Here is a 72089-nt window from a genome sequence, read left to right on the forward strand (position 1 = left end):
GAGTATAAAATCTGTTAAATCATTCGCCAAATTACTACTGTTTATCATTAGCTTGCTTTGAATTTCGTAATAAACAACTGTTAAAGAAAACGGACGTGTACTACGAATAGTCTTGATTTTCTATTGATTGTTAACAGTTTGCGTGTCTAAAGGTAAGTCAAAATTTTTTGTTTCGTTTAATGTATACCAGTAATGATTTATGAGACAAATACCTATTTCGTGGAAAATTAATGACGTTTAATGTTTCCTTTGTAACCAGCCATCAAAAGCAGTGAAGATACAGGTAATTTGTAATTACATTTTGTCGACCGATAGCTGAAAAAATTTCAGTCGTAATGCATAGCAACCACATGTAACGAAAGTGATTTTTCCTGTAAGCACCGTACCTTCTCTGAACAAATTCTGTAAATTACCCCAATCTGAAACAGTTAAGTCTGCAACTAACAGCGCATAGCGGTTATGTTAAAATACTCTTATTGATTTTCTGCTGGCAGGACGGGCTTGTTGCTGGCTTCGCCATCCCCTCATCCCCCCCCCCCCCCCCCCCCCCCAGATCACAATCGTCGTCAATACCATTTTTAATGTGCCACAAATGCCTAAAATTTTGAAAATAATAACAACAAAATGTTTTATAGGATAATTATTGTATAATAATAATAATAATAATAATAATAATAATAATGTAATTTGTTAGGCAATCGCTGTATTTTTTGTTTTGAGGGTTATTTATTAAAAAGGGTTGACATAATTTTGAGGAGGCGCACGTCCAACAAGAAAATAGATGAACTGCTAAATAGATTATTTCTCAATTTCGTATCCCCATTATGAGATGTTAAGTGTGCACGTACACAAAGGAACAAATACTGTCACAGACTACTATCCAACAAAATGAACCTAAATTTATAACCTCAGAAATTCAGCAGAAGAGGTCAGTAATTCCTAAATCTAACAATAGCAAAATCCAGCCACTGCTATTAGCAAATGAAGTCGACAAAATGTATACACAAAATTGTGAACATCACAAACACATACTTATCAAAACAGTTCAAAACCAAATTCCTTTACAAACGTGGAAAAGACATCATTGATGGAATGAAGACTGTGCACAAGAAGTAATATCCCGACATAAAACATGGAGTAGTACCCAGTCGGAAAACGTTCATAACATGTTCCTGGTAGCAAGAAAATACGTTTCAAAGCTAATCAGAAAAATAAAAAGGCAATATGACAGCAGTCGTGAAATTGTAGGCGACTTCCAAAATTACACCAGGACGTTTTATACAACCCTTAAAACACAGCAAAATTGATACCTCTCCAAAAATTGCTGCTTCGAGATGGAAAATGGACAATTAGTACTTATCAACCAAGAAAACTGCAGAGAACGTTCCAATTTTTTTTTTTTAAAGAAAGAAAGCCTCTTAAACTGCTCCGAACGCAACGTAAAGCTTTCTACCTAGAAAGAATCTGATGAAGATGGAATTGCAGCAGAACTCCTGAAATCAGCTGTCCCAAAAATCTTGAAAGAAATTCATTGATCATGCAGAACATTTGGCAAGCGGAGAAAATTCCGGATGACTGGAAAACTGCGTTGATACCCCCACTACATTTAAAGGGAGGCAGAACGAAAGTTAATAACAACTGCAGTTATTAATGAAACACTAAATAGTACAAAATCTACGGTAAAATTCAGGGGAGAAAACTCGAAACATCTTCAAATTACCACGAGAGTGAGACAAGGGGAAGGACTCATTATACTTTCTGTGTCTTAGGCAAAGTAATCCAAGAATGCCGGGAACTGAAAGCAGAGCTAAAAATTGACAAACAAATGAAATCAGGAATAATCTGTATTAGGATAGACTGCTTAGCTTTTGCAGACGACGTGGTAATTCTATGTCAGGACATTCAGACACCACAAAAAAAAAAGTTCTTAAAGAAATTGCAGAAAGAGTGGGGCTCCAGATCTTGTTTGAAAAAAGAAAAAAATACTTTTCCAGCAACAATTTGGCACCCAAAATTCTAAAACCTAAATGCTGGAAAATCGAGAGTATTTCTCATTTCAAATGTTTAGGCGAAATCGTTAAGGAAACTGGCATTTAAGATACTGTCTGCGAAATTCGTTGTCAAAAATGGGAAACAGCTTTGAGGTTTACAAGTGACAGCTACAACAAAAAATTCACCTCAAAATACACCGAACTGAGACACTGCAGAACAGTCGCCGAACTAGAGTGTCTTTATGGGCCTGACACACACATTTCAAACAAAGACACAGATTGAGAAAATTCAAGAGCGATCCAAACGTAGTCATGAAAATGTTAGGTTCGAATTATACTGAAAAGGAACACACAGCCTAAGAGCAAATAACGAGACTCAAAAGTATACCAACTTCTATTCTGTGGGCATACTAAAAGAATGAAAAGAATGGAACCAGCAACATTAATTTGACTGGTTGCAGAATTCTAGGAAACTCGCAGTAGAGCAAAACTGAAACAATAAAATGGATCCGTACAATGAAAGAAGCAGGAATATCACAACTTGATGTACAACATAGGAAAATACTTAGGAACAAAATTCACGACTAGACAATCTGCCTTGCATAAAACCCAGGAATGCCAGAACAACTTGATCTGACGTGCGTAAAAAAGCCTGTTCTGGGAGAATAAAGGTGATATGGGCACAAAAGGAAGTTGAAACAAAGCGCTGAAAACGTACAATGTTGTACATGACCTGGACCGCTAGGGCCAAAACGTGAATAATAATAATAATAATAATAATAATAATAATAATTTGTTTACATCAATGTTCAGCACATCCTTTTAACATAATTCCCTAGAAACCGCAGTTCAGAGAAAGACATTATGTGAAATTCATTCATTGGTAAAGTGCAGTAGATTTACTAAGTATAGTGGAAACAAACTTTCACAACTTTGGCAGCGTCATGATTTACAAAATATGAAAATAAGAGTGGATGCTCACTGTTATCCTTACTCACCGCTACAGCTGTCAGCACAATTTGCAGATTATGGGCATGCGAGTGTGTAAATACGGGGAATGTTATTTATTTCTGTCGTTTTCGCCATAGGAAAGACAATCTTCCATTTACTTTATTTTTTATTTTATTTATTTTTTAATTGGTGGCGGGTCTTTCGATTTCTTTCTTGATTTAATTTAATATGATTTGCCATTTCTACTTTGGACTAGCGAACCATGTTGCATATCTAATGTTGGTGGCATTTATATAAGCAGGTGAATAAGTGTTCTTGCCTGGCTGGAACGTGTGTGGCCGTCATAGTCATGACCCCTAGAAACCACTCCCCCCCCCCCCCGCCCCCTCCTGGTCCATTGAGGTCCGGATCCTGCATCGTTTGGTGCGTACGAATATAAAAACCTATTTTTATGCGAGCTTTGTTAGTAATTTACACCAAATAAGCTCTGTTGACAAAATTGAGTCGCAATTTTTTAATAATATACAGAAGACCAGAGCGGAACGAAGCATTTCACTAAAACTCCTGCGTCAATTTGTAATAAGCACAATGTGATATAGTAATACAGCTACTAATTGCAATCACTGTTCCTCAGTTACTATTTTAGTTATATTTATCATGTAGATACGATATCCATATTTAGCAACTGAACGTTTGGAATTACAGCGAATGTATGCTTCAAATGTTCGAAAATACACACAATTTCATATTTTCGATGGTTTAAAAACGTCACACGAACTCACGCACAGAATTCTGAACAGTATTATTAGTTACAAGTCGAAATTGGTAAAACTAACTTTTTTGCTGAAAAAGTGGGCAGTGCAGTGCCTTTACAATGTGTGGCGTGCGGTGTATGAATAAACTGACGCTGGCTGCTGGACAGAGACGAACTGATTTTGAAAAGTATCGGCTAGCCGCCATTGAGTCAACTGCGCATGAGCGGAAGCCTGGAGCATTCTCCTGCCATCTGACGAATACAGATAGCAACAAAGCAATAGTTTTGTAATCCACCAGATGGCAACACTAGCAAATCTGTTAAAAAGTAGGTTTATCGAAAAAAAAACACAACAAGAAAGATATATAGTCTGAGTTCGTCGTTCCAGTCGATTATGTAATAAACAAATTTCTCCGACAATAATAATTGCATATTTATGTTTTACATTTTATTCCAGTTGACGCACGTGTTCTCAGTTCTCTTCTTGCTATAGTTTATTTTAAATATTAGTGAACGGGCCTGTGTGGTATAGGGATTTCTTAAGTTTCTCTTGTTACGCAATTTTTGAAAGGGCAGCGTTTAGTGACGCAGTTCCCTATAATACTAGCACAAAGTGAGATGTGTTTAGGCAAGGGTTGTTAATGATTGCAGCGGAGGAACTCTATAGGATAATGTAGCTGTTTCTCCCTTCCACTAAATATTTGTATCTGAACTTGGCATCTTGTATGATCGGTGTGTGTGCGCATGTATAAAAACCATTTCTATGTATTTTTTATTATATATTTAAGGCAAATAAGCTCTGTTGACTAAACTCCGTCACAATTTTGTGATAGTAAAGGAAAGAGGAACAAAACATCTAATTAGATCCCCCATGCAAGTTTGTAATAAGTAAAATGTGGTTCAATAACACTGCTACTAACTGTATTCATAGTTCCTCAGTTGCTGCTTTAATTGCGTTTATCATGTAGGTACGAACAAATAGTATCCGTCTTTAGCAGTGACTGTTAAATTTTACAACGAAAGTGTTCTGCAAATGTTTGAAAAATGCACGCAATTTCATACTAGTGAGCTATTATTTTCAGTGGTTTAAAATGCTACACAGACTATGCACACAAATCTAAACAGTATTATTTGTTTGAGCTCAAGAGTGGTGAAGATTACTTTCGTCCTGAAAAACTCGGCATCGTGACGTCCGTCGCATGTGCAACCAGTGGTATATAGATAAACCACCGCTGACTGCTAGACGGAGACGAAATGATTTTGAAAAGTATTGCCTGGCCGCCACTGAGTCAATTGCGCATGAGAGAAAAAGCCTGGAGGATTCTCCTTTCATCTGACGAATACAGATGGCAACAAAGCAATAGTTTTGTAACCCACAAGGTGTCAATGTTAGCAAGTCAGTCGAAGTATAACGTTCATCGAAAAAAGAAAACTAACAAGAAGACATGTAGACTAATTTTCTCGTTCAAGTCAATTACATAATGAACAAATTCCTCCGAAAGTAGTAAATGCATATTTATGTTGTACATTTTATTACAACGCACACAAGCCGACCGTGGTGGTCGAGCGGTTCTAGGCGCTTCAGTCCGGAACCACGCCGCTGCGACGGTCGCAGGTTCGAATCCTGCTTCGGGCATGGATGTGTGTGATGTCCTTAGGTTAGTTAGGTTTAGGTAGTTCTAAGTTTAGGGGACTGATGATCTCAGATGTTAAGTCCCATAGTACTTAGAGCCATTTGAACCGTTTTTGAACAACGCACGCATGTTTTCAGTTTGCTCCCTAGGTATAGCGTAGTACAGATATGAGCGAAGTTCGGGTAAACTAAGGTTCCTCATGGTATAAATTCTTGGACGAGCAGTGTTTAGTGACGTGTTCTCTTACATGTAATCGAAGCGTAAGTAACATATATCTAAGGTTTGTTAGTGATTGCAGGGGAAAATTACTATACAAAAGTTTTGTAATGGCAAACGTTCGTTGGTAGTATGGTTGCACTAAGGAAATAAGTTGGAGACAGTGTTCATTACGAAAAATTTATTTTTAAAGGAAAATAAATATTGTCACTCAAAACAGGAGGTCCAGAAAAATATGCAATGTATGGAGAAAGTCGTGCATGATGTCAACTGAAGTTGCTACATCGGAAATTGCAGAAGAAAAGCTAAAAATTAACAGAAAAAAAAGAAAAGGAGTTATTTTTAGCTGGAATTGTTAATCAGTCTTCAATGTAACTTTGTTTTCTTTTAGATATCTTCCAACATCAGCTGTGTCACATGTTCCCCAATTCGTGGGTTGACTCAAGATGATTTTCCGGTACTTTAACTGCTTGCCTTGCACATTTCTTTTAAAACAGTTGCCATGTCTCAATAACCGCAGAAATATTCTTGCTAATGGTTCACAGTAAGAACGCTGCTCAGGGGAAAACAGCCGTCAGCCTGGTAACGGCGATACGTTGCTGGGATCTGCACACAGGCGACATCTATCCGCATTGGGAGCAAACCATCACCGCAGTACCTCAGCTCATTAAAACTTCGTCTGATATGACGGTGTAACTTTTTTTTTTAATTAATAACTTTTCTCCTTATACTATGTCGTATTTTGTTGAGTGATACAGGTAGGGACAGATAACTGGATACACATAAAAATTTAAATTTCGTTACACATGGCTGACAAGCGAATAGCAGACGCTTCCTAGGCCAAATATCGTCCCCCTTCCCTTTTCCGACCCATAGAAATTGTTAACTGGAATTTATACAGTACGAAAAAATTACACCGCCTAAAGAACTTCTCTGTCAGATGCATATTTAACCCATGTTAATTACTACCATTGTTTTGCACAACTGTACTGCTGTAAGTTGTAGCATGTATATTTCTAAGCGTCGTTCAACTATCTTCGGCTGCTCCCTTTTTTGTAAGAATGCATTAGAAGTTTAGGAAAAAGTTTAGGGACATTCGCAGCGTTTATTCACGCTTTTATTGTTTCGTTCACAAGAGCCATTTTTTCGCCTAGTATAATGGAGAGTCGCGGAAACTTAGAAGATATACTTATTAGGCAGATGTTCGATTACCAGAGGGCTAATTCAGATATCATGGGCAATTTTCAAATGTTTAGTCTAGGAAGTATCCTTTTCTGACAGTGCTATGGTGCCAAAAATGACTTACTAATAACTTCTGAGAAGTATACGCAACTTTTACTACAAAAATCGTGTTACAGTCTCACTGCAGGAAGTTTATTGTACATTGACTTGTTTTCAGTGTTCCTTGATAATATCACACTGTTTATTTACTTTATTGCACTTTATACGCCCCTTTTTAATACTTGAGATATAACTGATACGACATGATCTCGGGTAACGTGATTCACTCAAGTTGCTACGGACAGAACGAGATGCTGCAATGAAAAACATAGTATGGGCTGAATATTGAATTGTTAGGTCATAATTATAAAACACACGAGATAGGGCGAGCAGTGTTACTATAATGGTAACATACAGTCAGATGGTATCACAAGTACTCAACTTGCACAGTATTTTGTACTTGTAGCAGTACGCACTTATTGCACACATCATCTCACCTACATCTCTATTGAATGTACAGCTATGGAGACTTAATGTAGCTTAAGTAAGGAAAACAAAAGAGTATCTTAATCCACTAGTATCTACTTATCTTTTATGCAAGGTGGAACAGCTATGGAGTCCATCACATCTGACAAAATAGTTTTTATTGCGGAGTAAGTGATAAAGCAAGCTGCATGTCACAACGTGAGAGTTACACTTAATGTGAAAATTAATCAAGCATATCTTACGGAGGGACAGACTGCGTATTTAGTTCTTAGTTCTGTAACAATGACATATGAAGAAGAATGATGAGCATTGTTTGTCCTCTTTCTTCCATAATTGGATTTGCCTGAAGTGAATTAGGAAACCATGGAAAACTCGTATTAAGAGGACGGATAGGGAGACAGAGAGAAAAATGAGAAAATTGTATCTTTACTCAGCTTGTATAATTTTGTTTTCGTGCGTATCGAATGCTGAAACTACTGTCATGAATCATCAATTACCTGCTGTCGAATTCTGTCGCGTGTGTAGTCTGTTGACGAGTCTGCTGATGGCAATTATACTATACCTACATTTAATTGTAGCTAATCTCCGTCCTGAAGACTATTTAAAAAAAGCACAGGTCGTATTTCCCGCGTTACGGAACGGAACACATAGCTCCGAGCGGGCGGAATTGGTACTAATTCTCAGCTACTGTCAGTAGTCGGTTAGTGTCGGTTCAGCAGATGATGCTTGGCGTACTTAAGGTAAGCTTAATCAATGACTACTCTCAAAAATATTGGCGCATTAGACGCTACAGATAGTATTTTGTACAGAGAGGTGCTTGTTACATCTTAAATAAGGCCGTAAATGTTTTACTTGCGTCCGATGCAAGTCTGGCTGTCGTGAGAAACCGGTATCGTCTGCTACGCTTCGTGTTGTAAATAAGCGGTTTCAAGTATTTCATGCAGTCAGCGACAATGTAAATTGTTTGTACCTGTTCTGTATGATTCGTTGGGCGGTGTGTGGAGTGATCTTGGTTGTAACGGATCGCGGATAAACATTTTAGGTGATGGCTTTAACTTACGGCGTGCTCTGTGGTACATATTCTCAAAATAAGTTTTAAATTTCATGTTGACATTTTATATGTAACATTTAATTTGTGAGTCATCTAATCCGACAGATTATCATTTTGAACATTTTAAAACTTGTATTTAGTGTTATCCATGAGCTGTTTTCTTTTTCGGCTTTTAGGATACAACTAAAACATACGACTTTGTAGCCGTATGTAAGTACATAAAACTGCAACCAGTCACTTTTTGCCTCAGTATTGTGACGGTAATTTTATGTCGAGACACTGTGCTTGTAGTCTTATGTTACTCATTAAACGCATGAACGCATATTTTTTTGTAGTGTAGACGGTATGCAATCTGTTGCACAGATAGTTTTATTTGGCACCACGCACAATAAAGTGTCTTGCAGAGTGTAGGCGTAAATTTGTCATTTGCTTCCTTCTTCTGATATGCTGTGGAACCAGCAAAGTGTTTAGAACTGACTTTTGCGTTTTTTTTTTAACCAAAAGAAAAAGCGCTCTCTCTCTCTCTCTCTCTCTCTCTCTCTCTCTCTCTCTCTCTGTGTGTGTGTGTGTGTGTGTGTGTGTGTGTGTGTGTGTGGAGTTATTCACACAATCTATTCTTCCACTATTTTGTGTAAATAGCGATTCTCTTTGTTTTTATATTCACTCATGCATATTTTGTCTAACTTGGAGAGACACTATTATTCTAATATTTTCCTTCGGTGTTATCGCGTCTTCCAGTATAATAGCGTCTTTTATTCCGTCTGGCAGTAATAAGGATGCCTTATTCTCAAGTTTCCTTCCGCTCCTATACGATCCTGCTGTTCTAGATAAATAAGGTGACCATTTAAGTCTTGGTTGGCATATTTAAGCTGAGTGTGTTACAACCGCCGATGACACAGACTAATACTGCTAAGATGTGCCTTCACTATCAAGACACACCGCAAATTTGAATTCTGGCAAATGTCTGTAAAGATCCTGAATACCACTTTGTAGCATTTCCGAAATGGCACTATATTTTCTCGTATTTACTTAGCCTTTTATACGAACACTATACACTGCCAATGCAACGAGAATGAGTAGGAAAGTGAACTAGAGGCATTTCCTTAACATTATTCAAATTTATTACGACATAAATCATTGTGGGCTTATTACAGGAGTTTTTCTGATACTTAACCCTCTCTCGCCAGCTTCTATGCGCAATACGTCTCCTGCTCAAAAAGATTCCTTTGATTCGTAGACATCAATATTCTATAAAACATATTTTGCACAATTATCGTAACCTCGACCACACTTCTTTGGATGATTTGATCGTATGGCATAGCTTCCTAAAGTAAACCAGTACACAGCTGTTTCGTGATGCTTCCAGAACGTGCTTTCACAGCGTGTTATTCATTTGATATCTTAACTTATCCCGTACATCTTATTTGGTTTATCATATTCTCCTTCTCGTGTCCATATTTTGCATGGAATCCAGCTTTCCTCCACAAATTCTTAATACCTGTTCTGATCAACGGCGCCCATGCGATAGTTTGTAGGGAGGTGGGGGCGACTAGACCCGGGTGGTAAGGAGTATTTTTAATATTCTGGAAGACGAATGGCAACTTGTAAGTAGCCTAAATAGTTACAGTTCCGACCCTGTTCAAAACCTACGTAATACCGACTTTTAAATCACTTTCTTGGAACAAAAACATCTGACTACACAGTACTTTTTGCCTTTGTCTGAGAACTAGCCACCCCCCCCCCCTCCCCCCACCATTGCCGCTGTATGGGCGGCGCCCTTGGTTCTGATTCAAATGGCAGCTGCAGTTTGAGTGCCCTCTGGTTTTACTGTGTTTTATCTATACTTTCCCCGAGCACTGTTTTTGTCAAAAAATCGATTAGGTCAACTGAGTCTCCCTAGCGCACGACGTTTATTAAGCATCTAACGATAAACGTATGTCCGTATAGCGTTGATTTGATAGATTTGTAGTCGTGGGCAAGAAGACCGGAACATTATGATTAGGTTACTGTTATGTTCAGTTATAGCAAACATTTGGATATAATTTTTCAAAACCAAGTAACTAAGTGTACAATGGTGATAGACTGAGTTATTCTTTCCGTTTAACAGCATAAAAGTTGTGATGAATGCAGCTACTCCGTGAAATGAAAATTGCGGGACACATTGCTATTAGGTCTATTTGTAGAATTCACATACTCTGTTGTATTGGTCTACATTAATTCGGTTTTCTGAACTCTTATTGGAGTAGACCAGTCTGCGCTTGTTCCTTACACACTTCCTGAAATATTGGAATCCAATAGTCTAGAAGTAAATTTGCAGAAGGTAGACTTCACTGATTCTGCGAGATTTAAATTTCTTGAAAGCCTACCCACTTCAGTTAGACAAATCAGTGTACACTTCTTGTGTTGTCCAGGAAGGTGGTAAGATGCAAAAGACCCAACTTCTATTCGAAAGAAGTGTCCTTCATACCTGTGTCACGCATTTTTTATTAGATTTAGCGTTGATTCTCTAAACCTCTTCACACGCATGACGGTATGGTTTCTTTAACAGAGCTTTAAGCCAAGAGTGCATATTTAAAAGCTGATATGGACCAGGGCCAAATAAACGAGATTCGCGTTTAGGCGCCTGCCCCCCCCCCCCCTTCCCCCTCCCTCACTTAGATTTTCATAGAAGCGTAAATTTATTTAGAAAAGTAATACAACATTTCAAACATGGCTGAAGCAGCAACTGTTAAAAATCTTCACGGTAAATGATAACAGCCAGACAGTTGAAGGATAAAGATTTATTGAAATCCTTGACACGGTTTCGGTATATCTAAATATACTTTCATCAGAAGCAAAAATGCACCTGAACAGGATGACACCTTCATTAGCAAAAAACTCAGCAACAACTGAGATAGAAAAACAAACGTTTGTAGCTTTAAGTAACCATGGAAATTGCCAAAGTATTACAAGCACAAAAACTTTTAGTCACTTACTAAAATCACATCCTGCTGTAGAGATACATAAAACAATCGTGCCAAAGGCGGCACCAGCAGCTAAGATTAAAATATCACCTCCATCTGTACAGCATAATTATGAAGAGAAAACACTAGTGCCTTCTCTCGTTGAATATGTTCCCTAGCGCAAGTTTCACCTGTGTTACACTAGGACACAGGCAAATTGGTGTTCATATTTTCTTTTGTATGCAGGTAGTTTAAATGGTTCTGATATGTTTTATTTATTAAGATAGAGGGTTTGAATCAGCACAACCATTAAAATTTTGACGCGCGTGAGTATGTCTCCTAGGTTTTAATGTGCGCGAGTGTGTCTCGCATACCAAGTGCCCTCTCGGTGAAACTGTCTGCCCTAGTGTTTAGACACCCTCTTCACGCTAGTTCACAAGCTAAGTAGTGAGAGTATGCTGCGTTCGCATCGACCATCTTTTCATAATTAAGCTGTACAGATGGAGGTGATATTTTAACTACTGGAGCCGCCTTTGGTACGATTGTTTTGTGTATCTCCACTGCAGGATGTGATTTTAGTAAATGACTAAAAGTTTTTGTGCTTGTAATACTTCGGTAATTTTCATGGTTACTTAAAGCTATAAGCGTTTGTTTTTTTCTTATAGATCAGTTATGTTGCTAAGTTTTTTGCTAATAAAGGTGTCATCCTGTTCAGGTGTATGTTTGCTTCTGATGAAGGTATATTTAGATATACCGAAACCGCGGTCAAGGATTTCAATAAATCTTTATCCTGCAACTGCTTGGCTGTTATCATTTACCGTAAAGTAATACAACACAATTGCTTTAAATGCGCTGCAGTGCACTCGTCTGTTTTTCAAAGCCAACGCTGTTGCTCCACGGGCCCAACTGCCTCATTCTGAAGGGCGGAGTCTAGCAAACACCAGAGTTCAATCTCCTTATTCACTCGTTGGGCCCGCCGTGCGGTAATCGCCTAGCAAAGTCAGTTGTTATTGGTTTTTTCCGTCTTGAGCTTGCTGCAATTTAATTAAAGAGCATTTTACACCAGACGAGTTTCGCTTCCCTGGTTTTTCTGCAAATCGGATAATATGTTTGTACTTTGGACACGTATGTTTGTACATGTCACAGAACAACCACGGAAGATGCTTTATAAATAAAAGCAAAACGCGTCTGGTGTAAAATTCTCTTTAATTAAATTGCAGTAAGGTCAAGTCGAAGAAACCAATAATAACTGATTGTAACAGGTGCTGCCGAAGATGGACATGCAGAAAAACACCTACCAAAATATTCACTGCTAACTGGGTTATGTGCAGGTGCTCGCTTAAGGTGTCACCATTATATAGGTGGGACGGGTCACAGAAATATCCTTTGAGGGCCGCATGCGATTTACTTCGTCACCATCTTCCAATCACTCATTCACACACTGTGTTCCGTAACTCTCACCACGGAGCATGGCAACTGACAGAAGCAACTAACGCAGGCTACAATCAGCTAAGACTACCGCTAAGCAACTAACGTTGATGACTCTGGTAATCACTTGAAGACGGTTGATTATTATGGGACTTAAATCTGTATTACACGTGTCATCGTCGTCTTCAGTCTGGAGGCTCATAGGATGCGGCTCTCCGTATATTCTACTCTGTGCAAGCCTCTTCATCAGTGCAGAGCTATTACAACTTACATACACTTGAGCTTGTAACGATACTCGTACGTAGGCGAGCGATTTGGTCGCCTGGAGAAGGTATGAGGGAAGGTAGGTGAAATAATTGTACGCCTGAACGATAGCAGGCGCAGGGTTCCGGGCGCGCCGCGGCCGATCCGGCTACGTGACCGGTACGAGCGAGTCCAGGTACAAATACGAGCAGCCTCACCACGAACATGTAAATCTCAAAGCTAGGAATTTGGAAGACTGTTACTCGCATGGTCTTTGTGCAGGAATGCACCAAAAACGCTGAAAGATGGCTTCTTACAGCTCTTTGAAAATCTACACTGAAGAGCCATAGAAATTGATACACCTGCCTAATATCGAGTAGGGCCCCCAGAGCACGCAGAAGTGCCACAACACGACGTGGCATGGACTCGACTAATGTCTGAAGTAGTGCTGGAGGAAACTGACACCATGAATCCTGTAGGGCTGTCCATAAATCCGTGAGAGTACGAGGGGGTGGAGATCTCTTCTGAACAGCACATTGCAAGGCATCCCAGATATGCTCAATAATGTTCATGTCTTGGGAGTCTGGCGGCCAGCGGAAGTGTTTAAACCGAGAAGTGTGTTCCTGGAGCCACTCCGTAGCAGTTTTGGACGTGTGGGGTGTCGCGTTGTCCTGCTGGAATTGCCCAAGTCCATCGATATGCAAAATGAACATGAACGGATGCACGTGATCAGACAGGATGCTTACGTACGTATCACATATCAGTGTCGTATTTAGTCGTATCACGGGCCTCTATCACTCCAACTAAACACGCTCCATACCATCAGAGAGCCTCTACCAGCTTGAGCAGTCCACTGCTGACATGCAGGGTCCATGGATTCATGGGGTTGTCTCCATATCCGTACATGTCCATCCGCTCGATACAATTTGAAACGAGACTCGTTCGACAACGCAAGATGTTTCCAGTCATCAATAGTCCAATGTCGGTGTTGACGGACCCAGGCGAGGCGTAAAGCTTTGTGTCGTGGAGTCATCAAGGGTATACGAGTGGGCCAAATGCTTCACCGAATGGTTCGCGCGCTGACATTTGTCGATGACCTAGCATTGAAATCTGCAGCAATTTGCGGAAGGGTTGCACTTCCGTCACGTTGAACGATTCTCTTCAGTCGTGGTTGGTCCCGTTCTTGCAGGATCTTTTTCTGGCCGCAGCGATGTCGGATATTTGATGTTTTACCGAATTCCTGATATTCGTGGTATACTCGTGAAATGGTCGTATGGAAAATTCTTGTGGTATACTCGTGAAATGGTCGTATGGAAAATTCCCTACTTCATCACTACCTCGGAGATGCTATATCTCATCGTTCGTGCACAGACTATAATACCACGTTCCAACTCAGTTAAACCTTGATAACCTGCCACTGTAGCAGCAGTAACCGATCTGACACCTGCATCAGGCATTTATCTTATATAGGCGTTGCCGACTGCAGCGCCGTATTCTGCCTGTTTACATATCTCTGTATTTGAATACACATGTCTATACCAGTTTCTTTGGCGCTTCAGTGTATAATAATCTGCAGTCAAATAATAATGCAAATCTGACATCGTCGACCTCAGATAAGTGAGGTGCATCTAGTGCCACAACAATATTTTCAGTATCTTAAAACTCCAGGAGTAAATATTTCGCAGTGAATAAAGATTTTTACCATGAACCTCTGAATGAACAGCTTTTAAACGCTTAATGGGATTTCATCGTACGATATCTCGCATTGCACTATAACTATGATCTCTGAAAGCTACGTATCTGTATCTATTTTATTTCTTGATTTGTTACGTTTTTTATACAGTTTCATTATGCAAATTTTTGTCGGGATCATCGTATCTTCCACCATTACACAGCAATTGAATACAGCATGACTACTCATATTTTTTTATGCTTGTGTATTTATTTAATGAACTATTTATCTTGTGCCAGTAACTGTATTTAAATATTAATTGCAATTTATAATAAAAATCATGGCAATTTAATAAGTGGTCAGTTGCATGTGTTAGTTTACATCACCTTTGTAAAAGTGTGCCAAAAGACGCTCCTGACAAGCAGGCGTAAATAATTTGTTTAAACAATCTTAACGATGATCTGTTGTAATTTATCGTGAGCGCACTTGCACAAGAATACTGGCTAATTTATTTATGGAAAAACCTAAATTTACAAATGGTTCAAAAATGGCTCTCAGCACTATGGGACTTAACATCTGTGGTCATCAGTCCCCTAGAATTTAGAACCACTTAAACCTAACTAACCTAAGGACATCACACACATCCATACCGGAGGCAGGATTCGAGCCTGCGACCGTAGCGGTCGCGCGGTTCCGCACTGAAGCGCCTAGAACCGCTGGGGCACACAGGCCATAGTAAATTTACATTTATTGTGAATGGTCTGAGTGTGACAGAATCCTAATAAAATTTCTTTGTTTAAATATTGTTGTAATATATTAGTTTAGTCTGGGAGATGGTCGAGTTGAGTCAAATGATGTCTGTTGAACGACATATTTTTTTAGTGAAGAGCTCAAGGGACCGCTTCTGCGCACTTCTAGTCGAATACTGGGAGTCAGACCTGCCTGTGGTAACGAATGGTATTCAGTCGTGGAGGTGTTTGAGTCCGGGAGGTGAACGGTCGCTACCATGCTTCAACTTCTGAAGCGATTTTGTGATTCGGGATGTCTGAGTGTGCTTCAGAGTTGGACTCTAACCTTTTCCACTAGAATCACAGAACTGAGCATTGACACGGCATTAATCCTTGTATCGTGCGTGATAATTTATAAATCATCATGTTAAACTCTAAACTGTTTTGAGTTGGTGAATATTTCGTGTATTGTGGTTATGATATGAACTTCGTTTTTGCATATCTTTACGTAACTTTACTGCTTTTGATACGGATACTTTGTATTTGAACTGCATATCGCAGGACCGCTCCCCATCTATCTGAGATGTCATTTCTTGAATAAACACTATTCAACATAATTCTCTGTCATATACATCAGTTACAGGCGTTAGAATACAACCCTTGGTATTATTCATTTAACTTCTTATTTGTATTTCTGTGTATTTTATCAACTTGAAATTCTAGCCAATGCATTGACTGTTTGACTGCATGATCACAGTTACAGGTAGTTATTTGCAACGAGTTAGCTGCGGAAAATAAAAGCAGCCATGTCCCTCGACCCTATGACTACATCGAACTATTCTTTTTAAACTGAGCTGTGCATAGCCCAAATACGTATAATATCAACCGCAGTAAAGACTCAAATAGTTTGGTCGTATGAAATGCTGCTTGGAAGAGCAACCACCTAGCAGTAACTGTTAGGTACCCTCGCAAGCCTCCTTACTGTAGTCAAGTCTTTGTATTCCTTTATATTTTTTTCACTCCTTCCACCACTCTCGCCTCCCTTCATTGCCAAATTAACAATTCGTTGATATTTTAGAACGTATCCTGTTAACCGAATAGTTTGTTTAGTCATGCTGTGACATTTTTTTTCCTTTCCGATTCGATTTATTGTCTCCTTATTACTCACTTCATGTACCTATCTAATCGTCAGCATTATTCTGCGACGCCACATTTCAAGAGCTATTTTACTACTCAAACAGCAAAACTCATCTACTACCTTCAGTGTCCCATTTCCTAATGTAATTCCTTCAGCATCACTCTGTTTAAATGGACAACATTCGATTACCCTTTTTTTACGTATGTTAATTCTTATCTTGCAACTTTTTATCCATGACACTGTCCATTCCATTCAACTGATCTTCCAAGTCCACTGTTGTCATTGCCGGTATTACAATATCATCCCTAGGCTTACACACTACTTAATCTAACTTACGCTAAGGACAGCACATACACCCATGCCCGAGGGAGGAATCGAACCCCCCCCCCCCCGGCAGAGGGGGGGGGGGGTGGAGTGGGGGGGGGCGGGGGGGGGGGGGAAGAGCCGGGCGAACCGTGGCGCCTAAGACCACGCGGCTACAGCGCGGGGCTCTTTGGACTAATGAATAATACTCTACGTACAATAACCAACGTGATGATCTATACTTTGCTTAAGAGATGCCGTCAAGGATGGAGAACGTCTGAGGGTGATATAAGAGAACTAAAATTGTGATCTAGTCGGTAACACTGACATCAACGTCTTTATTAGGCACTCTGGGATGCTAATTCCGTTACCGCTAATGTTGGCATTCAACAAGCATGTCCTAGAACAAAATGTGCATGTCTCTTTCACTGTCAAGTTATCGTCCAGTGATTGGTAATATGTTGTATAGAATTCTTTTTTTGTTCTGTACCCCAGTCGGAAGAAATGGAACCCTTACGTACCACTTCGTTGTCCGTCAGTTAAGATACCTTTGCTCAGGAAATGACAGATACCAAATTGAAATTTATGTAATATACTAAGGTTGACGGCCCCTTGGCGGTGTAAGAAACTTAAAGTTGTATGTCCATGTAATAAAAAAATATGGCAAATTGTCGCATATTTAAATCCTCGCAATCCTCAAAACGTATAGTGTGCTTTCCGTTGACCTATAATCGTGAATTTGGCCAGAAGCCAGAATTCACAGTACAAGTAAAGGAAAATAGTCGGAAAAGCGCTTACCTAGAAACCGAGAAGTCGCGAGATCGAATTTCAATCGGACCATGAATTTTTCAGTCTTCGGTTTAACGTAGTCTTCACCTCTCAACGAAGTGAGGAGTCGCCATAATTGACTAATGGTTCGGTTTCCTCGTTAGTTCTAATTCTACGTTCCTCGATTGGATAACTGGGGTAGGTTCGGGACATGAAGGTCGCCGAAGTGGCGTTCAATTGGAAGGCTTTTATCAGGTCACTGAGCCACATGTAATTATTGTTATTATCTATATACATCACTTTGCATGCAGCCTCCAGAGTGCGAGTGCTGCTCGCACGACTCCTGTTATTTTTGGGTAATTTATGAGTTCAGGCTGCAGCGACATTAGTTAAACTAGTTTTTACGGTCTCTAATAAAGCTGAGGCTCAGTTAGGAAATTGTGCGGGGCGTAAAGGCCGTTGCCTGTTTACTGGGTAGCTTCTGACTTTTTCTTGAAGTAGTCGCTACAAATCACCGTAAATCAAAATTCAGATGTGCGCATTGTTTCTAATACTAGATTGTGTGTCACTGCAGTGTGACCTCGCTCAGGTACGCTGTGGCGAACCCAATCATTAGCAGTGTCTCTATAAAAAATCGATAGCACACTTTAAGGCTGGGCTTCAAACAGAATTTTTCCAATTAACGGAAGTTGAAATCTAGACTGGCAATGGCAAGGAAAGCGTTTCTGAAGAAGAGAAATTTGTTAACATCGAGTATAGAGATAAGTGTCAGGAAGTCGTTTCTGAAAGTATTTGTATGCAGTGTAGCCATGTATGGAAGTCAAACGTGGATGATAAATAGTTTAGACAAGAAGAGAATAGAAGCTTTCGAAATGTGGTGCTACAGAAGAATGTTGAAGATTAGATGGGTAGATCACATAACTAATGAGGAGGTATTGAATAGAATTGGAGAGAAGAGAAATTTGTGGCACAACTTGACTATAAGAAGCGATCGGTTGGTAGGGCAGATTCTGAGGCATCAAGGGATCACCAAGTTAGTATTGGAGGGCAGCGTGGAGGGTAAAAATCGTAGAGGGAGACAAAGAGATGAATAAACTAAACAGATTCAGAAGGATGTAGGTTGCAGTAGGTACTGGGAGATGAAGTAGCTTGTACAGGATGGAGTAGCATGGAAAGCTGCATCAAACCAGTCTCTGGACTGAAGACAACAACAATTATTATTATTACTGTCATTATTATTATTATTATTATTATTATTATTATTATTATTATTATTATTATTATTGGCAGTGGCTGTTGATAAGCATAACTGTTATGCAGCAGATGCTATTACTTTAACACACTCAAATTTATCAAAATCAAAAAATTTGTGAACACCCTAAAGATGTATTCACGAGCCACCACTGTTCATAAACATTTAAGACCCAATTAAAAACCTTTTATAACAAAAATTACTTTCACATGTTACAGTCTCTTGTCCGGTAAACCCTCAAAAAATTTAAACGAAAATGCAAAAGGTGGAAATAATATTGAAACATCAACGAATGTACATTCTTATGACATAGTGTTTTATAATCGTGTTAAGTAACGTATAGCAATGTTTAGTGTGAAGAATGTTGCAGTACAACCTTCAGAAAATATTACAATTACACTATCCATTTCCTGCTAAGGAAGCTCTTTATATAGAATGTTTTTACAGTAATTCCTCTTATCAACTTCTCGGCTGTGTCGAGGGAGTTGAAAAGATAATGGTCCGACCAGGAAAATGCTTCCAGAGACATACCATTTCCATGCTATGGGGACAAACAACTAAAAAAATGTTTTGTCTTTTCCCTGCATGTCGGCGAAAGAGCTGTAGTTACCTCCTCTAAGTTAGAGTTGGTACATTCAAACCAAACAGCGCGATAATTTCCAGTTCTAAGCTACATATTAAATGCACATTGTTTACTTGTCACATTTGTTATCCGTGTCTCGCTTTCCATTGTTCGTCACACATGGCCTTCCACTGCAATAACAATTGTTAGCATTCAGCAATTTTAACATTGTGCGTGCGTGTGCGTGCGCTCCCGCAAAATGGAAACAACGAATCTCCTGGCACCGGTTCCTCATCTAATCAATACACAGTGTGTACGGAAATTCCTGTTACGAACTTCAAGAACTTGTAGACGGGAGTGAGTACATAATATTTTGAAAAGGACAGTTTCGGTTCAGATGTTTAACTCATCCACTTCGGCTTGAGAACTGAATTAGACGCGACGCAGTGCAGTTATTAGGTAACAATTCGAAAGGAAACGTAACGAAACATCCATTTATCACTTAAGCGCATTTGTTTGTATTAACACTTAACTATCATACTGTACGTACAGAACGGTACTGATGCATTACAACACCGACTCGATGTGGCAGCCACCAACATTTTTACAGACATTCTACCTACGAAGCATGTTCTGGTGCACACTCTGCATCCCAGCTGATGTCTTCAATTTCTGGTGCGGCGACTAGAAATCGTGCCAGCAGATCTTCCTCTTATTCTACAGGAGTCTCGTAAATTAAACTTTGCATACGACCTCAAATGACATCAGGCGACCGTCTGACGTGGTACACGTCATCCCATGTACCCTATTGCATACCGTGACAAGCAACTCTGAAACTTTTCTCTTTCCCTTCGACCATCATCAGTTATTTTGCTCCCCAAATAGCAAAACTCATTTACTACTTTAAGCGTATCATTTCCTAGTCTAATTCCCGCAGCATCACCCGATTTAATTCGACTACATTCCATTATCTTCGTTTTGCTGTTGTTGATGTTCATCTTATATCCTCCTTTCAAGACCTGTCCATTCCGTTCAGCTGCTCTTCCATGTCCTTCGCTGTCTCTGGCAGAATTGCAATGTCATTGGCGAACCTCAAAGTTTTTATTTCTTCTCCATGGATGTTAGTACCTACTCCGAATTTTTCTTTTGTTTCCTTTACTGTTGCTCAATATACAGATTGAATAACATCGGAGATATGCTACAACCCTGTCTCACACCCTTCCCAACCACTGCTTCCCTTTCATGCCTCTCGACTCTTATAACTGCCATCTGCTTTCTGAGCAAATTGTAAATAGCCTTTCGCTCCCTGTATTTTACCCCTGCCACCTTCAGAATTTGAGATAGAGTATTCCAGTCAACGTTGTCAAAAGCTTTCTCCAAGTCTCCAAATGCTAGAAACGTAGGTTTGCCTTTCCTTAATCTATGTTATAAGTCATAGGTTCAGTATTGCCTCACGTGTTCCAACATTTCCACGGAATCCAAACGGATCTTCCCCGAGTTCGGGTTCTACCAGTTTGTCCATTCGTCTGTAAAGCATTCGTGTTGGTATTTTGCAGCCGTGGCTTATTAAACTGATAGTTCGGTAATTTTCCCATCCGTCAACACCTGCTTTCTTTGGGATTGGAATTATTATATTCTTCTCTGCGATGTATAACTTACCTTACAAAAGAAAGAATTGTATTTGTGGAAGTTAGTTGTTTTCTACATAATTAAGTACAGTTTAGGGCAATAACGAAGTAATGTGTTAACTTTGGCAACTCTCCACTTCTCATTTTTGTGTAAATGGGAGTTCTTTTCAATTTTTTCGGAGAAATGTACAAGATCCCTAATAGACGTATTAGTTAACGAATTTACTCCCGGGCTGAAAATAAGATATTCTTACGTTGCATCCACACAACAATTTGTGCTAACTGTACACTTCCTTGTTCAACATTCGCTTGTAGTCACGCTTATTTCATTTCGTCACTCTCTCAATCAAAGGATCTATTCGCGAGGTCGTAATTCTTTGTGGCTAACTTTTCGTGGTAATTTACTTTTCTGTTTCCAGAATGAGATTTTCAGTTTGCAGTGGAGTGTGCATTGATATGAATCTTTCTGGCAGGTTAAAGCTGTGTGCTGGACCGATACTCGAACTCGGGACCTTTGCCTTTGGCGGGCCAGTACTCTACCGACTGAGCTACCAAAGCACGGCTCATGACCCATTCTCACAGCTCTATCTTCCTGTTAGCATTTAAAATAGATTCAACGTAGTTCATGGTTACACTGCACACGAAAGCCGATTTCCGCACAGTAAACAACCAACTCCGAACACAAAATGCCGTTTATGGAAATGATTAAACTCAAGTGTTGATGTTTACCAACATGGTCACTTGACTAGAATACAAATGAGGGCTGAGGTCCATAGGGGCGTAAAGCACACTGCCATCGATCCACCATTTAAGAGAATTCCATAGAAATAAGTGGTACAGCTTTTCGTGAATTTTCATATATACAGTGTTGGTCTATAGCACAGATAAACCTGACTCACCATGAGATCACAATCGACGGTGATGTGCTTTAGGCACTTACGATTCTCAGCTCCTCAAATGGATCACTGTGTGATAAAATTCATAGCTTAACATACTAACTCATTCAGAAATCCACAAAATAGATTTACTGTCAGTACAAATTTAACATACTTTGACGTCTCATCTAATTTTACTACAGTTTGTAGTGAGCAAATTAGCATATCTGAGGAGTGTATTATCATCTAGCAGGATTTATGCCGAGTGAACGGGGATAAAAGTCTGCTGCAGTGTGCTACTACCTGGTGACATTGACATAAACTTATTGTTGAGTAGAAAGGGCTAGCTGTGCACATCGTGAATCGTGTACGTTGTTTCTCAAATCCGTATGTATTTGGCCTGTAGGCTAGAGCTCCTAAAAACACAGGCTGGCGCATCCGCCATTTTGCTTCCCAACGAATGCTCAACTCAGCACATAGATTATGCGAACTGTGTTGTTTTGTTCAGGTTTTCTGAAATACGCACATCAAAAAAAGTTTGGCGTCACCACGGTTCCCAGAACTCCTGAAGAAAGACGTTCAAAAAATGGTTCAAAAGGCTCTGAGCACTATGGGACTTTTAAATCTGAGGTCATCAGTCCCCTAGAACTTATAACTACTTAAAACTAACTAACTTAAGGACACCACACACATCCTTGCCCGAGGCAGGATTCGAACCTGCGATCGTGAATTATTATGGGTGGAGGTTACACTCAACAACCGAGCAAGGTTAATAATTGGCTCCTTTTACCGACCTCCCGACTCAGCAGCATTAGTGGCAGAACTGAGAGAAAATTTGGAATACATTTCACATGAATTTTCTCAGCATGTTATAGTCTTAGATGGAGATTTCAATTTACCAGATACAGACTGGGACACTCAGATGTTTAGGACGGGTGGTAGGGACAGAGCATCGAGTGACATTATACTGAGTGCACTATCCGAAAATTACCTCGAGCAATTAAACAGAGAACCGACTCGTGGAGATAACATCTTGGACCTACTGATAACAAACAGACCCGAACTTTTCGACACTGTATGTGCAGAACAGGGAATCAGTGATCATAAGGCCGTTGCAGCATCCCTGAATATGGAAGTTAATAGGAATATAAAAAAAGGAAGGAAAATTTATCTGTTTAGCAAGAGTAATAGAAGGCAGATTTCAGACTACCTAACAGATCAAAACGAAAATTTCTGTTCCGACACTGACAATGTTGAATGTTTTTGGAAAAAGTTCAAGGCAATCGTAAAATGCATTTTAGACAGGTACGTGCCGAGTAAAACTGTGAGGGACGGGAAAAACCCACCATGGTACAACAAGAAAGTTAGGAAACTACTGCGAAAGCAAAGAGAGCTTCACTCCAAGTTTAAACGCAGCCAAAACCTCTCAGACAAACAGAAGCTAAACGATGTCAAAGTTAGCGTAAGGAGGGCTATGCGTGAAGCGTTCAGTGAATTCGAAAGTAAAATTCTATGTACCGACTTAACAGAAAATCCTAGGAAGTTCTGGTCTTACGTTAAATCAGTAAGTGGCTCGAAACAGCATATCCAGACACTCCGGGATGATGATGGCATTGAAACAGATGATGACACGCGTAAAGCTGAAATACTAAACACCTTTTTCCAAAGCTGTTTCACAGAGGAAGACCGCACTGCAGTTCCTTCTCTAAACCCTCGCACAAACGAAAAAATGGCTGACATCGAAATAAGTGTCCAAGGAATAGAAAAGCAACTGGAATCACTCAACAGAGGAAAGTCCACTGGACCTGACGGGATACCAATTCGATTCTACACAGAGTACGCGAAAGAACTTGCCCCCCTTCTAACAGCCGTGTACCGCAAGTCTCTAGAGGAACGGAGGGTTCCAAATGATTGGAAAAGAGCACAGGTAGTCCCAGTCTTCAAGAAGGGTCGTCGAGCAGATGCGCAAAACTATATACCTATATCTCTGACGTCGAACTGTTGTAGAATTTTAGAACACGTTTTTTGCTCGAGTATCATGTCGTTTTTGGAAACCCAGAATCTACTATGTAGGAATCAACATGGATTCCGGAAACAGCGATCGTGTGAGACCCAACTCGCTTTATTTGTTCATGAGACCCAGAAAATATTAGATACAGGCTCCCAGGTAGATGCTATTTTTCTTGACTTCCGGAAGGCGTTCGATACAGTTCCGCACTGTCGCCTGATAAACAAAGTAAGAGTCTACGGAATATCAGACCAGCTGTGTGGCTGGATTGAAGAGTTTTTAGCAAACAGAACACAGCATGTTGTTATCAATGGAGAGACGTCTACAGACGTCAAAGTAACCTCTGGCGTGCCACAGGGGAGTGTTATGGGACCATTGCTTTTCACAATATATATAAATGACCTAGTAGATAGTGTCGGAAGTTCCATGCGGCTTTTTGGGGATGATGCTGTAGTATACAGAGAAGTTGCAGCATTAGAAAATTGTAGCGAAATGCAGGAAGATCTGCAGCGGATAGGCACTTGGTGCAGGGAGTGGCAACTGACCCTTAACATAGACAAATGTAATGTATTGCGAATACATAGAAAGAAGGATCCTTTATTGTATGATTATATGATAGCGGAACAAACACTGGTAGCAGTTACTTCTGTAAAATATCTGGGAGTATGCGTGGGGAACGATTTGAAGTGGAATGATCATATAAAATTAATTGTTGGTAAGGCGGGTATCGGGTTGAGATTCATTGGGAGAGTGCTTAGAAAATGTAGTCCATCAACAAAGGAGGTGGCTTACAAAACACTCGTTCGACCTATACTTGAGTATTGCTCATCAGTGTGGGATCCGTACCAGATCGGGTTGACGGAGGAGGTAGAGAAGATCCAAAGAAGAGCGGCGCGTTTCGTCACAGGGTTATTTGGTAACCGTGATAGCGTTACGGAGATGTTTAATAAACTCAAGTGGCAGACTCTGCAAGAGAGGCGCTCTGCATCGCGGTGTAGCTTGCTCGCCAGGTTTCGAGAGGGTGCGTTTCTGGATGAGGTATCGAATATATTGCTTCCCCCTACTTATACCTCCCGAGGAGATCACGAATGTAAAATTAGAGAGATTAGAGCGCGCACGGAGGCTTTCAGACAGTCGTTCTTCCCGCGAACCATACGCGACTGGAACAGGAAAGGGAGGTAATGACAGTGGCACGTAAGGTGCCCTCCGCCACACACCGTTGGGTGGCTTGCGGAGTATAAATGTAGATGTAGATCGTATTGGTCACGCGGTTGCAGACTGAAGTGCCTAGAACCGTTTTGCCACAATGGCCGGGAAGAAAGACGTTGGCTGTGGATATTGTATCACAGACACAGTCCCTTTGGCTGTTCAGGTATGTCACTAAACCTGCCCAAAGATGTAAACAACCATGCATGAGCAGCGCCTATTAGACGGAGGGGTCCGACAGCCGATCAGTTCCAGCCATCTCACCAGGAAGAAGGTACACGGCTCGTGTTGTCTCTAGTACGACCATGCCTAGACGGTCAATACCGCGGTTCGATCGCGTCCGCATTGTTACTTTGTGCCAGGAAAGGCTCTCAACAAGGAAAGTGTCCAGACGTCTCGGAGTGAACCAAAGCGATGTTGGTCGGACATGGAGGAGATACAGAGAGACAGGAACTGTCGAGGACATGCCTCGCTCAGGCCGCCCAAGGGCTACTACTGCAGTGGATCACCGCTACCTACGGATTATGGCCTGGAGGAACCCTGACAGCCGCGCCACCATGTTGAATAATGCTTTTAGTGCAGCCACAGGTCGTCGTGCTACAAGTCAAATTGTGCGCAATAGGCTGCATGATGCGCAACTTCAATCTCGAGCCGGCCGGAGTGGCCGAGCGGTTAAAGGCGCTACAGTCTGGAACCGCACGACCGCTGCGGTCGCAGGTTCGAATCCTGCCTCGGGCATGGATGTGTGTGATGTCCTTAGGTTAGTTAGGTTTAAGTAGTTCTAAGTTCTAGGGGACTTATGACCACAGCAGTTGAGTCCCATAGTGCTCAGAGCCATTTGAACCATTTCAATCTCGACGTCCATGGCGAGGTCCATCTTTGCAACCACGACACTATGCATCGCGGTACAGATGGGGCCAACAATATGCCGAATGGACCGCTCAGGATTGGCATCACGTTCTCTTCACCGATGAGTGTCTCATATGCCTTCTAGGAGACAGTCGTCGGAGACGTGTTTGGAGGCAACCCGGTCAGGCGCAACGCCTTAGATACACTGTCCAGCAAGTGCAGCAAGGTGGACGTTCCTTGCTGTTTTGGGGTAGCATTATGTGGGGCCGACGTACGCCGCTGGTGGTCATAGAAGGCGCCGTAAAGGCTGTGCGATACGGGACTGCCATCCTCCGACCGACAGTGCAACTATATCGGCTTTATGGACGACAATTCGCGCCACCATCGTGCATATCTTGTAAATGACTTCCTTCAGGATAACGACATCGCTCGACTAGAGTGGGCAGCATGTTCTCCAGATATGAACCCTATCGAACATGCCTGGGATAGCTTGAAAATGGCTGTTTATGGACGACGTGATCCACCAACCACTCTGAGATATCAAAGCCGAATCGCCGTTGAGGAGTGGGACCATCTGGACCAACAGTGCCGTGATTAACTTGTGGATAGTATGCCACGACGAATACAGGCATGCATCAATGCAAGAGGACGTGCTGCTGGGTATTAGAGGTACCGGTGTGTACAGCAATCTGGACCACCACCTCTGAAGATCTCGCTGTATGGTGGTACAACATGCAATGTTTGGTTTTCATGAGCAATAAAAAGGGCGGAAATGTTGTTTATGTTGATTTGTATTCCAATTTTCTGTACAGGTTCCGGAACTCATGGAACCGAGGTGATGCAAAACTTTTTTTTGTTTGTTTGTGTATTTTAGAAGTGTTCCTGAATAGAGCCTTAGATTGTGCTATTTTGAGCTTTCATTCCGGTCATGTTTACATCGATACGTGGATTAGACACAAAATCTCGCCTTTTACTTGCTTATTGGCGCTTTTCTTTGCTGTCTGAAAGAGGAATAAAGGTGAAAGAAGCATGTATATTTCTGTGATAGAATCGAATAGCGTACTATGTTTATGTTTTATTTTCTTCTCGAAATTAAAATTAAATAGTCGATAATGACGTTTATTAAATCACGTACCAGGCTCCTATAAGTACGAGTTGTTGCGGCTGCGTCTAAAGTGCATTTTTGCGCCAGAACCAAGTATAAACAGGAAACTCACCAAAAACGGCAGTTCTAATTGAATGAAGGCTTACTTCGTTAAATTTTCATACACACAAGAACAGACTTAACACATACACACTACAAAATTCCTTCTCTAAGGTAAAGCGCAAGTTATGTATAAATATGGAAAATGGCTAAAGTTGACAAAGGGCCGACTATCTGGACTGTTAATTTCAATCTTTTGCGTTCTTCCAGTTAAATATGAAGTAAACCACTTGTGCACTGTCCCACTAATACTACCATACTTAAGCTTATCTAGAAGAATTTCATGATTCACATAGTTAAAAACTCTCTCAAGAGCACAAAAAATCCTAAAGGGTGATGTTCGGTTATTCAGAGCATTTAATATTTGATCAGTGAAAGCATATATAGCATTTTCTGTTGAGTAGCCTTTTTGAAAGCCAAATTGACATTTTGTTAGCACTTCATTTTTACAAATGTATGAAGCTACTCTCGAATACATTAGTTTTTCAAGAATTTTGAATAAAGTTGTCAGAAGTGAGATTGGGCGGTAGTTTTTAGCATCAGTCATATCCCCCTTTTTATGTAATAATTTAACAATAGCATATTCCAGTGTGTCTGGAAAAATGCCCTGTTTCAGTTAGCTACTACATATGTGGCTGAGAATTCTATTTATTTCTTAGGAACAAGCTTTTAGTACTCTGTTGGAAATGCCATCAATTCCAGGTGAGCTTTTACTTTTGAGTGAATTTATTATTTTCCTAATTTCAGTAGGAAAACCTACGTTCAAATATCAAATACGATTTTTGCTATTAAATATTGCTTCAGGTCATAATAAATATTATTTACTTACAATACATAACTGTGCGCTCCGTTCGAGTTCAAAGTTTTTGCGACGACATTTGACAGTCAATTTTTTTCTTCTCTCCGAACCTCCTGGAAACGAACCATTCTAAATCCACTTCTAGAATGGTTAGAACAATTTATGGCACTAAAACTGCCCATGATTTCGCGCTAAAGTGCCGTGACGCAAATCCTATAGCACCGCAGAACGTTTACACTTCATAGCTCTGGGAAACAAAATAGCGAATGCACTAGCTCGCGCTTATAGGAGTCTTACGTAAGGCAATTAGGCCACGCGAGTTGTGCATGCGCAAAAGCCCGTTAAAACGTGCACCACTGAAGGTGTGCTAGCGACTCTGATGCCAAGTTTTACAGAGTCTAGAGGAGCAGTAGCGTTGTAGATTCAAGTGCCGTATCTTTCAGATTGTGCCATCTCTGTTACGTTTAACAGCATCAAAGAAAAATAACAAATAAATCGGCAAGGTGTCGAAAGTTCGGGTGTTCACGTTCTCTTATGCTCTTACACAGCAACGACCACTGGTTATAAATTTCAAATAGTCCATCAGCTTCCCTAGATTATAGAGGAATCTGCCAATCTGTTCCTTACTGAAACTTGCTGCTCATGGATCACCTTTCCTCAGCCTCAAGTCTTAACGTCCTTTCATAAATCATAGTAAAACTCTTTAACCGCCTTTGTGTCTTATAGGACCGATGCCACATTTTCAGTTGCTTTGCATACAGGGGCAGTTGCTTTGCATGCAGGGGTTGGACAAAAATAAGGAACCCCCAAGGGGTCCACAACTCTTTTGTGGATACGTGCATAGTGAACACGGGACCCCGAGCTAATGTGGCCCTCCTTCCTTTCCGGGCTGCATACCTTCCGTTTCCGCATCCTTCCCTATCCCCCATCTTCGCCCCCCCCCCTCCTCTCACCTCTGGCTCTTTCCTTCCCTTTCTCCCCCTCTGGGAGTATGGTTTGTGCCTACGTCCGGAGACGGACGCTCGTAAATGTAACGCATTCTTCGCCTTCTCTGCCTGTATGTCTTCATCTTTCCTTTGTCCTTCTCTTTTCCTTACCTCTTCTCTTTACCCTTTTCTCCGCTGCGGCGGTTGAGACCTCTCTTCTTTCCTTTCCCTTTCTTTATTTCTCCCTTTCTCTTTCTTCCTCCCTGTGCGTGTCTGAAGGCCGACCCACGCATTTTTGTGCGTAGGCAGTGACGGGGTAACGCGTTATTCCCCGCCCCGGGTAGACAGGTAGGACACGAACGTACCCCCTGGTAACGGCCAGGCCCAGGGAGGGGTGATTACCCGAGCTGATACCTTCCGAAAGTGCCGATTGGTCCCTCCGTCCGTTTGTCGGGAGGTGTGACCTGAGGTGTGAACAATCACCTAAGGCGGGAGTGTCCCTCAGAGAGGGCCCCCACAAGGGAGGAGCACGCCATCGGAGACGCCGGTAATCATGGGGGATTCTTCCGCAATGGTTTCCTCATCTTCCACTATGTCTGCTCACAAGCGTAAGTTCACTGAGTCCCAGCCACAGACAGTTCTTCCATCGTTGCCACAGTTCCTTGTTGTCTTTCGGTCTGACGAAGGTCACGACTTCTCCACGGTCAACCCTTTCATTATTCAGAAAGGTGTCGACGCAATTGCAGGTCCTGTAAAGTCTTGTTCCAGACTACGGAATGGCACCTTGTTGTTAGAAACAGTCAGTGCACTCCAGGCACAAAAATTGCTGCGTACTTCACTGCTCCACACCTTCCCTGTCCGGGTTGAAGCGCACCGCACTTTAAATTCCTCATGTGGAGTTGTTTATACACGCTCCCTCGACGGATTGTCTGACGAGGAAATTCAGCACTACCTGTCTTACCAGGGTGTAACAGCTGTTCATGTTGGCACGAACATCATTCCAACCCGCACTGTCTTCTTGACATTCGACAAAGTTCAACTCCCATCGAAAATCAAAGCAGGCTATGAGATAATTTCCGTTCGCCCTTAACGTCCCAAACCCTACGCGTTGCTATCGGTGTCAGCGGTCCAATCACACCAGCCAGTCCTGTTCCAATCCGGCCAAATGTGTTACACGTGGCAAGGATGCCCATGAGAGTTCTTGTCCACCTCCATCCCCTCGTTGCACCAACTGTATGGGTGACCACGCTGCTTCCTCTCGAGATTGCCCCATTTTTAAAGATGAAAAGCTCATTCAGGAAATCAGAGTGAAGGAAAAAGTGTCGACCTTTGCTGCTCGAAAATTGTTCGCCAGTCGACAGCCCACCGTGCCTCAGACAGGAAAATACAGCACTGTCCTTGCTTCTCCTCGGCTAACAAAGGAGGCGGCCACGCAGACTTGCGACCTCACCTTTAGTGCCACAGTCGTCAGATCGGCCAGCGCAAAGATCGCCCGTTCAACCTCACCACTTTCGCCTGCCCACTCTATGGCTCACCCTTCATCGGGTTCTGCTAAATCTCGAGCCAAAAAGTCAGACACAAAGACTTCGAAAACAGAGCATACTCGTCAAGATTTTTTACGTACCCCAACTTCACAACCATCGGTTCCTCCTTCATCTAAACATCATGTTTCCAAGAAGGCTAATAAGAAACCCAGTTCATCTCCTTCTCCGCCAAGGCGTGTCTCATCTACAGCACCACCTGGCGGAAATCGCCCTCGGCCGTCTTCTGTGTCGCCGAGGCGCACTGCTGGCGGCCGATCAACCGGCCGATCGCTGGAGGCAGGAGCTGCTCCTGAACAACCTATGGATCAGGATCTTCTGCCTTCGGCTGAATGCCATTCCATGCTGTCGGTCGCAGGCTCTGAGCAGTCGTTGAGTTGACGGCAACCTTGGTCACATTCCTCTATCCATTATCCACTGGAATATCCACGGCATTCGAGCCAATCGGGATGAATTGTCGATCCTCTTACGATCCTACTCGCCGGTCATCTTCTGTCTTCAGGAAACAAAGCTGCGTCCCCATGACCGCTTTGTTCTCCCCCATTTTCAGTCCGTCCGATTTGATCTCCCCTCTGTTGAAGGCACTCTAGCACATGGAGGACTCATGATTCTTCTCCATGATACTCTCCATTATCACCCAATCCCCTTAAACACTTCCTTCCAAGCTGTCGCTGTCCGCCTTTCCCTTTCTGGATATACCTTTTCTCTTTGTACTGTATACATTCCATCGTCCACACCAATGGCACGAGCTGATCTCCTTCATCTTCTTGGTCAGCTTCCACCCCCCTATTTGCTGGTTGGGGACTACAATGCCCACCACCCGCTTTGGGGATCTCCACATCCTTGTCCACGTGGCTCACTATTGCTAGACGTCGTCCCCCAAGCGGATCTAGTTTGCCTCAACACTGGGGTCCCTACATTTTTGTCTGCCTCCACGACAAATTTCTCTCATTTGGGCCTTTCGGTCGGTACTGTTCCGCTAGCTCGGCGCTTCGAATGGTTCGCCCTTGATGATACACACTCGAGTGGCCACTTTCCAGGTGTCCTTCGACTGCAGCCTCAACTGCCATATATGCGCCCGCGACGCTGGAAATTTGCCCAAGCCGATTGGACACTTTTTTCGTCTCTAGCGACATTCGATGACCGTCACTTTCCAAGCGTCGACGCTGGGATCACACATATTACAGACGTTATTCTTACAGCTGCGGAACGTTCAATACCACGCACCTCCGAATTGCCCCGGCGCCCCCCAGTTCCTTGGTGGAACGAGGCATGCCGTGACGCAATACGTGAGCGGCGACGTGCTCTTCGTGTTTTCCGCCACCATCCTACTTTGGCCAACTGTATCCGCTATAAGCAGTTCCGTGAGCGGTGCCGTCGCGTCATCCGCGATAGCAAGAAGGCAAGCTGGGACTTCTATACTAGCTCATGTAACACCTTCACTCCCTCCTCGGAAGTTTGGAGTCTGATTCGACGGTTATCAGGCGCGCCTAGTTTCTCCCCAGTCTCTGGGCTCACTGTCGCGCATGATACATTAGTGGACCCCGTCGCAATTTCTAACTCATTGGGTCAACACTTTGCTGGGATTTCCAGCTCTTCAAATTACCCGCCAGCGTTTCTCCCGAAGAAACGTGCAGCGGAAGTGCAACCTCTTGCTTTCTTCTCTCAAAATAGCGAAAGCTATAATACTGTTTTCTCCATGCGGGAACTCCAACATGCACTCTCTTCTTCTCGCTCCTCCGCCCCAGGACCGGATGGAATCCACGTCCAAATGTTGCTGCATTTATCAACCCATAGTCTGCGTTACCTCCTTCGCCTTTATAATCGAATTTGGACCGACAGTACTTTTCCCAGACGATGGCGGGAAGCTATCGTCGTTCCTGTTCCGAAACCTGGAAAGGACAAAAATCTCCCCTCTAGCTATCGCCCCAATTCTATCAAGAGTAGTGTATGTAAGGTTTTGGAGCGTATGGTGAATTGCCGTTTAGCTTGGTGGCTGGAGTCCCGCAGTCTTTTAACACCTGCCCAATGCGGATTCCGAAAGCATCGTTCTGCAGTTGACCATCTTGTTGCTCTCTCCACTTATATCATGAACAATTTTCTCCGGAAACGCCAAACAGTAGCAATATTTTTTGATCTGGAGAGAGCATACGATACCTGTTGGAGGACAGGCATCCTCCGCACACTGTTCTCTTGGGGCTTTCGAGGTCGCCTGCCCCTTTTTCTTCGCGAATTTATGGCAGAGCGCACATTTCGAGTGCGGGTGAACACTACTCTCTCCGGTACTTTCTCCCAAGAAAACGGGGTACCCCAGGGCTCCGTGCTAAGTGTTGTACTGTTTGCCATTGCCATAAATCAAATTATGGATTGTCTCCTTCCTGATGTCTCGGGCTCCCTCTTTGTGGACGATTTTGCGATCTACTACAGCTCTCAACAGACCAGCCTTCTTGAACGACGTCTTCAAGGATGTCTCGATCGCCTCCACTCTTGGAGCATCGAAACCTGCTTCCGTTTTTCTCCCAGTAAGACCGTTTGTGTTAATTTTTGGCGACGTAAGGAGTTTCTTCCACCCTCCTTACATCTAGGACCTGTCAACCTTCCGTTTTCGGACGTCGCTAAATTCTTGGGTCTTATGTTTGACAGAAAACTGTGCTGGTCCTCCCACGTTTCCTATCTTTCGGCTCGCTGTCTGCGATCCCTCAACACCCTCCGTGTCCTGAATGGTACCTCCTGGGGAGCGGACCGAGTGGTCCTTCTCCGCCTCTATCGCGCCTTAGTGCGTTCGAAATTGGACTATGGAAGCATAGTTTACTCCTCTGCTCGGCCGTCTATTCTTCGTCGTCTCGACTCTGTCCACCACTGTGGATTACGTTTAGTGTCTGGAGCTTTTTACACCAGCCCTGTGGAAAGCCTTTATGCTGAGACTGCTGAACCTCCGCTGTCCAATCGGCGAGCAGTCCTTCTGAGTCGTTATGCTAGCCATCTGTCTTCCATGCCTGCTAATCCAGCCCATGACATTTTTTTCGACGCCTCCTTTGCTGTAGGGTATGCAGGCCGCCCCTCCTCCCTACTACCACCGGGAGTCCGCTTCCGTCAACTGCTCCATTCTCTTTCCTTCCGCTTTCCTAAAACCTTCTTGACAACTTGGGGTACAGCACCACCTTGGCTCCGTCCCCGAGTCTGCCTGCTCCGTGACCTTTGTCAATTTCCCAAGGATGGTACCCCTTCACTTGTTTATCGTCGGGCATTTGCTGCTCTATGTGCACAAATGAAGGAAGCCACATTTATTTACACTGATGGCTAGAAAACATCGTTAGGTGTAGGGAGTGCCTATATTGTTGGCAACACCCCATTTCAATTTCGGCTTCCCGACCAGTGTTCGGTTTATATTGCGGAGCTTTACGCTGTTCTCCAGGCTGTCCACTACATCCGCCGCCATCAGCGGATACAGTATGTTATCTGTTCAGATTCTCTCAGCTCTCTCCTCAGTCTCCAAGCTCTTTACCCTGTCCACCCTCTGGTCCACCGGATTCAGGACTGTCTGCGCTTGCTCCACCTGGGGGGCGTCTCGGTGGCGTTCCTCTGGCTCCCGGGACACGTTGGTATCTGTGGAAATGAGGCGGCCGATATAGCGGCCAAGGCTGCAGTCTCTCTTCTTCGGCCAGCTATTCAATCGATTCCCTTCGCCGATCTACGGAGCGTTTTATGTCGTCGTGTTGTTCTTTTATGGCACGCACATTGGTCGACACTTCCCCATAATAAATTGCGGGACGTGAAAGCTCTTCCTTGTGCTTGGACCCCTTCCTCCCGAACGCGTCGTCGGGAGGAGGTAATTTTAACTAGACTCCGGATAGGGCACTGTCTTTTTAGCCATCGACATCTTTTAAGCGGCGATCCTCCCCCCACTCTGTCCCCACTGCTCTCAGCTGTGGACGGTAAGACACCTTTTAATTCAGTGCCCCTATTTTACTCCGTTACGCGCCCGTCTACAGCTGTCGCCTGATATATCGTCACTTTTAGCAGATGACACGCGCTCGGCCGATCGCGTTCTCGAGCTTATTAGTGCCAGTGAAATGACGTCAGTCATTTGAAGCTTTTTTTGGGGACAACCAACCCCTTTCTGTAGTGGATTTTTAAGCCTTCCTTCCGCTTTTAGTTTCTCCAAATTTTTGAGTTTCGTTCCCATTGCTGCTGGTTTCCATTTTCGGTTTTTACTGTTGCCTAAGTCACGGACGGGGCGCTAATGACCATAGCAGTTTTGCGCCAAAAAAAAAAAAAAATGGAAACTCAGCAAGAAATGCATGCTTGAATATAAGTGTAGCCAAGCCTACAGGTTGCGCTGTTGTATTTGAGCACCATCCTCACCTCCGCAATGTCCTCAATTCGTTGCAAGTGTTAGTTACGTCAGACCAAAATTTTGTCTACTTGTGAGTGCATTATGTCGGAACTAAGTGAATTAGAACATGGGCAGATTATTGGTGCCCGTGTCTTGGATGATTCCATAATGAAGGGAGCCAAAGTGTTTGCTGTTTCAACAGACATCGTATCGAATATTTATACCATATTCTCGGAAAGCGGAAAAACATCGTCTGCTAAGCCACGACGGGACGAAAATGTATGTTGACTGATTGTGACAGACGGCCGTTGAAGAAGATTGTGACAAAAATTAGAGGACAATTGCAGGAAAAATCACTATAGAACAGAAGGTCGCACTCTCGAAACCTGTCAGTACCAAAACAACACGAAGGGATCTCCATACGCAGGGAACTGCAGGGCGAGCTAGAATTACAAAACTGGTGATCCATGATGCAAATGTCCGTAAAAGGAAAACGTCATGCGTAAGCCATGAAACCTGCACTATGGAGCAATGAAAGAAAGTCATTTGGTGGGATGATGCTTGTTTCACACTTTTGCCGTCTTCTAGTCGAATTTACATCCCAGGAGTGAAACATGGTGTGATAATTTGGACAACCATCTCGTGGTGTTCCATGGGCCCCATGGTTACTCTGAAAGGTCACATTACTGTCAAGGATCATGTGACCATATCGGCTTATCAGGTCCATTGCATGGTACAGCGTTTTTTTTCCCCAGTTGTGATGCTGTGTTCTGAGGCCCTGTTTACACAGCTCGCACCGTCCAACATCCGTTTTCTGAGCACGAGAATGAATTGTCGTGTCTCCCTGACTACTACAATCCTCCAAATGTCAATATTATTAAATAACTGTGGTCCACTTTGGAAAGAGCGTGCGTGATCGCTGTTCATCTCATTCATCGTTTCCTGAACTTGGCACTATTTTGCAGGAAGATTGGTATAAGGTTCACTTGAAAACCATTCCGAGACGACTGAAAGCTGCAACCGGTTTTCTACAGCATATTAGTCGTGCAAATTTGTTGTTTTTTTGTTTTTTTCCACACTTCTTCCAACCCACCTCCCCCTGTATTTGTCGACTACATTTCAGATCCAATCTTTACTCAAAAGCATACGCTGGATATCTAAATTTTTAATGTAATCATACAATATTGTTTCCTGTTGATCACTGAATGTACTCGGTAAAAACGTCGTTTCCTAAACACAAGGTACATCTTCGGCTTACCGTAAAGGTTTAAGTCTATTACATAATGCAGTTTTTAGAACTTAATATTTCTCACGCACTTCCTTGATGAGCTTTTCAAGAAGTGGTACATTTTCTACGCCCTTGTTCGTGTTATTTTAATCTCATTTAAGGCCTGGGTCCTCCGCATTTGCCAGAGAAAGAAAAATTGCAACGGTTCACAATGTAGAGAATAATATCAATTTTGTTTTGTAAGGATACAATAAAATATAATATTTATTTGCAAGCGAAACACAAAACTCTGAAGTTACGAAAAAGGAATTCAGTTATCATTCTTCGAATCTGGTCATGGACGTCTTGGTCGTGTTATGACAGGGGTGGCCAAAAGCTTAACGAGTCTATTTAACTCGATTTAGACGCACTGAAGATAGCTATTCAATAGCTCAAATCTAGATCTGCAATAAAAATAGAGATTAGATTTGCGACTGATTGCTGAATTACTTTTCTTTGTTTAAAATATTCTACAGTCGCTGGGCACAACTGTCCCTATGGAATCGAACTTGGTTACTCTGCAGTTACGTTCGTGCACCGAGAAACTCACTAGAAACATAACTTTTGCCAGTCAGAAACGCACTGTTCCTTTGATTCAAAATTGCGTAAATGTTGCCGTACTTTACACTGCAGTAGCGTGGCACGTGTTGTCACTGGCGCTAGCGGTTAATACAGCTCCTGGCCGATACAATCTGCAATCCTATACTACCCGACCTTCCGGTACTCACATTTAGGTCTGGCTCCGTAGTGCTCTTTTCTGTTATGCCTTTATCTACAGTTGTCAGCAACGACTCTATGTGGCCAATAATTCTCTCTTTTGTTCATTATGCTCCTCATCAGGCAATTTTGATCGTTGTCTCATTGCAAGACGCCTTTCCTCCTCACTTGATCAGTTCCTCTGATCATCAACAATCTCCCGTAATACCACATTTAAAAATCGTCATTTCTATCTTCCACTCTGTATATAACTCGCATTCGTACAAAACTGAGCTTTTCACGAATCTCTTTATGGTTCCTAGGTTTTTACTTTTGGTTGTTAACAGCTATTTCTTTTTACAGAACCTCTTTGCTACGTACGGTCCTTGATACTATATCTTCTTTGACTACCCTAATTAGAGGATAGTTAAATCCATCAGAGTCTTAAAGTTTCTCTTTTAGCTAGACAGTATGTCCACCTATGGCACACTCCACTACCTCCGCCTCGTTGTTGTTGACGTGTGCTCCGCTTCATGAACTGCGCCCCTCAGTTCCTGTTTCCTTTCGTTAACGGCTACTATGTTATCAGCGATTACTATCATGTAGATTTTCTGTCCGTGGCAAAAGCTTTCGTATCGACGTAGCCCTCCACTTCACTTATTGGGTCATCAAAACACAAATGAAAGAACAGTAGTGACAATGAGCAGCTATGGCTTATATGTAATTTTAGCCTCTTGTTGTGCTCCACTCATTCTGACTAGTCGAGACTGCTTGGTATAAAAATAATTTATTGCGCTTGTATCGAGTGGATAGCCTAAAGATAACACTATTTTATTCAGTTACACATTATTACTCGCCTTCTCTATATTTATCAATTTCCGTAGGACCAAATTGAGGAGCAACTCTCCAAGGCCATGGAACGTGTCTGTACATGAAATTATAACATAAAAGTAATAACAGATAAAAATAAATGTTCATGAACCCGATAAAAGTCAGTCCATAAGTTTAAGTAAACGCAATCAACAATACAATTAGAATCAGCTTCATTTTTCAAGGAACTACTCAACAGAATACGACTGACCCATGAGGAAACTCTTCAGTTTCGATTTGAAAGCGCGTGTATTACTGCTAAGATTTTTGAAATCGAGTGGTAGCTTATTGAAAATGGATGCAGCAGTATACTGCACACCTTTTTGCACAAGAGTTAAGGAAGTCCGATCCAAATACAGGTTTGATTTCTGCCGAGTATTAACCGAGTGAAAGCTGCTTATTCTTGGGAATAAGCTAATATTGTTAACAAGAAATGACAGTAAGGAATATAGATATTGAGAGGCCAATGTCAAAATACCCAAACTCGTGATCAGGGGTCGACAAGACGTTCGTGAACTTACACCACTTATTGCCCGAACCGCCCGTTTCTGAGCCAAAAATATTCTTTTAGAATGGGAAGAGTTACCTCAGAATATAATACCATACGGCATAAGCGAATGAAAATAAGCAAAGTAGACTAATTTTCGTGCCGAACGATCACTCACTTCCGATACCGTTCGAACAGTAAAAATGCCAGTATTAAGTCTTTGAACAAGATCCTGAACGTGGGCTTTCCACGAGAGCTTACCATCTATCTGAACACCTAGAAATTGGAACTGTTCAGTTTCACTAATCATATGCCCGTTTTGTGAAATTAAAACGTCAGGTTTCGTTGAATTGTGTGTTAGAAACTGTAAAAACTGAGTCTTACTGTGATTTAGCGTTAGTTTATTTTCTACAAGCCATGAACTTAGGTCATGTACTGCACTATTTGAAACCGAGCCAATGTTGCACACGACATACTTAACTACCAAACTAGTATCATTAGCAAACAGAAATGTTTTAGTTATCCGTAATACTAGAGGGTATATCATTTATGTAAATAAGGAACAGGAGTGGCCCCAACACTGATCTCTGGGGCACCCCCCCCCCACCCACCCACTTGACAGTACCCCACTCAGACCCCACATCACAGCCGTTACCAACATTGTGAATAATAACCTTTTGCTTCCTGTAGCTAAAGTAAGAGGTGGACCAATTGTGAGCTACTCCCCGTATTCCATAATGGTCCAACTTCTGGAGCAATATTTTGTGATCAACACAATCAATTGCCTTGGTTAAATCAAAAAAATATGCCAAGCGTTCGAAACCTTTAGTTCAGCCCATCCAGTACCTAACAGTGAAAAGAGAATGTAGCATTTTCAGTTGTTAAACGACTTCTAAAGCCGAACTGTACATTTGATAGCAAATCGTGTGATATAAAATGACAAATTATCCTTACATACACAGCCTTTTCAATAACTTTTGCAAACACTGATGGCATAGAAATAGGTCTAAAATTATCTACATTATCCCTTTCTCCCTTTTTATAAAGTGGCTTTACTACTGAGTACTTTAATCGTTCAGGAAACTGACCATTCGTAAAGGAAACATTACAAATATGGCTAAATACAGGGCTAACAGTTGCAGCACAGTACTTTAATATTCTGCTAGACACTCTACATCTACACTCCATACTCCGCAAGCCACCTGACGGTGTGTGGCGGAGGGTACCTTGAGTACCTCTATCGGTTCTCCCTTCTATTCTTGGTTCTTCCGTCATAACCATGAGAGTCCTTAGTCTCCAGTGATTTAATTATTGACTTAATCTTCCTCTTGTCTGTATCTCAGAGGAGTATTTCAGACATCAATCTCGGAAAGGCATTTGCCAAGAAAGTTATATGATTTTCTGTAGAAACCAATTTTTTATTTAATTCACCAGCAGTGCTAAGAAAATGATTGTTAAATACAGTACATATATCTGGTTTATTAGTAAAAGAAATATTTTTACTGCGAACTGACTTTATATCGTCGACCTTGTGTTGCTGACCATACACTTCCTTCACAACTGACCAAATGGTTTTAATTTTATCCTGTGAATTAGCTATTCTATTTGCAAACCACATACTCTTTGCCTTCCTAATAACATTTTTAAGCAACTTACAATACTGTTTGTAATGGGCTACTGCAGCTTGATTGTGACTACTTCTAACATTTTGCTGTAATTCCTGCTTTGTTCTACATGATACCCTTGTCCCACTAGTCAGCCACCCGGGCTGCCTTTTACTGCTAGCACCCCATTTAGAACGATGTAATGGAAAGCAACTCTCAAAGAGCTTAAGGAATGTGTTGAAGAAAGCATTATATTTGTCGTCTCTCTTATCGGCACTATAAACATGTTGCACTCTTGTTCCTTGACGAGGTTTAAAAAATTCTCTGTGGCTGTTGGATTAACTTTCCTACATAGTTTGTAATTATATGTGACATTTCTTTGAGTACAAAAGCCTTTTAGTGTTAAAATTTGTGCATCATGGACTGAAAGGCCATTCACCCTTTTACTAACAAAATGACCATCTAGTAACGAAGAATGAATAAAATATTGTCTATTGCTGTGCTACTGTTCCCCTGCACCCTAGTTGAAAAAAAAGCACAGTCTGCATCAGATCATATGAATTTAGGAGATCTACGAACAACCTTTTTCTCGCACCATCATATACAAAATTTATATTGAACTCACCACATATAACTAGTTTCTGGTACTTCCTACAAAGTGAATCAAGAAACCTCTCTAGCTTGAGCAGAAATGGTCTGAAGTCAGAGTTAGGGGACCTATAAACAACAATTAGAAGTTTAGTTTCACTAAATTCAACTGCCCTGCACAACGTTCAAATATCAGTTCATTGCAGTGTTTGATACGTCTACGGACTCAAATGGAAAACTGTTTTTTACGTACAGAGCCACTCCCCCGCCCCTCAAGGAACTCCTTGAGAAACAGCCAGCTAATCTGTATCCTGGTAAAGGAAGCCTCTGAATTGTCAAATTATTTAAGTGGTGCTTTGATATACCAATAATTTCAGAGTCAACATCTATAAGCAGTTCACTAACTTTATCTCTAATACCTCTTATATTTTGATGAAATATGGTAATACGAATATAACGTACTTTTCCTTATGTTTCTCCAGTTTTCCCGTAATTAGCAACGGTAGTGCTGAGATTGCTTCTCCAGTGCTCTTACTTCCCTTAAAACCAAACTGGCCCTCTCCTAATGAACTCTCAATTTTTCTTCTTGTGCATGTTAGTGACTAGCCTGTGTACCGCATGTCTAATATTACACCTACACAGCGTTTTTCACAATTTCTATTACAGGCTTCTAGGAGTTTTAGAGAGGACAAAGTAGATAAAAGTTCTGATAATGAAACTATGTTCGGAAATGTACCATTTATTTGTAAAATAAATTTGAAAATCCGACATCAAATCTCTAGCTTCACGGTATGCACCCAGCGGAAACATTAAGCTCTGACCTGTGTGTTCTACATGGGCAGTGTTCTGAATAGCCGTCGTCGGGTTCTCTTCTGCGTGGTGAAGGACATTGTCGTTCAGTGTGCCCAGCGTGTCCGTGGAGCTCCAGTCAACTCTCCTAGTTGCCAACTCACTAGTTTTCGCATCTTTTTTTGTACTCAGCGGAAGTGGTGTGTGATGTCATAATTATCACAGGGAGAGATGACGGTGCCCTCTTCTCAGTTCATGTGCGTACTGTGAAGTGGGAGATTGAAAAGGTATTTGATCTCCGAGCTACTTCTATATCCAAATGATGCATTTCCGTTGTGAGTTCCTTACCTGAAGTATATCTATTAAGTCTCTTCTACAAGCCCTAGAAGCCTGTAACAGGAAGTGCGAAACACCCAGTGTACCTTCCTTTTGTACATTCTTCCTCAGCTTTTATATATTTCCGTCATCTTGTCAGTTGTGGGACAAAGGAGTGCGGCTCACTCTGCATTGTTGCCAAATTGATTCAAATTGGCACCCATAGATATGGCAACACTGCAGCGATGTCATGGTGGGAAGCTCAAATTTTGGCGGGAAAATAGGTCAATTGGGCTACCTCTACTAACCTAACCCCCATCCTCTCGGCTCTCCCATCTGAAAACTGGCGAGACAAGGACTCAGCCTGCGCAGGGCCGCCAGATAGGATGGACATAAGTTTTTATTTTGTACACATTGCTCGCCGGCCGGAGTGGCTGAGCGGTTCTGGGCGCTTCTATCTGGAACCGCGCAACCGCTACGGTCGCAGGTTCGAACCCTGCCTCGGGCATGGGTGTGTGTGATGTCCTTAGGTTAGTTAGGTTGAAGTAGTTCTAAGTTCTAGGGGACTGATGACCACAGATGTTAAGTCCCATAGTGCTCAGAGACATTTGAACCATTTTGAACCAAAACACACGGTCTAAGGCACTGGAGTCATGGACTGTGCGGCTGGTCCCGGCGGAGGTTCGAGTCCTCCCTCGGGCATGGGTGTGTGTGTTTGTCCTTAGGATAATTAATGTTAAATAGTGTGTAAGCTTAGGGACTGATGACCTTAGCAGTTAAGTCCCATAAGATTTCACACACATTTGAACCAAAACACAACGAAGTAACTGGAGTAAAATTAGAAAGGCCTGCCAAGGGAGGAGAGGGAAGGGCAGCAAGGGGCAGAAGGTTGGAGCCACTAGCACACCAAGGGGCAGGAGACAGGGAGAGTGGGGAGGGAGCAGCCCAGGAGTGAGTGCAAAGGAAATGAGACACAAATTAGAAAATTAGACACAAATAAAAGGACAATGTTTGTATTTAGACATCAAAATAGCCGACGATGGAAGAAGTAAAGAAGAGAGAGAATGCGGACAGGCAGTGACAACCAAAAGAGTTTCTAAAAAGAAATGTTTAACATTGAATATAAACTAGGGTGTTAGTAAGTCTTTTCTGAAGATAGTTGTCTGGAGTGTAGCCTTGTAGGAAGAGAATCGTGAACGATGAGCAGTAGAGGTCACAAGAGACTCCAAATGTTTGAAATGCTGTGCTACAGAAGAATACTGAGGATTAGGTGCGTGAATCTGACAACTAATGTAGAGTCACTGAATCAAATCGAATTGAGGAGGAAGGAAATTTATAGTACAGCTTAACTAAAAAAGAGATGGATTGATTGATGGGACACATTCTGAGGGACAACAAATTGCTAATGAATGGAAGTGTGAGGTATGAAGTTAGATGTATGCTCGAGTGGACATATATTGCAGTTTTTATGCAGAGATGAAGAGGCTTGCGCAGGATAAACTAGCGAAGAGAGCTGCATCGAAACTGTCTTTGGACTGGAGGATGAGGAGGATGAGAATAACGCAACAGCTTAAGGCTATTCTCGGACGATGCTGCTACCTATAGGAAGGTGGCAACAACAGATGCTGACAGGTCTCTCTAATCGTAAATATGAGAAAATGTAACGTACTGGGATAGGTAGGCGAAGAGATTAATTGCTGTCTGATGACACGCTAACGATAAATCGTGTGTTGCAGGTTGTGTGATTGACGAAGCGTTCTGTAAGCAGCAGAATGGTCCTGTATTCATGTCGGGAACAAGCCGAGATGGAGTTTGTGTACGGTCAAGCAGATGGAAACTATCGCCAGGCAGAACCCGGTCCTCTAAATCTGGTGCACGCACAGTTCGCTTCCTCCCTGCAATGTCGTCTATCTGAAAGGACCCGTGATCTTACAAACGCCCAAAAAGGGCTTGAAATGTCATGTGGTAGGTGTCTGTGAAGGTACTTGTTTTGGTATAGCCGTTCTGCCTCTCGACCATTTCCATCTACTTAGCCATACACAAACACCATCTCGGTTTATTTCAGATACCAATACCGAACGATTCCGGTGCGTGCAGTACGCTGCGTCAATCACACAGCCTGCAACGCACAAGAAACACCCGGCACGTGTTCAGAGGAACATTCATTCGTCAGCGCCATCTACCGTAGCAACGATGCATTTCCGGACAAATGTCAATAGGACCTTTTTTCCTCCATTTCCAGTTAGGAATCCGTCCCTGCAGTCTGTCGGTTTTGTTAATGTTCACCACGTATATCAAACTATGAGCGACTAATTGCTGATTGAAGTGTTAAGACAAGGTTTATGGTATGAGGAACAGTAGCTATTGAACTGTAAGGAGGATAGTGGCGTTATGTAATAAAATAAGAAGAAATTGGATACTCTGAAAAGAAAAAATACAAAAATTTTAAATTTTATTTAAAATGACAATTCGTACAAAAACTTGTTGATATGAACCACGCAGGCTCACGTAGATTCTGCCTTGGAAAAATTTGTATACTTTTGATTTGATCTCATTTATTTACTGAATCGTCTTTTATGTAAATGATGATAAATGCATTTCATCATTATAACTCTAAGTTTTCTTGCGTAACGTGCATTCTAGAGTTCAATATTTTAAATTTTTTGATCATTTGTCCGGAAGCATATACAGAAACACTTCTTGTCCTGAAGAGCAATGAAAATTTGTTTTACAGTGTTGTTTGGGGTTTGGGATACAGACGCAGCAGATAAATTTTTAACGTGAAAGCCTCGGCCCAAACAAATATATGTGGTGCTGGTATATATGTGCTTGATAGACTCTTCTCTTTGGCAATTTTAGTGTTATCTCCTTACAGTACTTTGGCCTAATTTGGGACGTGCTTTGATCCTTCTGCCACTCTTTCTGCCGTGTATCCAATGTCCACAGCAGTGAAACTCCCAATCGAATCAGCACATTCGAAAATTCTGTGTGTTATCATAAAATTGAGGCATCTTTTGAAATTCGCGTCTAGTCCTGAGGTAATGAAAATGTTACAACAGACATCATACAGTCAGTTATAGTCTCCGAAACTTCTTTCACAATTGCGCAGCAGCTAGTGACCGAGGTGGAAACTGAAAGTAGTAAGTAGTTTGCTATCAATCACAGGTTGCAAGGTACTAGCAAATTTCAAGAAGTGGTGTTATAAACGTCCCGGCTTGCAATACATATTTAGAGATACAATGTCTATGTTGAAAATGCAACAGTTTTCTGACCGGTATTGTTTTGGATGTGTTTTATTGTCACGTGAAACATTGTAATTTTGAAAAGTATTTTAGCCTTTCTTATATTGTACGTATACAAATAATACTGTAGCTAATGTTTAAAATTATCAGTCGTCTTGTTATTTTACGTTTTTACAGGAACCACTGGTCTAAAAGCAGTACATCTTTGTTAATCTGTAATCAGAAACATTCTGTAGCTATACAACATCTCCTCTTGTCTTTAAATGTGCATGTGTACAGATCTGTGAATAAACTTAAAGCCATTTGTTGTTCTTTCAGATTGCAAATTCAAAGTGCGCAGGGTGTCACCAGTTTCGGAAACTGATTAAAAAGAGTACAGCAATGATACAGAACTACAAAACTGATGAAGCTGTGTGTGTTGGTGGCGACCCATATTCACCGAATTCGTCACAGTTACATCACAACCTTCCATCTGGTGTGGTCTTACGGTCTTCAAGTACCACGTGAAGAAAGAGGATGATGAACTCGATTCCATCTACGTCTACTGAATTGTTGAAAAGGGCACTGGAGCAAAGGTAACAGTACCCCTTTGTGGTCTGTCTGTTGCTGCAATGGCTGCTACTCTTAAGAGATAATCAACACTCGCGCAACTGTCTGCCAAAGATTGAGAGTATTAGGTGATTACAAGGCTTATTTGAAAGTGGATGAGGCCAGTGTACGGAACTCCGTATTATCTCAATTTCAGTTACATAGGGTGAATTACCTGAAACTTGCACCGTAAACATTGCGGAAATGGAAAGCGCTATTCATAGACGGTTTTCACAGAAAGAATTGGTAGTCAGGGGTTTGTATTGTTGGCCAAGCAACAGATTATAATAATAGTTAGAAAGTGTATATTTTCATGCAAATATACCCTTTTTTAAATGGAGCTTCCAGTCTGTTATGGAACTACTGCTGCACACGTGCTAGTATTTGAGCGGAGATGTCCTAACAGGCTGCAGTAATGCGTCGTTGCATTGATAGGGGTGCAATTGGTATGTCCTTGTAGACAGTGTCTTTCGGTTTTCCCCACAGAGAAAAGTCCACAGGCGTCAAATCCGGAGAACTGGCTGGCAAAGGTACAGGTCCTCTGCGTTCAATCCAACATTTTGGATACAATTCATGAAGACATGCTGTAGTACATCGTACACTCTGAACTGGACAGCCATCGTGTTGGTACCACAGGTTCCTCCTAGTCTGCAGACGAACGTCTTTTAGCATCCGTGGAAGATCGTCTGTTCGGAGGCTGCGATACTTGTGAGCGTTTAGTGTTCCTTATGTAAGACATGGGCCTATGAGCTGATGGTTAAGTACCCACACCACACGTTTACACTTCATGGACGCTGACGTTCCACCTGTCGAAACCAATGGGGAGTGTCAACAGACCAACAGTACGATTTATCTCGCCATGATGGGTAAATGTGGCTTCATCACTAAACAAGATCCATGACACATCTGGACCACCCTGTCTTAATGCCGATGTACAGAAGTTAACATGATTCTCATAATAGTTTCCATGCAGCTCTTGCTGGAGAGAGATGAGATAGGGTTGGAACCTATGTCGATGGAGAATGCGTAGGACACTTGCCTGGATAATGCCACTTCCTGGTGAGTTTGCGCGGGAGATAACGAGCGGATGAACTGCAACAGCAGCAAGAACATTAATTTATCCCTTATCTATAGTCACTTCTTTGCTTCTGTTACGTTGTCTAGGTGTTGCACGACCACTTTCACGTAACTGGTTCAAGAAGTTGATAAATAATTGCCGTCTATTGGGATATCTTGTCGCATACACCGTACAAGGACGAACTGCATTCTTCCTACACTGTCCGTACACCATGAACATGCCTGCTTTTTCTGCAGTGGTAAATCCCATCGTCCACTCACGACCTACTGCCTCGACTGTCACACACTGAATACCAAGCTTCACTGCAGTCAAGGAACACACAAATACATTCTAAGCAAACATATCATGCCGAGCAACTATGCATTTTGAACGGCACAGACAAGTATCGGTGAGAACACTTTTTGAAATATGATATGTCGTAAAGGACTCGACCGAGAATCCTGCAACACACACTGCTGATATTCTAATTTGCCCTACTTTTAGTCTGTTAATGTCAGTACGCATTGTTCCATTAAAAAGTATTTTGACTGGCTAAAACTACGAGCGCCTAACTACTAATCCATTCAATCCAAACAGTAGCTCTTTCCATCTCTTCAATATTTACGGTGCAGTTTTAGGTGATTCGCCCTTTATAAATTAGTTTTCGATTATTAATAATAAATATTTTAATGCATGTTTGAGTTATGGTTTATAAATATCTCTTAAACATTTTATTAAATCCGTATTGTAATTGCTACTTTGCGCATGCGTTATTTTCTAAATTCAGCCATAAAATTAATTATGTGAGCAGAAAATAATAGTGCAGTGGACTGTGAGACTTTCATAGTTACACTATGTGATCAATAGTATCCGGACACCCCCAAAAACATAAGTTTATCATATCACGTGCATTGTGCTGTCACCTACTGCCAGTACTGCATATCAGCGACGATACCGTGAGGGAGCAAAATGAGACCCTCCACGGAACTCAGGGACTTCGTACGTGGTCAGGTGATTGAGTGTCACTAGTGTCATAGTCTGTACGCGACATTGCCACACTCCTAAACATCCATAGGTCCACTGTTTCCGATGTGATAGTGACGTGGAAACGGGAAGGGACACGTACAGTACAAAAGCGTACAGGCCGACCTCGTCTGTTGATTGACAGAGACCGCCGACAGTTGAAGAGGGTCGTAATGTGTAACGGGCAGACATCTATCCAGACCATCACACAGGAATTCCAAACTGCATCAGGATCCACTGCAAGTACTATGACAGTTAGGCGGGAGGCGAGAAAACTTGGATTTCATGGTCGAGAGGCTGCTCATAAGCCACACACCACATCGGTAAATGCCAAACGACGCCTCGCTTGGTGTAAAGAGCGTAAACATTGGACGATTGAACCGTGGAAAAACGTTGTGTGGAGTCATGAATCACGGTACACAATGTGGCGATCCGATAGCAAGTTGTGGGTATGGCGAATGCCCGGTGAACGTCATCTGTCAGCGTGTGTAGTGCCAACAGTAAAATTCGGAGGCGGTAGTGTTATGGTGAGGTCGTGCTTTTCATGGAGGGGGCTTGCACACCTTGTTGTTTTGCGTGGCACTATCATAGCACAGTCCTACATTGACGTTTTAAGCACCCTCTTGCTTCCCACTGTTGAAGAGCAATTTGGGGATGGCGATTGCATCTTTCAGCACGAGCGAGCACCTGTTCATAATGCGCGACCTGTGGCGGAGTGGTTACACGACAATAGCATCCTTGTAATGGACTGACATGCACCGTGTCCTGACCTGAATCCTATAGAAAACCTATGGGATATTTTGGAACACTGACTTCGTGCCAGGCCTCACTGGCAGACATCATTACCTTTCCTCAGTGTAGCACTCCGTGACGAATGGGCTGCTATTCCCGAAGAAATCTTCCAGCACCTGACTGAACGTATGTCTGCGAGAGTGGAAGCTATCATCAAGGCTAAGGGTAGGCCAACACCATATTGAATTCCAGCGTTACCCGATGGATGGTGCCACTAACTTGTAAGTCATTTCCAGCCAGAGGTCTGGATACTTTTGATCACATAGTGTATATGCCAGTCGGTAGATAATTTAGTAGTTCTCTACAATGGATATGAAAAAAGTTCTTGTGAATATCAGGAGTCAAGATTTATATGGTCTCGCTACAATGTTCTTCAGTACAAGAAGACACTTAAGCGTTTAACTAGACTTTTTTCTTGTTTTGGTCTTCACTAAAATCTCCGAAAGTTTGTCGGTGGAGTTCTGGCCTGCACAGAGTCCTGACCTGAATAATAGTTAACATGGACTCTAAAATGCAGACCTTTAAGTGCTATGAGCACTTGTTCATCTTCGACACTATGAAACAAATAACGCTCAAATGGGTCCGAGATATGGCGTTCGGAATCGGAATTTCAAACACTTTACAAGGAGGCTGAAGGAAGAGGAATCAGAATTTTATATGCACCTGAGAAGACGAAAGCACTTTTTTTTAATTTATGCAATAATTTTGGACCATAAAAACTAAAAGTAATACCGTTCTATGAGCTATCATTACATCTTGCTAAAGACTGTTTTAGGCGAGTTTGCCTGCACATCCTGCTCATGTTTCTGTATATTAGGTACTTTTATCCCCTTTCAAGGTTTCTAGCTTTTTAAAATACTGCCTTTGACAGTTCCTCCTGTAATGCAACAGCAATCGCTAGGCTGCCCATAGACCCGACCTGAACTCAATAGAACATCTCTGGTATGAGTCAGAACGTCGACTTCACTCCAGACCCGAATGTGCAACATAAACTGCCTTCTCTGGTTTCGGCTGTTGAGCAATAATGAGCTGCAGTTCCTCCGACAATATTCAGAAACCTCATTGAAAGTGTCCCCAGGAGAGTCAAGCCATCATAAAGGCTGAGGGTGGACACACTCCATATTAATGCTCATTAATTGGTGTACAGATAGTGTATGTGCAACGTATGGTGAACATAATTTAAATATATCGATAAACGATAAAATGTTTCCTGTGTGTGCAAGGTCGACGAAATGGGATTGAATTAAGAGAAACCTTCAGACAAAAATGGCACAATGGAAACGTTCTCTACGATCCAGCTGGACTACACATTGCATCTGAGCAAGTTTTTTTTATTAATTCTAACAATTTATCAATTTAAATAAACAAGGTAATTCTGAAACATAAATGACATTACAACCCCTAAAACATAATGATTGCATGTGGCATGACTAACCACAGAGAGAGACTTGCGTATGAACTTTAAGGTGGGGACAAGATAAGGATTGGCAGTTAAGTGAAAAGGAAGATAATCGTGCATCAGTTAATTTATAAAACCCACACACAATTCAATACGTGAATGAAACGTTAAATTCCACCATCTATGTGACAACTTTACTGAGTGGGAGAGGTCTCAAGCACAGAATCAGAGCTTTCCCACTGAAGTTGATAAATTCCAAGAAAATCCACCCAAAATCGGGTTCATTTTGCATCACATTAAATGTCCTGCACAGTAGAATATCTTGCACTTGTAATCTCAAAGTTTGACACTCATGGGTATGACTCTGCACAGAATGTCATGCCTCAGACTCTGAAAATAAACTCCAGAGCTGCGTGAACTGATTCGCTGAGTAATGTTACTAGCATGCAAGGGGTTTCTGAAGGAAATAAACTCGTACGAAGAAAGCAAGCTGATTGTTACTATTCCACACATGGCTTATCACATGAAAAAACTTAAAACTGATTGGAACGTGGGAGATTATTTAGATCGAAACATAAATTTGGTAAATGTGATGTAGTACACCATCACCAAGCAAAACACGGAATATAGTTAATTACAAGAGAGGCCATTGCTGACGGCACGTGCTCAGTTCTGACATGAAGAAAGTCAAGTTGCCTGACCACACATTTCTCATGAAATTAACTAAAACAAATTCAATAAATGAAATAAAACCATTCTCGAATGTTCTAAGACCAGAGTGAAGTGATTGCCTCATACGTAATCAACACCTGACCGATCTGACCGAAAGAAAGGTACTTTAAGCTGCGTTCTGAAGGAAAATTTGAAATTTGTGGTAAGGTCTTGTGGGACCGAACTGCTGAGGTCATCAGTCTCTAAGCTTACACACTACTTAATCTAATTTAAACTAACTTACGCTAAGGACGACACACACACACGCACGCACGCACGCGCGCGCGCGCGCGCTCGCGACTCGAAACTCCGACAGAGGGAGCCGCACGGCTACCCCGCGCGGCTGTTCTGAAGGAACAGCAAGTCTTACCAGTGCAGTGTCTGGGACCTGAGTCCGATTTTAAAATGGCGAGTCGAGGGGGTGTGCTTCAGAGAGCATTTTTTTTAAGGTGGAAGGGCAAAGGTGCTGGACATCTCAAAATGCCCTTGCGAAAAAGTCGGCAGCACTCAAGTTACTAGACTTCTCCGGGGCGAGTTATTGGTATCGATACCATATGATAAAGCTAGTAGAATTGACGTGGGTAAGAAATTAGACGCACTTTCCATTTTCATACTTGAATGTTGTGACAGCACCAGTTTGTTCGTACCGAGTTGGTAGCTGCAGAGGATAGGCGTGGTGCAGAAATTGTGAGCAGATGCGCAAGTTTATTGGGGAATTTTGTCATTGACTGGCCAAGAAAAGTGTATGAAATTTCACAGCGTTTGGCGTCATTGGCCGGGAGGCCCCTTACGGGTCAGGTCCGGCCGCCTTAGAGCAGGTCTTATAACATTCGACGCCACATTGGGCGACCTGCGCGCCGGATGGGGATGAAATGATGTTAAAGATAGCACAACACCCAGTCCCTGAGTGGAGAATATCCCCGACCCAACCGGAAATCTAACCCGGACCCCTTAGGACGACAGTCCGTCATGCTGACCATTCAGCTATCGGGGAGCACAATTTCATGAACAGAGTGCAGTACTGTTATACAATGGGGGGCAAAGGAATTAAGGAAAAATCTAATAATGCAAGCGATAGCTAGGTTAATAATGATGGCGTGTGGAGTGTTTACTGCTAGCCAAGCACTGGAAATGCAATGTGCGCTTTCTCCACTACCACTTCAGGATAGTTAATGCATGAAAGCAGTAGGAGAGAAGACGAACCGCAAACCTTAAAGGGGTATAAATTCATTGTGTGAAATTTCACTCTTATATTGTAGTGTAAGTTGTCTAAATCACTTGTATTGTGCTTGCAGGTCAAACACATCATGCCGGATACCTGTAATTGGGCAATGAATCGAGCTTCTGGAGTGGAGATGATCTGAGAAGTGCAGCCAACGCTGTAATGGCTATAAGGATTTCAATGGTGATAAATGTTTAGGAAGTTCGGAAGTTCTTTCTGAAATCCTGCTTCTGCAGCTGCTTCTGTCAGCAGGAAATATTGACTTATTCTGAAGAAACTTAGAGAAAGTTGTCTCTTAGGTATTCATTCAGAAATATGTCTTTAGGAGCGCAGTCTCCACACCAACTGCTTAACTACTTTAACGGAATGGTGTTGTTAATAAAGGGTTGAAATGCTAAAGTGTTTTATTTTCCACTGGCGTTCCCATGAATTACATCACTCTTTTTTATGTAAAAGTCATTGAAGTTCCAGTCATAAGTACTGAATAGAGCCTAATTAACATACTGCGTTATCAATCAAGTTTCGTCATTTTTCATGTTGTTAAACGGTAAGGTACTATCTCTGACGTAAACCTGGCTACTATCCGGCCGCCGCACAGACTAAGTCAGAATTGTTCATTTCAGGAGGCAATAAACATAGCCGTATCTCAGAATCTTAAGATCTCCAATCTGCACAAACAGCTGACACTGTAAAACGTGGAAGTTTCTTGAAGTGTTGTTTTCCGCTCTAAATATTCAGGTGCTTTGTGTGCTCGTGACCTACGGCTAACGTCTTGCAATGAGGACACGAAGTCGGGAGTTCGCCCCCATTCATTGTTATTTTTTAAACGACGTTTCACGTGTACGCTAAAAGTATCTGTCTCTGTAGAAAAGTACTTTTCCTCTTTGTTTTCTGACATATTCTAATGACGGCTTAGAGTAAAATGCATAAAGGTGTGTAATCACAAACAAAATAAAAGTGATCAGAAAGGAAAATTAAATGAATTGGTGACAATGGACGTAGACTCATAACAATAGTCATTTGTATACTAAAAGTATCACACTTACGTGAATGCAAAGACAATTTACACTCCTGGAAATGGAAAAAAGAACACATTGACACCGGTGTGTCAGATCCACCATACTTGCTCCGGACACTGCGAGAGGGCTGTACAAGCAATGATCACACGCACGGCACAGCGGACACACCAGGAACCGCGGTGTTGGCCGTCGAATGGCGCTAGCTGCGCAGCATTTGTGCACCGCCGCCGTCAGTGTCAGCCAGTTTGCCGTGGCATACGGAGCTCCATCGCAGTCTTTAACACTGGTAGCATGCCGCGACAGCGTGGACGTGAACCGTATGTGCAGTTGACGGACTTTGAGCGAGGGCGTATAGTGGGCATGCGGGAGGCCGGGTGGACGTACCGCCGAATTGCTCAACACGTGGGGCGTGAGGTCTCCACAGTACATCGATGTTGTCGCCAGTGGTCGGCGGAAGGTGCACGTGCCCGTCGACCTGGGACCGGACCGCAGCGACGTACGGATGCACGCCAAGACCGTAGGATCCTACGCAGTGCCGTAGGGGACCGCACCGCCACTTCCCAGCAAATTAGGGACGCTGTTGCTCCTGGGGTATCGGCGAGGACCATTCGCAACCGTCTCCATGAAGCTGGGCTACGGTCCCGCACACCATTAGGCCGTCTTCCGCTCACGCCCCAACATCGTGCAGCCCGCCTCCAGTGGTGTCGCGACAGGCGTGAATGGAGGGACGAATGGAGACGTGTCGTCTTCAGCGATGAGAGTCGCTTCTGCCTTGGTGCCAATGATGGTCGTATGCGTGTTTGGTGCCGTGCAGGTGAGCGCCACAATCAGGACTGCATACGACCGAGGCACACAGGGCCAACACCCGGCATCATGGTGTGGGGAGCGATCTCCTACACTGGCCGTACACCACTGGTGATCGTCGAGGGGACACTGAATACCGCACGGTACATCCAAACCGTCATCGAACCCATCGTTCTACCATTCCTAGACCGGCAAGGGAACTTGCTGTTCCAACAGGACAATGCACGTCCGCATGTATCCCATGCCACCCAACGTGCTCTAGAAGGTGTAAGTCAACTACCCTGGCCAGCAAGATCTCCGGATCTGTCCCCCATTGAGCATGTTTGGGACTGGATGAAGCGTCGTCTCACGCGGTCTGCACGTCCAGCACGAACGCTGGTCCAACTGAGGCGCCAGGTGGAAATGGCATGGCAAGCCGTTCCACAGGACTACATCCAGCATCTCTACGATCGTCTCCATGGGAGAATAGCAGCCTGCATTGCTGCGAAAGGTGGATATACACTGTACTAGTGCCGACATTGTGCATGCTCTGTTGCCTGTGTCTATGTGCCTGTGGTTCTGTCAGTGTGATCATGTGATGTATCTGACCCCAGGAATGTGTCAATAAAGTTTCCCCTTCCTGGGACAATAAATTCACGGTGTTCTTATTTCAATTTCCAGGAGTGTATTTAACTTTGTGACCGACAAGTAAAAGCAAAACCGTTTAAAAATATTTCTGCGAAAGAGCGCTTTAATCTCTGTCCAACTCAGAAGATTTTGTGCAAGACTGTTAGCTCACGATGCAACGGACGATAGTGAGCAGCCACTGGTGTCTGCGAGACATTGTACCCCTTCGCCGCAATGACCAGTGCATGTTGCCGGCCGCGGTGGTCTAGCGGTTCTAGGCGCTCAGTCCGGAGCCGCGCGACTGCTACGGTCGCAGGTTCGAATCCTGCCTCGGGCATGGATGTGTGTGATGTCCTTAGGTTAGTTAGGTTTAAGTAGTTCTAAGTTCTAGGGGACTGATGACCTAAGATGCTAAGTCCCATAGTGCTCAGAGCCATTTTGAACCAGTGCATGTTCCTCAACTCACATTGGCAAGTATAGATAATGGTACACATGTTTTTTAAACGAGGCACCTCCTTCTTCAATAGTGTGTACTCTCTCCTTGAAATCGCAATTTAATTTTTCTAAATCGTACTTCTTGAACACGTTTCGTTTTTGTTGCTAGTTGGATTGACGCAACATAGCCTTAAATTACCCAAGTTATAAACGCCGAAAAACTTTTGCAAGAACGCTGAAAGGCCGCTTTGCCTGGGCAATTGCAACAGACAAAGTGCAGCAAATTCGTAAGACCATAACTGTAGCGGGAAATATGTTGTTGAAATTGTACCTATGAATCGCATTGAAAAGGCGTAGAGAGCGAAGTGTGTCAGATCCAAAATTAAGTGCGTTAACCTGTTTTAACTGCAAAAACTCTTCTTTCAAATCCTGCTCATTAACGTCTAAGCTAAGGAGATGGGACCTGGATAAACTGAAACAACCAGAGGTTGTAGAGAGTTTCAGGGAGAGCATAAGGGAACAACTGACAGGAATGGGGGAAAGAAATACAGTAGAAGAAGAATGGGTAGCTCTGAGGGATGAAGTGGTGAAGGCAGCAGAGGATCAAGTAGGTAAAAAGACGAGGGCTAATAGAAATCCTTGGGTAACGGAAGAAATATTGAATTTAATTGATGAAAGGAGAAAATATAAAAACGCAGTGAATGAAGCAGGCAAAAAGGAATACAAACGTCTCAAAAATGATATCGGCAGGAAGTGCAAAATGGCTAAGCAGGGATGGCTAGAGGACAAATGTAAGGATGTAGAGGCTTGTCTCACTAGGGTTAAGATAGATACTGCCTACAGGAAAATTAGAGAGACCTTTGGAGAGAAGAGAACCACTTGTATGAATATCAAGAGTTCAGATGGCAACCCAGTTCTAAGCAAAGAAGGGAAGGAAGAAAGGTGGAAGGAGTATATAGAGGGTTTATACAAGGGCGATGTACTTGAGGACAATATTATGGAAATGGAAGAGGATGTAGATGAAGACGAAATGGGAGATAAGATACTGCGTGAAGAGTTTGACAGAGCACTGAAAGACCTGAGTCGAAACAAGGCCCCGGGAGTAGACAACATTCCATTAGAAATACTGATGGCCTTGAGAGAGCCAGTCATGACAAAACTCTACCATCTGGTGAGCAAGATGTATGAGACATGCGAAATACTCTCAGACTTAAAGAAGAATATAATAATTCCAATACCAAAGAAAGCAGGTGTTGACAGATGTGAAAATTACCGAACTATCAGTTTAATAAGTCACAGCTACAAAATACTAACGCGAGTACTTTACAGACGAATGGAAAAACTGATAGAAGCCGACCTCGGGGAAGATCAGTTTGGATTCCGTAGAAATGTTGGATACTGGCAATACTGACCTTACGACGTATCTTAGAAGAAAGATTAAGAGAAGGCAAACCTACGTTTCTAGCATTTGTAGACTTAGAGAAAGCTTTTGAAAATGTTAACTGGAATACTCTCTTTCAAATTCTGAAGGTGGCAGGGGTAAAATACAGGGAGCGAAAGGCTATTTACAATTTGTACAGAAACCAGATGGCAGTTACAAGAGTCGAGGGGCATGAAAGGGAAGCAGTGGTTGGGAAAGGAGTGAGACAGGGTTGTAGCCTCTCCCCGATGTTATTCAATCTGTATATTGAGCAAGCAGTAAAGGAAACAAAAGAAAAATTCGGAGTAGGTATTAAAATTCATGGAGAAGAAATAAAAACTTTGAGGTTCGCCGATGACATTGTAATTCTGTCAGAGACAGCAAAGGACTTGGAAGAGCAGTTGAACGGAATAGACAGTGTCTTGAAAGGAGGATATAAGATGAACATCAACAAAAGCAAAACGAGGATAATGGAATGTAGTCGAATTAAGTCGGGTGATGCTGGGGGAATTAGATTAGGAAATGAGACACTTAAAGTAGTAAAGGAGTGTTGCTATTTAGGGAGTAAAATAACTGATGATGGTCGAAGTAGAGAGGATATAAAATGTAGACTGGCAATGGCAAGGAAAGCGTTTCGGAAGAAGAGAAATTTGTTAACATCGAGTATAGATTTAAGTGTCAGGAAGTCGTTTCTGAAAGTATTTGTATGGAGTGTAGCCATGTATGGAAGTGAAACATGGACGATAACTAGTTTGGACAAGAAGAGAATAGAAGCTTTCGAAATGTGGTGCTACAGAAGAATGCTGAAGATAAGGTGGGTAGATCACGTAACTAATGAGGAGGTATTGAATAGGATTGGGGAGAAGAGAAGTTTGTGGCACAACTTGACTAGAAGAAGGGATCGGTTGGTAGGACATGTTTTGAGGCATCGAGGGATCACAAATTTAGCATTGGAGGGCAGCGTGGAGGGTAAAAATCGTAGAGGGAGACCAAGAGATGAATATACTAAGCAGATTCAGAAGGATGTAGGTTGCAGTAGGTACTGGGAGATGAAGAAACTTGCACAGGATAGGGTAGCATGGAGAGCTGCATCAAACCAGTCTCAGGATTGAAGACCACAACAACAACAACAACAACGTCTAAGCTGTACAAAGATGCCATATTTCCTGCACACTCTGATACTGCAGAATCGTCTAGGCTTATGTAGTTCCTTAAGTAACCAATTATGTCCATAATATTGTATGGGGCAGCATACCTTATAGTTAAGTTTCCTACAACTGTATCGAGAATAACAGGATAACAGGATAACTTGCACAGGATAGGGTAGCATGGAGAGCTGCATCAAACCAGTCTCAGGATTGAAGACCATAACAACAACAACAACAACGTCTAAGCTGTACAAAGATGCCATATTTCCTGCACACTCTGATACTGCAGAATCGTCTAGGCTTATGTAGTTCCTTAAGTAACCAATTATGTCCATAATATTGTATGGGGCAGCATACCTTATAGTTAAGTTTCCTACAACTGTATCGAGAATAACAGGATAACAGGATAACTTGCACAGGATAGGGTAGCATGGAGAGCTGCATCAAACCAGTCTCAGGATTGAAGACCATAACAACAACAACAACAACGTCTAAGCTGTACAAAGATGCCATATTTCCTGCACACTCTGATACTGCAGAATCGTCTAGGCTTATGTAGTTCCTTAAGTAACCAATTATGTCCATAATATTGTATGGGGCAGCATACCTTATAGTTAAGTTTCCTACAACTGTATCGAGAATAACATAGAAAAAAAATTAGTTTGAAACTGTACTCTGGGCTCTGATTTAAATCATCTTTTGGTGTTTCATCTACAAATGGTTTTCTATTGCCTTTCGTTTCTTTGTCACGCAAGTCGGTATATTCAATTGAGATGATACTAGGATACCTTCTACCGTGCAACTTTCTGCGCATGTAGTGTCCCAACTATTTCTCAGTTTAATTCCACAACTAGTAACATTGGTACTTTCATCATCTATTGTGGTTTTCCTTGCTTGAAGCACAACGTTACGTATGTTTATTGTAGATTTATTATATCACACTAAAGACATCAAGACACACTGAAGTGATTTTAGATACTTCTGATTGATCGGTAGTTCCGTACGTGTCTCTGCAGCAAAGTTAAAAGCAAGTTCAACCATTCTTTGCAATCCTGGCAAACGATTAGCAAATCGATGCACGGCATCTATCCGCGCAGACCATATAGCACTTGAAGGGATGATACTATCTTTTAAGACTTTCCATCTTTTGGAAATGTGTGAATCCCAGCATTCTCCTAGATAAATAGTTCTATGGGATTTATGGGACGGCCAATCAATTCATAATGTCATATCCAACCAAGAGAATATAAAAAGTTGTTCTTAGTAACTCAACCAATATAGTCTGGGGACATAATTCTGACTGGATAAAAATCACGTGTAGGGTTCCCCTAAGGTCAAATCTTAGGCCCATTATTGTTCCTCATAGTTAGTTTATATATAAACTATCTTCCGTCTAAAATACAACAGGCAGAATTAGTTCTTTTTGTAAATGACGCTACCATTCTAATCAAGCCAAGCATACATACAAGACAAAGAAAAAAAAATTAAACAAAGTTCTTAAAAAGTATCATTGACCGATTTTCTGCAAATGGTCTCACCCTCAGTTTTAAAAAGACACAAAATATTCAGTTCTGCACATCTAGGGGTACTACACCACTGATAAATGTAACAAATGGCGAGGAAATATTAAATAGGGTGGAAACTTCATATGTCACATTGATGAGAATTTAAGCTGAAAAAAGCATATTTTGAAACTCTTAAAACAACTTAGTTCAGCCATATTTGCACTTAGAATCATTGTAAATATTGGGCAGAGACGAATGAGTAAGGTGACAATTTTGCACGTTTTCATTCAATATTATCATACGGAATAATGTTTTGGGGTAACTCATCTTTAAGAAAGAAAGTCTTCATTGCGTAGCCTTATGACTACTGCTCCACAATATATTTGTTCTCTCGTGAAGCATGTAAATAATCCACTGCAGTTCAAAAGGAACAATGATGTATATAGTTACAAAATCAGAAGGAAAAATTACATTCATTAATACACATTAAGGTTGTCTTTAGCACAAAAGTATGCACAATGCTGCAACAAAAAGTTTTGATCACTTACTAGTGATACATAATGTCTGACAGACAGCGAAGTAAAATTTGAACACAAACTAAGAAAGGTTATCCTTGACAATTCCTACTATTCCGCAGAAGCGTTTCTATTACTTTAATGTGTAAAAAGTGGTTGGTTAGCCTTGTTAACTCACATCTGTATACTTTTTATCTTTTTGGAAAGAAACATTGATAAATGTTCAGAATGTAAACATGGCACAATTTAATTTGTGATGTGAATGCAAAATGACACTTCCACAGCATAATCTATCGTGCAAAATCATCCGTGGAACATGAAACTAACTAAACAATAAAAAATTATGGTTTAGAGAAAATTCCAAAAACGGACTACATCCGCGCAACTCTCCGCAGCATGGACACCACAAAGATGTAATGAATGACCACCATGAGGAGAAAAATTGGCAGCTTATTTTCTTTTAATATAGGCGCTTGAGCTCCCTGATGTCACTCATATAGCTCCCGTTGTCATACGCCTGCCCGCAACAGTCCAAAAGCAGCAAGCTCATCGTGAATCATATCAGTGATCGACTAAACAGCTTTCTTGTCATAGTCAACAAAGCAGAGAACACTAATTCTGTATAGATTTTCTTCACGACGGCAACATATCGCAGTATGAAAACATTTTGCCCTGTTTGGGCTTCATCGGGAGTAGCATCTACCCTAACAGGAAAGTACACTACTGGCCATTAAAATTGCTACACCAAGAAGAAATGGAGATGACAAACGGGTATTCATCGGACAAATATATTATACTAGAACTGACATGTGATTACATTTTCACGCAATTTGGGTGCATAGATCCTGAGTAATCAGTACCCAGAACAATCACCTCTGGCCGTGATAACGGCCTTGATACGCCTGCGCTTTGAGTCAAACAGAGCTTGGATGGCGTGTACAGGTACACCTGCCCATGCAGCTTCAACGCGATACCACAGTTCATCAAAAGTAGTGACTGGCGTATTGTGACGAGCCAGTTGCTCGGCCACCATTGACCAGACGTTTTCAATTGGTGAGAGATCTGGAGAATGTGCTGGCCAGGGCAGCAGTCGAACATTTTCTGTATCCAGAAAGGCCCGTACAGGACCTGAAACATGCGGTCGTGCATTATCCTGCTGAAATGTGGGATTTCGCAGGGATCGAATGGAGGGTAGAGCCACGGGTCGTAACACATCTGAAATGTAACGTCCACTGTTCAAAGTGCCATCAATGCGAACAAGAGGTGACCGAGACGTGTAACCAATGGCACCCTATACCATCACGTCGGGTGATACGCCAATATGACGATGACGATACATGCTTCCAATGTGCGTTCACCGCGATGTCGCCAAACACGGATGCGACCATCATGATGCTGTAAACAGAACGACGTTTTGCCATCCGCGCACGCAGGTTCGTCGTTGAGTACACCATCGCAGGCGCTCCTGTCTGTGATGCAGCGTCAATGGTAACCGCAGCCATGGTCTCCGAGCTGATAGTCCATGTTGCTGCAAACGTCAAACTTTTCATGCAGATGGTTATTGTCTTGCAAACGTCCCCATCTGTTGACTCAGGGATCGAGACGTGGCTGCACAATCCGTTACAGCCATCCGGATAAGATGCCTGTCATCTCGACTGCTAGTGATACGAGGCCGTTGCGATTCAGCACGGCGTTCCGTACTACCCTCCTGAACCCACCGATTCCATATTCTGCTAACAGTCATTGGATCTGGACCAACGCGAGCAGCAATGTCGCGATACGATAAACCGCAATCGCGATAGGCTACAATCCGACCTTTATCAAAGTCGTAAACGTGATGGTACGCATTTCTCCTCCTCACACCAGGCATCACGACAACGTTTCACCAGGCGACGCTGGTCAACTGCTGTTTGTGTATGAGAAATCGCTTTGAAACTTTCTTCATGTCAGCACATTGTAGGTGTCGCCACCAGCGCCAACCTTGTGTGAATGCTCTGAAAAGCTAATCAATCATTTGCATATCACAGCATCTTCTTCATATCGGTTAAATTTCGCGTCTGTAGCACGTCATCTTCGTGGTGTAGAAATTTTAATTCCCAGTAGTGTATTTGTTCCGTTTTACTTCTGTTAAAATAATTTGGAGACTAAAATGTCCTACTATATCAATAAATCCGTTCTGATAGAGAGAATGAGCCATGCGCTTTCATCCTTGTTGCGTCGCTTCAACTTTTCTTAAGTGCTCTTTAACAGCTGGATCAAACTTCGCCAAAACCTCCTAAGACGCCAAAAAATTGTCATTTCGACGATCTCCGACTAAGTCATAATCACCTCTCAAAGCTAAAGCTCTTTTCACGACAAAAGGGATCGCTTAGATTTTGCGCTACAGTACTTCTCTTCAGTACTGTTTTTTCTTACAATGTTACGGTCTAAAAGATTTTGTGTGGTTGTACTACTGTTTAGAAACTTTTAATTTGCGCGATTCTGAGTGCGACGTATTGTGGTCAGCGCTGTTTTCATGTTCAATCACTTATTCTTTTAGCTTTTTCCAGCCTTTTTATAATCCCCAGTAGCCTAAAGCCAAATCAGACTTTAGAGACATCCATTTGTTGCGAAAACAATCGGTAAGAGAAGCTGTGAAATGCTTGCTTTTCTTCGCTCCAAACAAGCAAGACCCTCTTTGAAATTTCCCCATTTTCTAAGATGTGCTCAAATACACTTCAGGGTAAAGGCTGGCAACTTTCTCAGTCGCCTGCTCTTTTTCGGTTTTTTGTGTGACTCTTCGTCACAGCAAATGCTACACTTACTGTCTGCTATATCCGCGGTCAGCAGACGAGAACCATTCTCAGGACGTAAAGAAACGAAGTTTATTTCCTGCCAGTAAAGGCCAATTCATTTTTAGTGGTGGTGACCACGGCTGAAATACAAAACAATAATTGGCTGGTGGCGCAATTACATCAGTAACAAATTATTTTTGGCTAAATATCCCGACGACAAAATAAATCTTGGCAGAACGCCATTGCTAATAGCACAACAGTTAATAATACCTCCACTAACTAGTCTGGTGGAAAGCCCGTATTGAAAACTACTTAAGCCAGCTCGAATTAGGCTGTCCACGTAATTTAAAAAATAAAGAAGCATGTCAATTATATTTTCTGGAGTAAGACATCAATCACTGAGTCAATGTCCACAATAGATGAGAGGTTTTAAAGTTTGGTGCAACCAAAGCCAACAATCAGTATAATTTACAGATCCAGATTGTTGATAGGGCTTCGTTTCCCACACGTCATCTGGTAATGAGCCGGAGCGTAGTGATTGCTCCAGGGGGATGACGCGGCAACACAGCGGCAGTGAATTCCGACGCGTGAGCGGTGGGAAGGGGGCGGGAGGCTTCAACCCGCTCTTCATCCAGTAGACATTATTCTCAAACTTAGATGCTTAAACACAAAACAAAGAGACATATTTACTGCGAATTTAAAATTATTTTAAAAGGTGATGTTAAGGGAGAATGTAAGAAATAATGCAGTCTTCATAAGTAGCTTAAAAACAGTTATAAAAATGTGGACAGAAAGCACAGTTAAAAACACTTGAGGAACACTAAACAAGACAGAAAAGACAATGCTCATTAAAAACAGAGCACTGTACACTTTCACTAAAAGTGGAAATGGACCTGCTCTGGGATGGTACATTGTTGATAAAAAGAAAGGAAGGTGCGGAGGGAGATAGGAGAGAGGTGGTGATGAGAACTGAGAACTTGTAAGAGATGGCGATGAGACAGGGGTGGCTGTGGGGAGGATATAGGGGTAGTTGGTATTGCGATCTATAAATTAGGCGGAAATCATGGCGTTAGATGGTCTGGACTTACAGAATTTGGGTGGGGTGGACATCCATACAACATTTGCATAGCAAGGGATGTGGCGGATCAGTGATTTCTATGAGTGAAGGACAGTGGAGGGGTGTAGTTCCCTTGTTCACTCAGTTAGAAGTTTTAGTAATTTTAATCTACTATGGTCTCTCTGTTGGATGGTTAGAAGGTGAAGTTTCCACGTTATCTGCCAGTCAGAGGTTAATTCAAAGTATTTTAGTGTGTTAGCTTGCTGGATAAGAAGGTTGTAAATGGTAATGTAGAAATAGTTGAAACTGAAGTTGTGGGTGGTGCGTCCTATAACTATTGTCTGGGTTTTGGAGGAGTTAATATGAAGGAGCCATTGGTTAGACCAGCAGGTAAACTGACTGAGGTGGATCTGGGCAAATTTGCAGTGGATGAGAGGTAAAAGAGAGATGAGAGAACGGAATCTTCTGCAGTGGGGTGTAAGGTACGGGAATTGGTGTTGTCAACAATGACATTGGATTGGCGACTGGATTTGAAGGATGCAATACGGCGGACATAGTTGATTGAAAATGAATAAGTCTGGAGTTTGAAAAGAAGACCGGAATGGCATATGCAGTCGTATGGTTTTTCTAGGTGAAGGGAGACAAAGATGGTGGATTTAGGGTTGTTGAGCTGTTGGGATAGGAGATGGGCGAGGTTCAGGAGTTGATCATCAGTAGAGGAGGAGGGACGGGAGCCACATTGGGTAATAGGCAGCATATGGTGTTGATGCAGATGGCAGTGGATACTATGTAGGGAGAGAATGGATTCAAAGACCTTGCTAAACACGTAGGTGAGGCAGATGGGGCAGCACGAGGAGATATCAATGGGAGGTTTCTTCGGTTTGAGGAAAAGTGGAATTTTAGAGGAGGCTGATGAGAAAGGAGATAGGGCATTCTTTGCGGTGTCAATAGGTAATACGGTGGTGACCAGAGGATGTGTTGCGTTTCCTCTGTAGTATTTGGGATGTTTAATTCTGTATCTGATAATGTTTTCCAAGTACTGGAAGCTAGAAGCCATGAGTGGGCAGTAGGGAATTGGGAGTAGTCTGTGTGAGGATCATCAGGGATAGGGAAGATGTCACAGTGATGGGCTGCAAAGTGATTGGCTTTGATCAGGTCGTCAAGTAATGGATGGTTGTTGTGAAGGAACGGGTAGTGAGGAATGGGATAGGTGCCAGTAAGTGGGTGGAATACTTTCTGTGGTCTGTGCGCGGCTTTGAATAGGCTGCCCGCTGCAAAATATTGTGCGACATATTTTAAATCACGTGCCTAGGTGCATTAAACTAGTCCGTGTATCTTGCGACCTTTAGCGACGTATCTGATGCCTCCTGGTGGTTGTCGGTGTGACCTGCCTGGCGGCCGACAGGCTGGCCCCTGCACGGTCCGACGGTCCGGGACCCGCCTGACGGATCTGTTGTGCAGGTGGCCGACGCGCAAAGGCGCTCGGCTGAGATATACACTAACGGAAAAAAATAGTACTCCCTTTTAGGTGTTTCCCGTTCATTCAAGACTTATTCTTGCAACAATGCATATGGAGTACATGAAATGATAACATTTGCAGATCAATAGCACGAATGTTTCTGAGCTACTAGGTACCCACACATGCTGAAACACCTATATCAGTACGTGGTGCAGCCTCCAGGGGCGGCAATCGATCGTACACATGGCGAATACTGTCCTGGTATACATTATGCCACGCCTGATAGACTTGTTCACGTAGTTCTGTACGAGTCTGTAACCTCCCTCCTGCTTACTTCTTCCACCTATTGTCGACACTAAACAATGCCCAGTCCAAGCAATTAATAAGCAAAGTCTTTTCTGAAAATTGAGAGGAGCGAAGATTACAATAAACTTTCAAGTTTACTTAGCTCGTCATGTTGAGATGGCTCCTATTCTACTTGTCTAGGGGTCTGATTCTTGAAGCTGAAAATCTAACATCAGGTCCTCACGGCTAGTTTGAACTAAATAAACTGGAAGATTGTTGTTGCAGAATTTTTTACATAAATATATTTTCCACTCATTTTCTCACATTTTAGTATCAAACACTATTTTAATTTTTCACATTAACAAAGCAGAAATTACTAGGGGCGTTTGAAAAGTCCGTGCAAAGTCCGAGAGATGGCACCACCGGCGCTTATTGAGGTCATGTTTAGTTAGTAGCATCTTTGGAAAGAACGCACACCGAGAGCCATATTGGTCTATTTCTTTGTGTTTGGCATTCGTGTGAATCACGGAAGTCGAGTAATTGTCAAAAAATGGACTAAAAAGTATTTCGTATGGTGATTAAACATTACTTTATGAAAGGAGACTAAAGAGAAGCTTGAGAAACATTACGGTGACTCTGCAACTTTGATTACAACAGTATATAAGTGGTTTCAAAATTTTCGGAGTGGCCCTATGGGCACAAGTGATGCTCAACGTTCTGGATGCCCTGTGGAGGTCACGACTCCAGAAATTATTGATAAAGTCAATGATATGGTGATAGATAACAGAAGAGTTTAGGTGCGTGACATTGCTAGTGCTGTGGGCATCTCGAATGAACGGGTACATAATATTTTACATAAACATTTGGACATGAGACAGCTATCTGCAAGATGGGTTCCGCAATTGCTCACGCTTGACCAAAAACGGAATCGTGTGAAGTGTTGCAAGGATGGTTTGCAGCTATTCAGGAAGAATCTGCAGGACTTAAAGCGTCGTTTAGTCACTGTGGATGAAACATGGATACGTTACTATACTCCTGAGACTAAACAGCAATCTAAACAATGGGTTACCAAGGGAGAACTTGCACAAAAAAAGGCGAAGACCATTCCTTCGGCCGGAAAGGTTATGGCGACTGTCTTTTGGGATTCGCAAAGGACAATCCTCATCGACTATCTGGAAAAGCATAAAACTATTACAGGTGCATATTATTCATCGCTATTGGACCGTTTGAAAACCAAGCAGCAAGAATAACGCCGGCGATTGGACCGCAAAAAAGTCCTTCCTTTTCCATCACAATGCACCAGCACACACCTCAGCAGTTGTGGTCGCAAAATTATTGGAAATAGGATTCCAACTCGTTTCACATCCCCCCCTATTCTCCAGACTTGGCTCCCTCGGACTACTATTTGTTCCCCAATTTGAAGAAATGGCTGGCGGGACAAAGATTTTATTCAAACGAGGAGGTGATTGCAGCAACTAATAGCTATTTTGCAGACTTGGACAATTCCTATTATTCGGAAGGGATCAACAAATCAGAACAGCGTTGGACGAAGTGTATAAGTCTAAAACGAGACTATGTCGAAAAATAAAAAAAGGTTTACCCCAAACACTTAAGTAGTCTTTAATTTTTCAAGGACTCACACTCTACGGAAATAACAATATTCCAAAGGGTTTTAATTTTTCTTAACAAATGAATTTCTACTAGTTTTCGTTACATTATTAATTTCGATTATTATTTCATAAATGAATCCAAAAATAAACATAGTAAACAGTACGGGATTGCGAGATTAATCATAGGAATTTTAAGTGTGCAAATAATTCGTAATTTCAAATGTTTCTTTAAGAAAATAATTTTAACTGTACATTCAAATGGTTCAAATGGCTCTGAGCACTATGGGACTCAACTGCTGAGGTCATAAGTCCCCTAGAACTTAGAACTACTTAAACCTAACTAACCTAAGGACAACACACACATCCATGCCCGAGGCAGGATTCGAACCTGCGACCGTAGCGGTCGCGCGGTTCCAGACTGTAGCGCCAGAACCGCTCGGCCACCAGCGGCCGGCTAACTGTACATTCAGAACTAGTACTTATCGATTATAAAATCGAAACTAAAATATTTTATAATGTAATTCCTTCTCATAAATTTTAGCTTTTAATATAACATACTGTGCATAAAATTATATGAAAGTTTTCAGAACTAAGAAAATATTGACCTGTTCAAAATTCAAAAAATAATGCTGGTATCGACATCTACTGTTGAAGAAAAGTAATGCTAGAAGAGGATGTCCCTTTACAAGTTGTTGGTTGAACTGCCGCACGAGTCACTTCTGGTTCCATCATGTCCCAACACGTGCACGATTGGAGACAAATTAGGAGACCGTGATGGCCAGGGAAGTTGCTTCACGTCTCGCAGAGCACGTTGAATTTCATGGGCAGTGGGTGGGCGAGCATTATCCTGTTGGAACAACACATCACCTTCCTGCTGTAAGAACGCCAAAAGAACGGTTCTAGGAACATACTGCACGTACCGAGCGCTGGTTAACGTCCCTCCAGAGACATCAAAGATGAGCGAGAGTTGTATATTGTCACACCACAGACTATGGCATGGGGTAAGGCCAGTGTGTCTTGGACGAATACACTCTGCGAGACAGCGCTCACCAGGTCGCCGTACGCGCTAAACGACCCTCACTTGCGTGCAAGCAGAATCTGCTTTCATCACTGAAGACCGAGACGCGTCGTTACATCTCACCGCATCAGTCAATCCGTGCATGTCGAACTAATTCGCAGCAGTTCGTGTTTACATGTCTGGACTCATAAGCACTATTATCTATGCTGTGGTAGCTGTACGATATGCCTCTGCTGCCCTCATAACACGACGACCCTGGCGGGCGTCTGTGCTGCGTGGACATCCAGAGTCTCGTCTACGGATGTGAGATGCACACGTGACAACTATACCAGTATAGTTGCACAACTGATGCAACACGTCCAAGTCGTGTGGCAGTTCTCCGAAAGGACCACTCCGCCACTCGGAAGGCCACAATCTGACCCTTTTCAAACTCGCGCAGTTGGCTGTAAGAAGCACGGGCTCCGTGGCATGATTGCCTGCTGCTTCACAGGTTTGCACCGATCCCGTTTAAAGGACAGAGACAGATGGCGCTCTGGTAGCTATGCCACTTTGCTATATGTTGGCGGACGACGTTGAAACCATCGGCCGCTCCACCTACGACCCTGGCATCGGCGAGCAGACAACGGCTTATGACGAACCAGGCAACGGACACCACACACGCAAGAGCTGCTCGCGCAGAGGACACCGGAACCTTAGGGAGGTCGCCCTCGCCCTCTCCGATGCAGGTTGTCAGATTGTGGTCGGTAACACGGCAGGCGATATTAAGCAGAATCATTACACCAATCCTTCCCAGAATATTCAACCGCTGTCCACGGCACTAGAGCCCCGTATCACCGCCCAGGAGAGAAGACTCCGAGATGAACGTGCTAAAGGACTCGCAGCCTGACGTGAAATGATGCCACCTACCATTGATAAGGGAGAGGACATGGCACTTAATGCAGCGGAATCGTCAGAGTTACCAAGTTAGACAGATTCTGAGTCACCGAACATGTCAGACAATGACGATGCTTAACCACACAGTCAGGACGAAGGTCAAGAGTTTCAGATTGTGGTCCATCGACGATCGCGAAGAAAACGCAAAAACACGCATGAAGCGGAGGATATCGCTAAGTGACAGAAGCCCGTGCCCACCTCAAACAATTACGCGCTCCTACAGCCTAACAACAACCATAAGGAGATGTTAACAGGGCAGAGCGCAGCTGGAGCGAGCAACGACTCAAACCCCGCACCGACGCAAAAGTCTCCAATACCATCAGCGACGATACCGCCTATTACAATCCAATACCCAGGACAATGCCTACTACTGAACAGTGAAGTGAAGGAACACGTCGAAGGACGCATAAGGGCGAATTATAAGGGCGATATAATAAAGTACCATTTATCATCGTTGGTTGACCAGAGGATCGGACTGCGGTTTTTCAAGACTTGAAAAATTCCATTTTTTACACACCAATCGCCAACCGACAAGTCTCTCAAAGTCGTCATCAAGTTATTTCCTGCGGAAATCACAGAAGAGGAGATAGCACAAGCTCTGTACAAGACCGTTTTCCAATGAGCCTCGGTCAATTGACGAGAAAACCAAAAAGCTAATACCATAGCCTATCTACTTTGTGATCTTGCCGGCAGGCCCAGCCAGCGAGTCAGTATATGACATCGAACATCCTCTCGACTCCGTAATGGTAACTGAAACATACCGACCAAAAGAGGGGCCCCCAGAATGCAGATGTCAACGTTTCTTCTATAGAGCCAATTACTGCAACTGTTACCTTGGTGTGTGAAGTGCATGGACCACTACCCGCCCAAGGCTTGCCAAAAACCTCCAAAGCAGAAGGCAAAGTGTGTAAATTGTGAAGGTGAATACTCTGCTACATGGAGAGGGTGCCTCAAATTCCAAGACGCACTGTGGATTTACATTGCATAGGGATGAGCAGCACAGACTTCACAACAACCGGTTGCCGCCCCTGTTCAACTGTATGTTGCCAACGAGAAGTACTTTCTGTTTTTACGTCGGAGAACGACACAGTCCACGGCCACTTGGCGCACTCCATCTGGCACCAGGGGTCAACAACCTAGCGCGACAACAACAGATACACATTCACTGTTCGATTTCTCAGAATTCATGGAAATAGTCATGAGCGTAACAAGATTTTTAGCGACTCTCCCCCAGTACAACATTTTTAACGTCATTCAAGAGACCTTACGAAAATTTAACGAACCACCAGACATCCTATCAAAACTACTCACCTTAGCAGATTGAGCAATGAAGATACTTGCCCCCAGTAATGGCCTGTAGACCAACAAGGTTGGTTCAAATGGCTCTGAGCACTATGGGACTTAACATCTGAGGTCATCAGTCCCCTAGAACTTAGAACTACTTAAACCTAACTAACCTAAAGACATCACACACATGCATACCCGAGGCAGGATTCGAACCTGCGACCGTAGCAGTCGCGCGGTTCCGGACTGAAGCGCCTAGAATCATCAAGGTTGGATAACCTTTCAATACGTATATTCAACACGAACGGCATATACAATAACAAGGTGGAACTCGAGGATTTACGCACGCGTTTAACGGTCGACAGTTCGTTAGTTAGTTAATTAGTTAGTTAGTTACATGTCCTATAGATCATTTGAACGATTCTTTTGTCGAAATGATGTGGAACGAGTTAGTTTACAGGATATGTATACATGATTAGCGTTAACATTAATGCACACGTTATAATTTTTTATCCTACTCTTGCAGCTACACTTTGTTTTTACTGGCTACCTGTTTTTAAGTATAAATTCGTCAATGGAACAGAAGGAGTTGTTCACGCGAAATGATTTTAAATTAAGTTTAAAACTTGCCTCGCTACCTGTCATATATTTTATGTTGTTGGGTAAATGAGCAAAAAATTTGGTGGTGCATGTTGAACGCCTTCATGAGTAAATAATAGCTTTAACAGTGGGTAATAAAGGACATATTTACCTGTAGTGTTGTAAGTGTGGACAGTACTGTTCTTCTCTAATTGTGATCGATTGTTTATGACGAATTTCATTCGCGAATATGTGTACTGTGACGGCGTAGTTAAAACGCGTAGCTTCTTACAGAGGTACCTACATGACGTCAGTGAGTGAAGACCACATATTATTCTCACTGCTCCCCTTTGTGCAATCAATACTTACTTCCTAAGTGACTATATATCCCCAGACATTTATTCTGTAAGACATTACTAAGTGGAAGTATGCAGAATATGTCAGTAGGTTGACTCGTTTGTTTCCAAGATTAGAAATTATACGAAGAGCAAAAGTGGCTGAACTTAACTGTTTGAGAAGGTCAATAATATGCTTCTTCCAGTTCAATTTTTCATCAGTATGTAGACCCAAAAATTTGGAACATCGTACCCTATATACTGATTCATTCTCATGTGCAACATCAGTTGTTAGTATGATTATCTTGTTGTGCAAAACTGAATGTAGTGTGTTTTTTCAAAGTTTAAGACAGTCCATTTTCAGAGAAACTCTTAATAATTCTTTGGCTACTCTTCTGTTGCTTTTTCTCTAATGGGATCTATTATAATATTAGTATCATCTGCAGAGAGCACCAATTTAGTTTGCTAAATGTTAAGTGGAAGATCATTCACATATATAATGAATAGGAGTGGACCCAAAATTGAACTCTGTGGACTTCTTTTGTAATTTTTCCCCCACCTCAAGTCACTATAATTTTCTATCTTTCCGATATCGTCTGAATTATTCAGCACAACCTTTTGCAATTTGTTTGTTACGTACAATTCAAACCAGCTCTGCATGAAATCATCATTCTGAGTTTTTCTAAAAGAGCAACATGATCTACTCAGTCAAACGCTTTGGAAGGATAACAAAAAATACCAACTGGCGATGTATTGTTATTTAAGGCTTGTACTGTTTGATGAGGGAATGCATAGATAACATTCTCATTCGAGCAACCCTTCTGGAACTGAAACTGTGATATGCTAAGCAAATTGTTTCCATTTAAGTGTGCCACTATTCTTGAATACATCGCTTTCTCGAATATTTTGGAAAAATATGTCAGTAAGGAAACTGGATGATAATTGTTTACGCCTGGTTGGAGCGACTTTGCAGAATTATGCTTGAAATTTCATCAAACCCAAATGAACTTTTATTTTTTAGAATTTTTATAATTGTGTCATTTCAGTGAAGGATGTTGGCGCTACTTCTAGTTGCTTGAAGTTTAGTGGAATGATATTTTTAATGTATTCTCTTGCTTCTTCAACTGACCCATTTAATCCTGTATTTGCTTCTATTGGGAGGCACCCACATACCTTGCTCATACTGTGGCATCAAGCAGTCAGGCCTGCAAGATGAGTGGTCTGCCAAGCGAGTGGATTCATTCTTATTTATCGAGTAACATGAACTCTCGTACTCACAATTAAGTTACAAATTATCCTCCTGTATGAATAATACGCAACCGAAACGCACATCTGACTATCAGTAATTTACAGAACTCTGACTGTTCACTACGCACTGGCAATACCACATTACTTTCTTTTTTATTTAACGGCTTTTATCAACACGTGGCCATCGCACTGAATGTGAGTGGCGCACACATTATAAATTCTGGATACCATGACAACATACAATTCGAAGGAAAAGGCCACCAATCTTTTTCTTTTCACTATCTTATTTATTCCGATAAATTCTATAGCCTAAATACACAAATTCTATAACCTACAACAATAACACATGAGAAATTCCGCCCAGTGGGCATGGCTTTACATTGGTGAATCTCTATCTTATGGTCTCGTAATTATTTAACGCTACAGTGCACTTTCTGGATAGGATGTTGGATCTTTTATTATTTCTCACACTTCGACTCTCACAATTATCATCACGAAACTTTCCTCCAGACCGGGCGGTACAAAAGGAACATGCATACCCACTACCTCTGAAACTACCTTGCTACTCTCCCATGCAAACCACATGTACTTAAATTATATGACATACACCACACTACAACATGAAATACTACACAGGGAATAGTCACAACATTATCACTTTCAGCTTTCCCACTTCAATTAATATTTATCCCA

General features: G+C 42.3%; 1 long non-coding RNA gene across 1 annotated transcript; it reads left to right on the forward strand.

Moving 5' to 3' along the window:
* Positions 1–7942: 7942 nt before the first annotated feature.
* On the forward strand, positions 7943–51630 carry LOC126249682 (uncharacterized). Its single transcript, XR_007545640.1, has 3 exons — positions 7943–7993; positions 44889–45145; positions 51436–51630. It is a non-coding gene; the product is annotated as an uncharacterized LOC126249682 (long non-coding RNA).
* Positions 51631–72089: the final 20459 nt, after the last annotated feature.

Source organism: Schistocerca nitens, chromosome 3 (genome assembly GCF_023898315.1).
Source record: "Schistocerca nitens isolate TAMUIC-IGC-003100 chromosome 3, iqSchNite1.1, whole genome shotgun sequence".
Classification (NCBI taxonomy): domain Eukaryota; kingdom Metazoa; phylum Arthropoda; class Insecta; order Orthoptera; family Acrididae; genus Schistocerca; species Schistocerca nitens.